The sequence below is a fragment of the Lactuca serriola genome, chromosome 1, assembly GCF_051521515.1.
Source record: "Lactuca serriola cultivar US96UC23 chromosome 1, Lser_US96UC23_V15, whole genome shotgun sequence".
In the NCBI taxonomy this organism is placed as follows: Eukaryota; Viridiplantae; Streptophyta; class Magnoliopsida; order Asterales; family Asteraceae; genus Lactuca; species Lactuca serriola.
The window spans coordinates 157,854,996-157,927,084 of record NC_136408.1 but is presented as its reverse complement, the minus strand read 5'-3'; the positions used below and the strand labels follow the sequence as shown (position 1 = coordinate 157,927,084).

The 72,089-nt window shown below is 37.0% G+C and overlaps 4 protein-coding genes and 1 pseudogene across 4 annotated transcripts; all 5 read right to left on the bottom strand.

Moving 5' to 3' along the window:
- Positions 1-6,901: 6,901 nt before the first annotated feature.
- Positions 6,902-7,489, bottom strand: LOC145063402 (toll/interleukin-1 receptor-like protein pseudogene; annotated as a pseudogene).
- A 15,750-nt stretch (positions 7,490-23,239) lies between these two features.
- On the bottom strand, positions 23,240-29,623 carry LOC145100720 (disease resistance protein RUN1-like). Its single transcript, XM_079037883.1, has 7 exons — positions 29,091-29,623; positions 27,159-28,281; positions 26,677-27,000; positions 25,675-26,598; positions 24,981-25,599; positions 24,853-24,915; positions 23,240-23,611 (listed from the first exon to the last, which is right to left on the bottom strand). The coding sequence occupies exons 1-6, from the start codon at positions 29,621-29,623 to the stop codon at positions 24,854-24,856; spliced, it is 3,585 nt and encodes a 1,194-aa protein (XP_078894009.1). The 3' UTR covers positions 23,240-23,611; position 24,853.
- Positions 29,624-36,111: 6,488 nt separating this feature from the next.
- On the bottom strand, positions 36,112-37,681 carry LOC145100708 (uncharacterized). The gene is made up of 3 exons (XM_079037877.1): positions 37,111-37,681; positions 36,914-36,973; positions 36,112-36,453 (listed from the first exon to the last, which is right to left on the bottom strand). The coding sequence occupies exons 1-2, from the start codon at positions 37,670-37,672 to the stop codon at positions 36,915-36,917; spliced, it is 621 nt and encodes a 206-aa protein (XP_078894003.1). The 5' UTR covers positions 37,673-37,681; the 3' UTR covers positions 36,112-36,453; position 36,914.
- Positions 37,682-38,547: 866 nt separating this feature from the next.
- LOC145063382 (disease resistance protein RUN1-like) lies at positions 38,548-39,712 on the bottom strand. The gene is made up of 4 exons (XM_079010989.1): positions 39,218-39,712; positions 38,816-39,139; positions 38,610-38,731; positions 38,548-38,554 (listed from the first exon to the last, which is right to left on the bottom strand). Exons 1-4 carry the CDS (start codon positions 39,710-39,712, stop codon positions 38,548-38,550), a joined length of 948 nt encoding a protein of 315 aa, XP_078867115.1.
- LOC145100697 (disease resistance protein RUN1-like) lies at positions 38,563-46,046 on the bottom strand. Its single transcript, XM_079037870.1, has 4 exons — positions 45,400-46,046; positions 39,218-40,344; positions 38,816-39,139; positions 38,563-38,731 (listed from the first exon to the last, which is right to left on the bottom strand). Exons 1-2 carry the CDS (start codon positions 45,930-45,932, stop codon positions 39,762-39,764), a joined length of 1,116 nt encoding a protein of 371 aa, XP_078893996.1. The 5' UTR covers positions 45,933-46,046; the 3' UTR covers positions 38,563-38,731; positions 38,816-39,139; positions 39,218-39,761.
- Between the last annotated feature and the right edge of the window lie 26,043 nt (positions 46,047-72,089).

Below are 72,089 nucleotides of genomic sequence, written 5' to 3'. Positions count from 1 at the left end.
GGTTTTTGGGGGAGAATACAAGTTGTTTTGTGTAGATCTATGTGTGTATGCATGATTTTGTGTGTTTTCCATGAAATATGTGTGATTATGTGACTAGAACTCTATGAACTTGAAGATCTACTAACTTGTGATGATATTTGTGGAACATAACACTCATTTCAACTTATTATGCAAAAAAAGGTTTTAAAATACATCCAAGTTACTTAAAACAAAGAAAACTGCATAAGTGTCATTTTCAACATAGTTGGACCAAAAATTGTAACTTTTTGGGCTTTTGTGGGCTTAAGTGTCATTTTCAACATAGTTGTGCCAAAAATGTAAATTTCTGCTAAGAAAAACTAAAAATATGAATTTGTTAAAACTTGGACCAAAAGGATAAAATTATTTATAAATGGGTCAAGAAAGCACATTTTCATAAAAATCAAACCAAAAATGATATTTTTGACAAAAGGGAGTTAAAAATGTTATTTTTACTAAAATTAGCCTTAAATGAAAGTTTTGGCCTTAAAAGGGGCCTAAAATGTTATTTTTACCAAAAATGTGCGTAAATTGTAAATTTTCGATTTTGGGACCAAAAATGTCTTTTTACAAAAAAAAAAAAAAAAAGGGTTTTCATGTCAGTTTGGTAACCAACAAAGCTTATACAACCAACGTAACAAACAACGGATAAATTACGTTATTCTTACCTTTATTGGTCTTGGAATTAATTACATGCATAGTGGGTTTTAGTAGTCCACTTACATGTTTATTGGGCCTAGGATACTCCTTATATGCTATTCAGACCCGGTTAGACTTTTGTCTCAATCAGATCTGACTTACTATCAAACAACCCCTAAGATGGTTTTGTTTGTGGGTCTTGATTCTTGAATATTTATATTTTTTGGCAAGACTTGTGTTGACAACTATAATATTTTGATCGGATTTTACTGGTTTTTTGTGCCTTTTTTTTTGCTGATTTTGTCGTCTATTTAGATATAAAAGACAGACACACAATTTCTATGTTGTTTATTCATCCTACTGTTAATGTGGTGTCAATTATTTAATTTTATTTAAAATCTATCATCTAAAATATATCTTATAATGTCATACAAACATATTTAATTGAAAAAAGAGACAGTTTGGTTATTTTGTTGCAATAACACATATGTTAAAATCTTGGCCATCATTATGTAGTCAATTAAGGCGTGTTGTATATACAAGACTACCACTCGATCCCTTGTCGATGTAAAACACATAAATGCCCTTATGCTCATTGTCAAGAATATCCCTAGGTAGCTTGTTTCCTAGTTATAGGTCTTAACTGAAAATTAGAACCTATGGTGATCCCGTCAACATTCGGCACCTAAATACAATCTTTAATGTTTAAATGAGACTTAAATAAATTTGCATAATAGATAAATATCACAATGTTTTAGAATAAGAACTCTATTCTCATCTAAAACTTATAAAGGTAAGTATATTTTAAAATCGTTAAAAAACACCATGACCTTTCTGTTATGGTGTTGGACAATTGTGCCCCTCATTGTGCATTTCCATTCTTAGCTTCCCTTGTGTCTACAGTAGTGAAGTCCATGACATTAATTTCTTTCAAAAATGCAAGGAGGACCCATAATATTGGGTGAAGATATTTGAAGGATGACTTAAAAGAATAAATGAAAGGCAATGTATCTCATATAAAAAATTGATGCTTATTTAAAACGGTTGATTGATAACACTTGAATTGAGAATTTTTATCATAGAGGAAGTTGTATATGACATGATCAACAAAGGTTGATTAAGATGAAGGTCAAGATGGGAAATTTGGTCAACATCAATTGTAGCTTTTTGTATGGGTAGCAACATATATATATATATATATATATATATATATATATATATATATATATATATATATATATATATTTGTTGTTAATGCAAAACTAAATGCTCCTCAAATGGGACAAAAGGAATAAAAGGGCAAATGAACCCTTCTAAATATTTTTTTTTGTACTTTCTGATACAAATCTTGATATACTAATTAAAAGTGAAAATGAATCAAAGCTGTTACAGGATTATTTTGGAAGAAGTAATAAGGGTAAATCTGGAAAATGGCTAAGATCTGTTATAGAGAGCACAAACATGAAACAAATTCCATATACAAGATAAGTAGTTTAGGTTTGCAAAAATAGCAATGTAGTTTAATTGAAGGAAAAAAGGGTTTGATGATATAAAAGTACCTTAGGGGCTATCCTCCAATGTGCCAGACATCTTTTGAGAGAAAGCTCTGAAGTGCACTTGCTTATCTAATGAAAAGAAATAGATTAGAGATTTGGCAATGATTTGCATAAAATCAAAACATTAATTATTTATCATTTAGTTATTATGAGGTTCAGATAGAAAGTAATACATGAGAATGACATCTACCTTTAAAGTAGAAGTATTCTCCACACAAATAATCAGAATTTTCTCTTTCGAAAAAACAATAATCAAAAGTTAGTATATCCTTATCCATGAAAGAATTTAGCGTATCCTTATCCATAGAATACAGTGAGGTCTCCACCAATAATGTGATTCCACGACTTGTAATAACCCAACACATCTTCTTCTTCTTCTTTTTCTTCTTCATACACAAAACTCACCCTACACTCCATGTTAACTGCATCAGGAATATCATGCGGTGCCTACCTCACATTAATAGTAACATGGTCACCACATTCCATCTCATTCATCCCAAACATCCAATGACTTAACAGAATCAAACAGTTGCCACCAACATGAATTACACTGTCAATGTAATGGTCGTATATCCAAGTGAGGTTCTTTGTTATATTCCCAATTATGATCACTGACAAATTAAGGAACACTGGAGATGTCAACATAAAGAAGAAATTCAATCCTCTGAATCTGTTAGGAGATGATGGGATTGTAAATGATATTGATGGCCCCATGTTTCTATCTGTAATCCAATTCGGCATCTCTTCGCCTCCATAAATTGTGCTAAATATTCCAAATTCATAATACATCTGACAAATAAAACCACCTTCATTACTCACCGTATTAATTATATATACATACATATTCATGTAAACACATATATTTAACAAGAGCAAACCGGGATTTCAGTTTCCTCAAATTCATCATAATCAACAGAAGTTAGTACTCCCCTTTCATGAAGGATGCCTAGCCTAATCCAACCCAAACAATGTAATACTTTTTCCTCAACGCTTACCATTGTTTAAATTTTGACCATGCCTTCAAATTCAAACAATGAAGGTGTCAGGAGCCTCCCTTCTAGTGAGTACTTAGTGGGGACATTTGCGGATCAAATACAACTTTACGTAGCAAAGACTGACAACTAGAACTGAATCTTAGATTTAAATATGTTAGTGTATATGGAAAATGCTTGATTTATGTCAGCATATTACAATCTACCATACTAAGTTTCTCAAGCCTAGGAAGGCTTCTCACACAATTGGTTAGGGAAACAATAGGATTTTCATCCAGATATAATTTCTTTAACATGCTTAGGTAACTAAAGTCTATGGGAAAGGATTTCGTGGACAAATTATTATTCTTAACTAACAACTTTACTAAATATCTTGGTATAGAAATCACAAGGAACTTTGAATCACTTGGCATAGCTGCGAGAACAATGGAGGAAGAGCTTATTGTAGGTCTGGCAATCGTGTCGTGTTCGGGTTGGCGTGTCACGGGTTGGCAGGTCAAAATATACCAACCGAAACATGACCCATTTAAATATACATGTCACGGGTTCGCGGGTTTGGAACATAAACTCATATATGACCCGCCCACCCATTTATTTGTATGGGTTCATAGGTTAGCGGGTTCGTGGGTCAGTTTTGGGTTCATGGGTCAAATCCATAACTAAAATTGACAATTAAACATGAATAAATTATTGATGGTTGACGTAAACATATCCGAATTTTAGACATTTAAGTCTTAAACATCCAAATGAAAATTAAAAACATTCATATAAACATGTTATAGACTTAGCCTTATAGGTTACAACTTACGAACTTATACCATCTACTACGAGTCAAAATATCAAAACAGTCAAATGGTTTATGAATCAATGATATTAATTATATAATACTTATTATATATTAATACTTGATACATAAATACATTTAAAAATAACATATTTTTTTAAGAATATAAATGGGTTGGCGGGTCAACCCGTTTATTTTTTGAGAAACCCATATATGACCCGTTTATTAAACAGGTTGGCAGGTTGAAAAACTCAACCCAAACCCATTTATTTCGTGTCGAGTCGCGGGTCGTATCGAGAATTGCCAGCCTTAGCTTATCTTGTTTATCCCAATATTGTTATCCTTGAGTATTTCCGATGAATCCTTATCCCTAATATTGATTCGAGATTCACCAAGATAACAACCGTTTAGCAATAGTGTTTTAAATTCCTTTAACATGCCTAAGCTTCTTTGAAGTTTTTCAATCTTCTTGCAGTAGCTCATATCAATGAGGACAAGTTCAGAGCATTTCTCAATTGATTCACAAACCTCAAGCAAACCAATGGAAACTTTAAGTATCAACATCTCAAGTTTAGGGAAGTGGACAAAGCCACCAAGACTATGAAGTTGTTCGCAAAAACTTAAATTAAGAATCTTCAACGATCCAAGCAACCTTTCGTCTTTTGAGCAGATCCATTTAATTGTTGAAATTCAGATAAGGTAGGATAGTAGTGAATATTATCAACTCGACCTAGAAGAGTAATAAATGAAGATAAGTAAGAGTAACAAATGAAGATAAGTAAGTTACATTTAGCCAGTTATGAAGTCTTTGTCGATAGCTATAAGAAATGCTAAATGATTCGATATTACTATATGACATGTCAAGAGCAACCGGATTTTCCATCGATAAGTCTGAAGGTAAAAACTTCAAAAGGAACCCATGCATACACAACCATCTTAATTCTTTTGAAAATTATTGTAGGAGCCGGTTATTTGCACATAATTAAGTTGTAGAATCATTAGTCTATCCATCTTACTCAATGCATCTGTTTTCAACTCAAGTGATCCATGTAATTTCTTTTTTTCAAGCATTCTCATGTCAAGGGTGAGGCCTAGAACGTTTTCCGTACCCTACAAAGAAGAAAAGAGATGCAAAAATATTTTTAAAATGTTAGATATGTATATAGAAATACAAAATTCTTTAAACAAGTATAAATATCATCTTACCTTTTCTTGTTTCAACACTCTAAATGACTCTTGACCCCATAATCGACTTCATTCCCATGGCTTGTCAAGTGATTCTTCACGTACCACAAATCTTCCCATCTCTTGAACTAATTGATGCATCATCAACTCTTTATTCCATCCGATACAAAGAATACCTCTATCCATAAGATTTGTGATCCCGGATCTTGTCTCTATATCACATGCCTCTAATATTGTTATAGTAAAATCATTATCCATTCCAACAAAAATACAAGCAATATGCTTAAACAACTTCTTATCATTTTCTGATGGCAAAGAGTCAAAACTCATTCTCAAGACATTGTTTATAGGGGAATCACTTTCTTTCTTTAGCCTATCTATGTACCCAACCCAATAAGTTACATCCCGATTATTTAGAGACCTACCCAAAACTTTAAGCGCCATTGGATATCCTTCATAATACTTCACAAGCTTGTCTAACACCTCTTCATAACCTGCCTTGGGATCATTGCACATGAATGCATGAAAACACAATAACTTTTGTGAATCAATCAAAGATAAACCTTTAAGTGTGTACATTGCATGATTGGTTTTAAAGTTCTTTTTGAATAGTGCACAACTCTGTGTCAGCCATGCGTCCTTTGTTGTTATTATAATTTTGGTTCCCGAATGAAAACCTTTGCTTCCAAGTAATGCATCTAACTGATTGAGACTACCAATATCATCAGAAACTAGAAACACGTTTTTACAAGCTACTGAATTCTCTATCATTGAGTTGTGGTAGTGGAAACCTTGAAGATATGCTTAATCTATGAAAAATGTCCTTAACAATTTCATTAATAAACTCCACCTCTAGCCTGGAATTTGATTTTAGTAAGAACATAGCATAATCAAAACAACTAGCATGTCATACAAACCAAAATTATATCATATTAAGCTATTATATAGTTAAGTCTTTCATATCATAACTATTATTGTATTTGTGTTTCTAACCATGTAAGCATCTAATATACAAGGTCATAATAATTATTATTATCTATAATATGATAAGCACCAACTTAGCCTTGATTGCTTTAGCTGAATTGCTTTATTAGAGTTATTTGAATGTCTGTTTGGGTCCAGGGGTAGTTTGGTCTTTTTAGGTTTTTATCTGTTATTTCATGGAGAGCTCCATTCCTCACAAATGAATGGCATCATTATCTTAATATTATCATAGTTTGATTATCAGTTTAAGAATGTATCATGGTCTATCATGATAAAACAAGAATATAATACAAGATTTCATTATCAGACCACCAAATTTCATTGTGCTTCAACAAACCCATCAAACTTAAATATCGACATGGTTTTGCATGATTTCAAACATGTGTCAGTGAATGAAATAATAAACACATAGAATATTTTATCATATAACATTTTAATTCCCTTACTTGTAATAATTAGTAAAGGTTAACTTATGGTTTACTTAAAATGAATTAGTTTATAATAAATTAATAAAAACATAGAAGATGTCTTAGAATCAGCAGAACGGTTTACCTTACCTATATGAATTAATTTATGAGATCATATAATTGAAAAAATTAGATTCAATTTTAAGCATATCTTTATCCAAATCTAAATGCATAAAAATATACCTATTTGATGATTATGAAGAAAGTTATTGAAATGCATAAGGAGAAGATGATAGACTTTTCACATGCTAAATTGCTAATTGAGTAAGAAAGTGGTCACCTGCCATTGGCATCCTTCCCTTTTAAATCAGCAACTTCTCTAAGTGCTTTATTCCATTTTTCCATCCCTTTTAAATCAGCAACTTCTCTAAGTGCTTTATTCCATTTTTCCATCTTTTGAGCCAATTTACTTCTTTTATTTGCATCTATCTCTGCCTCCATCCTCTGTCTATGTTTAGCCATTGCATCTCCGAAGCTACTTTGTTGCTTCCTGACATCGGTGGGGTCCACATGATAAAAGATAGGAATAGCAACATGAGTGGATGTCCTCCGTTGCTCAAGGATCAACACTAATTCATCAAGACACCAAGTGGAAGTAGCATAATTTTTGGACAACACAATAATAGAAGCCCTAGATGCTTTAATGGCACTCTCCAATTCTGGTTTCAGATCTTCCCCTGTTTCAATCTCTTCATCATCCAAGAAGGTATTGATATTGGCATCCATGAGAGCTTTATGAAGGTAAGCAGTGAAACTATTACGAGTGTCGAGACCTCTGAAACTTAAAAATACATCATATCTATGACCTTTATGAGTTGATGAAGAAGATGAAGATCCTTGAGAAAGTTTAGAGAGAACAACCATTATGAGTTATATGGATTGACAACCCTTCACTCTTCCTACGACTTTGTGTATTTCAATAAGCTTTGACTTCTGGTTTGATCACTTACTTCTTGAATTCACTTGTGCCTCAATTTCATGATCCCATACATAATATCTCTACAGAAAATCCAAATTATTACTAACTTATATAACTTAAGTCTCATCAAACAATTTAAACCTCAACAGTGATATATTCTACAAAATAAAATTTTGAAGTGGTTAAATAACAACACATATGCACCTACAAACTTTTCCATGTGAATTCAATAAGCTTCAGCAATAACCAGCATATATACAAGCATACAACTATGTATTGATATAGAACAACCATAACATTGAGACGAGAGTTGTTTAAAAAAAACAACTACAAGATCCATTATTACATTATATTAAAGTAATTGCAGAACATATAGGCAATTTCCAAACTTTCAGTAGATATTATTATGAACAAACAATTAAAAGAACCGAATAAAAGAAAGCATAAGTTTCTTGACATGGTGGCCAATTGTTTATAGATATCCAATATTAGCAGGAACAATGTTTTCAAATTTGAATTTATCTATTTGTATGATATGAATTCGAAACTAACAAGTCACACAGCTTCTGAGATTTTAATAACAAAGTTTAAACTACATGAAACTTTGAGTTGAATCTTCTTTATGAAACGATTGTACTTCCCCTTGAACACGACTTCAGGTTAACCAAACCTACTTTTAATTAGGGCATACTAACACATGTAAAGACTATCAACTGGATAAACCCACGCAGACAAATGAGAAAGTAGCCAAAAGTAATCGCAACTGAAAGTAAATATTATCCCTGTTTTATGTAAGACAACTAAGGTTATGTTTGGGATTACTTTTTTAGCTTAAAAGTCTTTTTGTAATTTTTGGTATAGGCCCCTGTTCTGATCACTTTTAAGCTTATACCCAAATAAAGTAAACCACAGAGTTGCAGGGAAAGATTCCCAGTTTTCTTCTTATTCAATTTCGGATAATAAAAACAAAGACTTACAAAGCTTTAAATACTAAATAATAGACAGAAACTGCTAAGCTAAAACTGAAAAACATGACCTCCTAAATAGGTGGCAACTACTCCACTTATTCCATTAGACAAGGTCAACACAAGGACTAAATCAGAATTACATTTCCCACATACTTCCCCTTAATTCTGAGCATTGTCCTTAAGCCTTGTAACTCCCAATAGGTCTCTCATCTTCAAGAACTTGAGTCTAGGCAAAGCTTTTGTCAAGGGGTCTGCTCTTTGTTCCTCACCATTGATGTGTTTCACCTCAATTTGCTTCCTTTCAATACAGCCTCGTAGGAAATGGAACTTGGTGTCAATGTGCTTACTCCTCCCATGGAAAACAGGGTTCTGCATAAGGGCTATGGCTGACTTGTTGTCTACATACATCCTGACACTTTCTTCCTTCCAACCAGTCAATTCTCTGAGGAGACTCCTTAGCCACAGTGCTTGGCATGCTATTGAAGTTGCTGCCATAAACTCTGCTTCACAGGAAGATAGGGCCACAATGTGTTATTTCTGGGACGACCTTGTGATTGGATTACATGACAGATATAAAATCATTCCTGTTGTACCCTTTCTTCCATCGATATCCATTCCATGGCTACTATCACTAAATCCAAAAAGCCTTTTATCACCACCTTTCTTGTACATTAGACCAAAGTTGGTTGTCCCCTTTATGTACCTTAAAATGTGTTTGACTGCTTTGAGGTGGCTCTGCTTTGGTGATTCCATGTATCTACTCACTACTCCAACTGAGTAGCTCAAATCAGGTCTTGAGTGGATGAGATAGCGAAGACTTCCAATGAGGCGTCGATACTCGGTAGCATTGACTGGTACTCCATCTTCATCTTTTGTCAAACCCAGTCGAGGTTCCATTGGATATTGAGATGGGTTGCACTCTTCCATGCCTGCTATTTGCAAAATCTTCTCAGCATACCCTGCTTGACCAATTGTAATGCTATCCTTGTCTTGGTGAACCTCTATCCCCAGGTAGTAGGATAAGGTTCCCAAGTCACTCATATCAAAAGACTTCAACATCCTTCTCTTACATTCAGCAACTAGTTCTTCACTTGAACCTCTCACAATTAGGTCGTCCACATAGACCCCGACAATCAAATACCTGTTTGACTTTTGGAGTTTATACACAGCATATTCCTGTGGACATCTCTGGAATCCCATTTCTTTTAATGTTTTATCAAGCCAATCATTCCACGCCCTTGGAGCCTGACGTAGGCCATAGAGAGCCTTGTTCAACCTGTACACCATGTTCTCCTTTCCTGCGATAACAAAGTCGGTTGGTTGTGTAACGTACACTTCTTCTTGCAGAATCCCATTTAAGAAGGCTGATTTTACATCCAAATGATGAACCTTCCATCCTTCACATGCAGCTAAAGCCAACAATGTCTGAATTGTTTCCAAACGTGCCAATGGAGCGAAAGCTTCATCGAAATCGACACCATTTTGTTGTACATATCCCTTTGCCACGATTCTTGCCTTGTATTTGGTTACTTTTCCTTCCGCATCCTTCTTCAATTTAAACACCCACTTCATCCCTATTGCCTTATGCCCATTCTTTGTCACCTGAAGCTTCTTCATACGTGGTGGGTTCTTCACGTGCATACATTAAGATTTCTGAATCTTCTTGCAGGACTTGTGTTTCTTCATATATATCGGTCAGGGATCGAAAGCCACGAATTGGTGTGTCGTCATATGTTTCTCTGGGAACTTCGTCTGATGATGGAGATAAGGTATCCACAAATGAATTTGATGATTCACCCCATTCATTTCTAGCTTGTGATTGACCAGGGGATGTCGGTTGTGGGTGGCTTGTGCTGGATTGTGAATTAGGGCTTGTCATCTCCCTTTGTATTGGATCGTTCCCCACCACAAATTCTTGGGCCATAGCTTCACTGGTAAATCTGATCCAGTCATTTAAAATTGGGCCTTCAGTTTGCGACTTAGCCCAATCCCCTTTATTTTCCTCTTCGAATATAACATCACGTGATACCCAAATTCTCTTCCGATTAGGGCAGTACAAGCGATACCCTTTTGTTCCCTCCTCGTTTCCTAGATAGATCATCTTTTCACTCCTATCACTCAACTTTGTGACCTGATTCGATGGCACTCTTACATGAGCAACACAACCAAACACTTTATAGTGTTCGAGTGTTGGTTTCTTCCCCTGCATAGCTTCATATGGGGTCATATTCTTGACTCCTTTTGTTGGCACTCTGTTAAGTATCTGAACCGCGTGGCGAACGGCTTCCCCCCAAAGTGTTTCTCGAACATCCATTGCTTTCAATAAGGACCTGGTGGCTTCAAGAGTTGTTCGATTCCAGCGTTCTACTACCCCATTCTGTTAAGGGGAGTAGGGTGCAGTTAATTATCTCTTGATTCCTTCCTTATTGCAGAACTCAGTGAATTCATTTGATGTGAATTCACCACCACGATCAGTGTGCAATATTTTTAGCTTGTATTTCACTTCACTTTCTACTCGATTCTTGAACTTCTTGAAGATAGTGAGAGCTTCACTTTTGGCTTTAATCATTGACACCCACATGTACCTGTTGTAGTCATCTACAATGAGAAGAAAGTATCGATTGCCAGCTAGTGTTTGGGGAGTTATAGGACCGCACAAGTCTGCATGAACCAATTCAAGTGGAGAGCTTGCACGCCACTCTGCTTCTTTCGGGAACAGATATCGAGTTTGTTTGGCAACTATACATCTCTCACAGATCTGTGTGGGATGGTGAATTCTTGGTACTCCCCGCACCATGTCCTTTTCCACCATAGACTCGATTACGTGACCCAATCTTGCATGCCACAGCCATGTCGTATCATCTAAGCTCGCACTAAGACACACAGGTTGTGTCGTATGCAAGACAATCTTGTACAACCTGTTCTTTGAACGTTGCACCTTCATTATCAATATGTTGCTAGCATCATGGACCCGTAAGAATTCATGAAGCATCTCGATCTTGTATCCCACTTCTGTCATATGTCCTAGACTAAGTATATTACTTTGCAGGGCAGGGATGTAATATACCTCAGTGATGACTTGTTGCTCTCTATTTTTACATTCCAAGATAATTGTACCCCTTCCTTTGATCTGAACTTGGATCCATCCCCAAAACGTACCTGCCCTGTTACTCATCCATCGAGTTCTTCGAAATACTCATGCACCCATGTCATGTGGTTACTGGCCCCATTGTCCAAATACCATGTGTCCTTCTCATTCCCTTTTGTTGCTGGGAATACTTTGTCTTCATTGAGCAACACCCATTCATCTGTATCTTCACCCCCATGCAGTTAACAATAGCGCATGTTCTTCATCCTATACCTGTGTGAGATTAACATCAACTTCTTTTCTCATAGGATTTGGGCACTCCGATGCAAAGTGTCCAAACAAGTCACAATTAAAACATTTTATGTGACTTTTGTCTCTTCCCTTTCCTCAACATTACTGGTATCTCGGAATGATTGATGATTGCCTCGACCGCCTCTACCTCTTGAGCCTCTTGCTCAATAACCTCCTCGACCTCCCCTTTCATTAGAAGATCCACGACCTCTTCCTGCTGTACTAGGAGAGCCCTTTTGTGATTTTTGACCCATTTGCCCTTCAGATCGAGTCAGCAACAAACCCGCTTCAGCATTCGAGTTTTCACCACGAACTCGTAGTCGATCGTCATAGGCCTTGAGTCTGCCAATAGCTTCTTTAAATGGCATTGTATCCAAGTCTAAATACTGTTCTATCGAGGCCACAAGTTGTAGAAATTTTTTTAGGACAAAATCAAGCAGCTTTCTCACCAAAGTGTTGTCTTCCATTGTTGCACCAAGACTGATGTATTTTGAGTTAATACCACTCAACTTTCCTGCGAATTCATCTATGGTCTCTCCTTCTTTCATCCTCAGTGCATCCAACTCAGTCTTGAGTGTAACCTCGCCTTTTGCACTCGATCTTCCCCCAGGTAATAGATTTTTAAAGATTCCCACACTTCCTTTGCAGTTTTCTTCTTTGCTACCTACATGAGAATTTCCTCCGGTATTGCTTGGAAGATGTAGGCTCATGCCATCTTGTTCTTCTTCTCATCAATAGTCACTCCGATAGTTGGTTCTATGGATTCCCAAACACCTTGAGCATCCATGATAGCCTCCATCTTGATTGCCCACGTGGTATAGTTTGTTGAAGTCAACAATGGACATTGGAACGACACCCCACCGTTATCTTTTGGTACCTGTTGACTGGAACCTATCATGTTGTCATATCTTATGTATTTGTGCATAAACAAGAAAGCTTTAATACCAAGTGTTGGTATAGGCCCCTGTTCTGATCACTTTTAAGCTTATACCCAAATAAAGTAAACCACAGAGTTGCAGGGAAAGATTCCCAGTTTTCTTCTTATTCAATTTCGGATAATAAAAACAAAGACTTACAAAGCTTTAAATACTAAATAATAGACAGAAACTGCTAAGTTAAAACTAAAAAACGTGACTTCCTAAATAGGTGGCAACTACTCCACTTATTCCATTAGACAATGTCAACACAAGGACTAAATCAGAATTACATTTCCCACAGTAATTATCAAAAAGGACTTTTTCTAAAATGATGTCTTTAAAATGTGTTCGACTTAGTTTTAAGACTTTTAAGAAAAATATGCCCTTACAAAAATCTTTTTTTTATTTTTTATTTAATTTCTTATTATTTTTATTTAAAAAAAAAGAAAAAAGAAAATATCATCCAAGTTAAACTCTTCCTAAGTCATACTCTCTCTCTCTCTCTCTCTCTCTCTCTCTCTCTCTCTCTCTCTACAACACCATCACCGGTACGACATACGGAACACCACCTGACCACCACCTTCCGGTCCATCCTCTTCCGCTACTGACGCTCGTCGTAGTCACCCCTTACCCTCTGTTCAAAAATCTGACCATTCATAGATTTTTCGATGTCACCGATGTTCTCATCTACAAAAACCCTCCCAGATTTGCAAAACGAGACTGACACAAGAGATTTGTCCCTCTTCTGCCACCAGTGTTCGTCGCTTTCCCTTTCATTAGTGGTGGACGTTTCTTTCTTGATCCAGATTTATATCTTGATCTGGATGAACAACGATAGGCAAAAATGTTGAGGTAGTGGATGCGAACCACGGGCGTTCTCATCTAGTGAATGAGGAGGCTTGATAAGATGTTGCTCTATAGTGGTTTGCGACTCAGGTGATGCTTGACGGTGTTGGGGTGATGAAGGTGGTTGGTATCGGTATGGTTTTAATTCGGTGGTATAAGGATGGTGATTTGTAGCAGGTAAGATGGTCGATGGTGGTTTCTCAACTCCAGCGGTGATTACAGGTAAGATGGTCGATCATGGTGGTTTTAATGATGGTCAATATGTGTTTCCCTCGGTAGTGGGTGTATGATACAATCTCTTCCATGGAGCAGCATGTGCATCAGTCACGTGCTTGAAGACTTAGTCTCATTTCAGTTTTTAGTAGAAGTTAATTGCAGTAAAGTAGGATTCACGTTTAATTTCAGCATGCATATTTCCCTTCATTTTAGCTAGCCAGTAACTCCATGTTTGCTATAAATTGTAACCTGCATTTGATAAAAAGGAAGCAGAAAATTGTCTCAATATTGTCTTGTTTATCTATCTCTCATCTCTAGTTTCCACAGGTGATGAATAATCATTATGATTGGTGGCATTAATGGGTGGTACAGGTGCTTCTAAGTGGCAGTCTGACAATTTTTTTCGTTTATACACAGATTTGTATCTCGATCTGGATGAACTCCAGTGGGAGGCAGTGTTGACGGGTGGTTTGGGTAGGGTGATGACAAGAATGTTTAGGGTTTACAGTTTAGGTTTAAGTTGTGGAATACCATATCTGTGTAAGAGGTGGTGATGATGGTGAACCGTGTACAATCCATTGAGCATGTTTTTTCATCAAGAATGGTAGTCGACAACAATAAGGGAGGTGACGGCATCTAGAAGCGACAGTAGGTGAAGGTGGAGGCTGAAAAGAAGTTTGTTGACAATAGGTGGTGGTGATGGTGGCATTTAGATAGAAGAGATAGGGTGGACTCTTTTTTTAATTTTAATTAATAAAAACAATAAAAATAATAAAAATAATAATAAAATCAAATATAAGGGGTATATTCCTCTTTTTAAGTGTATATGGACCAAAATCACTAAAAATCCAAAATTAGACCTCTAACGCACCACCAAACCTTTTTGGACCAAAACTGCATAATTTTAATAACCACATGGACCATTTTTGCAATTTTGTCATGATATTTCCTCTTTTAATAATTCTTTTTCGAAAAATAATATCATATTTTCTATAGTAAATTACATAAATGGTTCTTATCGTTATCAAAACATTATAGTATTTGTCCAATTTTCGTTTATTATCAGTCCGTCCTTAAGTATGGGATTTGTTACTGTTTTGGTCCCTTGCCAACGTGAAATGACTAAAATACCATCGGTGTGATAGTTTTAATCTAATACTCAGGTTTTATAAGAACACTAAATAAAACTACAAGAAGGTGTAAATCACTCTAATCTCTCTAAGGCTTAAAGAAACACCTAGAAAAGGAAATAAGAATTTTAAAAGTGTTTTGGAAATTCTATTTGGCCACGAAGTGGTGAAGGTATCACCACGACGTGGCAAATCTTGCTTGAGGCACGCATCTTAAATGAGTGCCACGACATGGCAACTAGTTTATGCAAAACCCTAATTTTCAGGCCTTAAGGCCAATTTAAAGAAATTGATGGCTAGGGTTTCCCCCACCCTCAACCTCCATCACCTCCAAAGGCGGCTTTGGCCAAACCATGACCCTCTTGAGGCTTTGAAGCCCTTTTTGCAAGCTTGTGGCGGTTTTGAAGGAAGGAGAAGAAGAATTGGTGCTTTGTTCATCAAATCAACCTCTCATCATCCTTGTGTGTAGCTTATGGACTTCTTGTAAGTCCTCAAACTCTCAACTTTTTGTTGACGTCTCTTAGATCAGGATTTTATGCCATATTTTTCCTCATTTGTGAATGTAGGATTAGTAGAAGAGATAAACGTTGCAACTTTATGATGTCTTTAAGTCCCAAGAGCATTATATCTCATAGATCTAGCATGTGGTGGTGATTTGAGGACTTTGCATGAATTCTAGATCATATTGTATCTTTTGACCTAGTTTTGGAAAAGGACATGCATGGGGCATACATGTCCATAAAGTTTGAATTTTTAGGGATCATTAGGGTCCCTAAAACCCATCTGGAAATTTTGGATTGAATACTTCATGGATTAAGTGCTTAATGGTTGATTCTATACATTAAGTTGCCTTTTTTGGACATTGGAATTGAGATCTTGGCTTAGAGGGATGTCTCAATGGATAAAGTTTCAACTTTATCTATTAAGACCTTAGGAAGAAAAAGATCTGAGCTTTGGAGCTCATGGAATCTATGGAAAATGGCATAATCCTTTAAGTCGTTGAACCCGATTTCATGACGTGGTGTTTGGTTGCCACGACATGGTGACTGGGGGAGGTGCGTGATTATTTTGTCCTTATTATGCCACGACATGACCAACAAGAGGTCATGATGTGGTGGCCTTCTGAAGTCATCTTTGGACAGTTGACTCTGACCGTTAACTTTTAACATGGGTTGATTTTTGGTCAAAGTGCTAGTTCTAGGGTATAGACTAAGGTTGGAACTTGTTTGATTGTAAGATGTGTTGTAGCATTGGTTTCATGGCAGTTAGTTGTGGTTTATATGTTCGTGAGACAGGTGAGTCTTTTCATTATATTGTGTAGTAGGTGTCACACCCCCAAACCAAGGATGACGGAAACGTCCGAGGGTGGAGGACTTCATGTATAGTATCATAACAACAATTGCAATAGTTATTTAAGCAAACACAACCAACATATATATAATTGAAAAAGTTACATCATTGTATGAATTACATGTTTCCAAATCAATCACAATATGTTGACAAAATGTGAAAGTGTCAACACAAAGGTTGGTGAGTTCATAAGCATTTGTAGACAGTTTATGAAAAGCTTTTTCTTGTAAAAGAAGTATTTGCTTCAGAAAAATCCAATATTTTCCTTAATATGTAAAAGTAGTCTTGAAACCCAAAGACCGAGGCGTACAAGAAATTTGTTATGCTTATGATGAAATATTCCAAGTTTAAATCTACGTAAACTCGTTTGATCCACATGAATTCCCTGTGAATTCTATGTTTGTTAATACTTAATGTGAGCTATTATAACCATACTATGACCTAGTTGGCCTGAAACGACGTTCTTCAGGCATCAGAACTGTTATGACATTTGTCACCACAGACCTACCGGTCTAGCTGTTGCAAGCAGCTCAGGTGTGGGTTTGTCAATCCCAATATAGATCTATACACAACTATCATGCTCTCCCTCTAGGAGACTCTGGTTACAATACAGGACTTATTGGTAAAGTGAAGCAAATGTCTCACAAATCCGTTAACGAATTCACGTGTAATGTAATGAAAAATTCCTTTTTTGTATGTATGTACCCTTTTTGGATAAGTGTATTATGTGATGTATCATAAACTATACCTATTATAGTTTATCAAAACAAGGGTAAAAGTGGCAATGTACATAAACTATACTTAACATAGTTTATTCAAATGTTTGTATGTAATAGATGTACTTTGATTATAACAAATTGTTATTTCTATGTTTTATCTAGAGAAAATCCATTTGTTAACTGATGTATGTCTACACACTGAGACAATATTGTCATATATTGCAATAACATATAATCAAATAAAGATATACACATTGCTCAATATGTTACAAGGTGAAACGAAATTTGATAACATTTTTCTGTTGGTAACATTTTCTATCCCTGTTTTTATAAAATTTGTAGAAAAATCATCAAAGGTCCAAATCAGAATCCAAAAATTCTGAGAGTTTGGAAAATGTGTCTAGTTTCTCCATAATTTTTCTCATGATTTTTAATGACCTCTAACTTGTGTGAACAAGTCCATAATCACAGGCTAGTCCGGATTGATGTTTGAAATGATAGGCAGTTTTGTAAAAATCACCATAAATTGTTGAAAAATCATATGGAGATGTTCAAGTAGTCATTTTAAATCTAAGAACATGAACTAATTGCACCTAATACAGTTTTGAAAACTAAAATGTTTATGTTGTCCAAAACAGTCCGTGAATGGAGTCCAACTTTTCTGATGAAGGCTATTAGAAAAGTTTAGTTATGTTCTTGGTGTTTTAACTTGTATTCTCCTCCCCCCCTCCCCCTAAAAACTTAAGAAAACATGAAAATGTAAAGGTATGAGCTCACCTTGAGTGATTTCAGTAGATGATTGTTGAAGAATGGAAGTGTTCAACTCACAAACACTTGAAGATGCCTTGAAGATTTTCGAGAATCTACCATTAAAGTGATGGAGTTTGTGTAAGCAATCGATGATTGGAGTAGAATGAAGTGTAATAATCACAAGGAGGATGAATTATACTTATCAAGAGAAGAATAAAGCTTGAAGATCAGCCTTGGAGTCTTGAAATAGAGAGAAAGAGTTTAAGAGATAAGTTGTGTTTGATTTTTGGTGAAATGAGAGCAAGTGAAAGAAAATGAGGAGAGAGGTTGAGTGACCAGCTCTAAAAACGTGGAAATAACTTGTGAGAGAGGTAAAAAGTACAAGGAAGTGACAAGGTATGGTGGGGAGGAGTGTGGGTTAGTCATGGAGTGGGTATGGGGGTTCCTTGTGTCATAATACAAAGAAAAGTCAACACTCAACTTTTGTACTTCACCCACTCTTCTTGGATAAAGTTTTATCCCCAAAAACGTGATTAATCAATAATTAGGGGGCCTTATATGTTAAAATAAAGTTTTGGGTGAAAATCCTGCGTTAAAACGATGAAAAACGAAGCTAAAATGAAGTCGTAGTTGAAAGTCGGGAAGAAATGGGCTTCCCTGCGAGACCTCTTGGTCCTGGCCGAGGTTCACTCCCTTCTAATCATGGGCCGAAGGCGAAATGGGGCGAAAGGAGTAAGACGCGAAATGGAGCGAAATGGACCGAAGGTTTGGTCCGAAGGGGAGGGTTCGGTCCTTATGCGAGGTTCGGTCCGAAGGGAGGGTTCGCTTATGATGTCTTCGCTTCTGACAAAGGGGTTTCGGGTCCTTAAGAGGGTTTCGGGTCCTTAAGTCCTCTTTAGCCGTTTTTACCCCGTTTTAAGCGGTTTTTGACCTGGTTAAGGGTCGGGATGGCCCGAAAGACTACAAAAAGTTTAAGGAACTTTTTGAGAGAGATTTGGGAGAGATTTCATATTCTTGGAGAGCTTTCTCATACAAAGAGAGATTTGGGAGAGATTTGACATTCTTAGAGAGATTTCACATACGGAGAGAGATTTGGGAGAGATTTGACATTCTTGGAGAGATTTCTCATACAAAGAGACATTTGACATTCTTGGAGAGATTTCACATACGGAGAGAGATTTAGGAGAGATTTGACATTTTTTGGAGAGATTTCACATATGGAGAGAGATTTGGGAGAGATTTGACATATGGAGAGAGATTTCTAAATAAAAAGAGATAGAGTGCAAACGATTGAGAGAGGTTTCGTGTGTGACATTTGTGAGTGTTTGGCTCCACAACGCAAGGTCTGTAAACCCCGTTAAGCCATGTTTTAGGATCTTACACACTCCCGATGAGTATGTAACATTGTTTTATCGTTTTTGTTCATTGTTTAGCACTAAGGCTAAGGAAAATTAAACACACGAATTTTTCCAAGTGATGTTTTCTCATTAAAATAGTGAGTTATACAGTAATTACATAACACAAACCCTAATATACAAGGTTTAATTGAGTTGACCGGTTTGACTCGATGACTTCGTTCGAATTTGACTTGACCCGAAATTGACTATTGTCACAGTAGGGATGAAAGTGGGTCCAAACCCAACCCGATTGAACCCGGACCCGGAAAACCCGGAAACCAGAATTGACAAATTATAAGACCCGAAAACCGGACTGGTATAACGAAACCGGTTCCGGTTCGATTCCAGGTATCGGACCGGGTAAAGTGGGTATTGAACCAATTGGAACCAAAAATTTGTAATTGGAACCGGTTTCGTGTATTAAACTCGTAACCCCGGAAATATAAATGCAAAAATTTACATATTAGTTTCTCATATATAATGGAAAAATAAATACAGGTTAACTTCTCATATAAAATGGAGCATAACATGTTAGGAAAAGAAAAAAAAATAGTTTTATTTTTTGGCTGTAAACTACCGATTTAAACTGCCACAACAATTTTTAGGCTGCAATACTTAATGTATGGACAACAAAAGGAATGCAATTTGTATATATTTTTCCTGATTACAATCGGTAATTAATTTTTAAAGAAAATTGTGTTGCTTCATGCTCGACAGAAACAAAAAATAATAACAATAAATGGGATTTTTTTTTCTTTGGGCAACATTCCACGATTTTATGAAGGCAAAAAAGAAAAAAAAAATTCAGTTACAAGATCTCTGTAATGGAAGGGTAGAACGTTTTTTTTTCTCAATTCATGGGCTAGTTTTCTTTCCATTTAGCAATTGTTTGGGACACTAATACAATGTTTTCCTTAAAACATTATTGTTCAAACTTATTTCTCTTTAATTATTAATTTGTTTTACAAGAGATGGACACATAGCAATATATTTCATATTTTGCTTGTCCAAGAAGGTGGCGTAGGAGACTGATGTCGATCATAATTGCGAAGGAAAAAAATTGAGAATAAGGCTTGCTTGGGTGCGTATCTAATGGCTATATCAACGTAATAAAAAAAATTCTATACATTCCGGGTCTTTATTAGCATAAACCAGTTTAGATCAATTACCCGGTTCCGGTTCTTTTACCCGGTTTACCCGGACCCAATAGACCCATACCCGAAATATCGGGAACCCGGATAAGGTTATTATTAAAACCCAAAACCCGGACCGGTTTAACATATGTCGGTTCAACCGGTTCCGGTTCTGGTCCAGTTTTCCAGTTCTAAATCTCATCCCTACTGTATAGGATGTTAGCTGTCTTAGTGACTCTTGTATAAAACCCAAAACCCGGACCGGTTTAACATATGTCGGTTCAACCGGTTCCGGTTTTGGTCCAGTTTTCCGGTTCTAAATCTCATCCCTACTGTATAGGATGTTAGCTGTCTTTGTGACTCTTGTATATGTATGTTGGGTTGGGCCCATGTGTATGTATGTTCAGTTGGGCCATTTGCATGTTGGGATGGGCCCATTTATATGTATGTTGGGCTGAGGCCCTTTACATATTGGGTTAGGCTCATTTGTATGTATGTTGGGTTGGACTCATTTGTATGTTGGACTGGCCCATTTGTATGGTATGTTGTATTTTAAGGAACTCATTAAACTTTGTGCTTATAGTTTTGTGGTTGAAACATTTTTCAGGTACTTCTAGTTCCAAGGAGAATTGTCCGACTTGACTGTACAACATTTCCCCCTTATGATTTTCCGCATGATGATTGTTACTGAGGATTATGATACATTTTTACTATGATGGGTTTTTGGGACAACTACTATGTGATAATTAAAAATGAAAAAAAAAAATATGTTTGTTTTGTGTTGTTTCATAAAGTGAAAATTTGTTTACTTGAAGATGATTATTTTGTTGCAAGTCTTGTAAATCTTAATAAATTAGAAGCACTATAGAAGAAATAATGAGTTAAAAAAGTTTAAATTTTTTTTTAATTGAAGATTTGGATGTTTTAAAGTTTTTTTGATGGTACTGAATATGGGTGTAAACATGTTAACACCGTATTAGATATGTCATTGTTGTTAGTAACAAGTGTTGTAAATAATTAGATATGTCATTGTCGGTAGTAACAAGTCTTGTAAATAATTACTAATTGTTTATTTTACTTGAATATGATTATTTTGTTGCAAATCTTGTAAATCTTAATAAACTAGAAGTATTGTAGAAGAAATAAATAAGGTAAGAAAAAAATTAAAATATATTTAATTAAAGATTTGACTGTTTTAAAGTTCTTTCTTGGTATTGAAATTATCAATACTGAGATGGGGTTAATGTGTATGTGCAAAAAAATTTGTTTTGGAATTATTGCATGAGTATGGGCTACATGAGTGTAAGCCAGTGGCGAAATCAGGTTAAAGTGTACCCTAAAAAAAATCATGTGTAATATATATTATAAGTAGATCATACTTTTTACTGAGGTAGCACCACAATATAAAAAAATTATGAAAAACTTTATTCTTCTAAATGAAATTTGAGGGGTCCCATAGGCTCCCCGTACACCTATGTAAATCCGCCCCCTAGCATAATCATGTTAACACCCTATTAGATATGTTCATTGTTGTTAATAACAAGGGACTTGATGCGAACGATAGTCTTTTACGTGTTTTAACAGGTTATCTAAAGTTAATTGGGAAACTCATTTATTCGTCATCACTAGCCAAATATCTCATTTGTTATCCAAACATTGAGCCAATCGTGTATGCTTTATGGAAATCGCATTTAACATTAGCCGCTAGAATACTAAGGTACTTAAATGTAATCTTGGAAAATGGATTATTGTCTTGAGCCATTAGAATACTAAGGTACTTTAAATGTAATCTTGGAAAATTGATTATTATTAACAAGTCTTGTAACTTGGGGTTAGTGGCACACATGGATGTTGACGGGTTAAATGTGTTAGCAGTAGAAGGTCGGTTACCAATACAACTATTTGTGTGGGAAGTTAAGATTGTGTTAAAATTTTGGTTTAGCCGAGTTTCAAACCCTTAACATCTTAAAATGGATAAGTTGTTATATATTTGTGTTCCCCTCTATGATACATTTGATTTGCTATATCATTCTTTCAAAACGAATTTATAGCAAAATGAATTATGGTGAACGAGAAATTAATATCTAGAGTTAGGTAGTTGGATGAATTAGGAAAAAATAGGGTAATATACATATATGGAAGGGACCAATGATGCAAAAGATGATGATAGTTGACAGTAAAGGAAAGACTAAAGTACTCTTATATGCAATGCACATGTCCAATTTGACCGGTAAAGAAAAGGCTAAAATACTCTTAAAATTTAATATTTTATGGTTAGACTAACGATTTCATTGACCACATCATTAACAAAAAGGTGTCATGGAGATGTTTTTGAGAAAAAAAAAACAATCAAAACTTTGACCAAGCTAGCACATGGATCAAATTTGTAATTTCCTTCATATATTTCTATTTGTTTAAAGTCTTTCTTTTGTGAAAAAAAATATATTGTAGCTAATAATATGTCATCAATATGATATACAAGCAAATTATATGTTTTTTTTTAATGTTTACACATGAATCTCCAAATAAACAGACAGATATTTCTTTTACCAATATGATTTACAAGTTATTGGATTGGGCCAGTCATCAACCAGTCTAAATCCAAATAAAAAACTAATTGGACTGGGCATTTTTGGACCAGAACGGAGACCAGTTTGGTTTTTTTTTCAAGACTTTGATGCTAATAATAACTAAATTAACAAAAAATTTTGAAAAAGGTTTAATGGCTTATTGTTTGATAAAATTTTCCAAAGATATTGTATTTATGGTTAATTATTTAATTAAGTCGATGGGCAACTTTGAGTTACATGAGCAAAAAAATCCTCCAAGAATCTGTTATTGTGTTGTACAGTACAATCTAGTGATGCACTTGGCTTTCTGGTGCATTAAATGGGTAAAAATAATAAAAATAATAAAAATTAAGCCTATTGTAACTTTGTAAGCACTAAAAATACAAATCAACAGCCGAATAAACACACATACTCATATTTACATATTAACGCCCGAAATTAACTCAAAAACCTCATAAATCCTGGGAAAAAAAGAAAGACACATCTACAGTTCATATAATGAATGCAAACTATTAGTTGGGCTTGTACATATACTTTGCAGTATAATTAAAATCATGACCTAGTGTTATGTTTCAAGTGGAGAAAAGTTTTCAGGAGCATGGTAATGAGGGTATACAAGGAACATTTGACACGTCAGAATGTCAAGGTCTCACAGCAGCTTGATTTGCAGCTGAATGTTGATTGAAATCCATCTAAAAGAAATACAGATAGATGTAAAATGGAGTAGAGAAACCACAAACATTAAAAAATTCTATATACAAGCCACTTAGTTTTGGTTTCAATGCAAAAATAGAAATGTACTTTAATTGATTCTACTTCATTTCTTCCTGATACAAGATTGTACTTTAAATAATCTACCCAATTATAGCAATGTCATCCAATTCACAAAGCAATTTTCAGTGCTATAATTAGTAGAATTCAATGTATAGAAATGCTATCCAAATTACAAAGCAACTTTCAATTCTTCCTATTAGACAACTTTGAGTTTTCACTTCTATACATTGAAAAATCTACCCAATTAAGAAGAATAAAAGTACAATGTTATAATTGGGTAATTTTTCTAAGCATAATGCCTTAATAAGATTAAAAGTGAAAGTACAATGTTGTAATTAGAAGAAATGAAATAAGGATGCAATAACACACTTATAAATGAAAGTATTTTGCTACTTCTTGCATTTAGCCTAAAGTTTATTCTTAGCTTAATTCATATACGTATCAACGGTCTAGAAGCCGCAGAAGGTGGAATAAACATGATACGTTGTGGTTGTTCATATTGATTATTGTAATAAGGCAAAGGTGATTGTTGATTTACTAAATTAAAAAATAGAAAAGACATGCAAATCATCAATACTAAAAAGGCGTAAGAATTTTGGTTAAATTATCACTTGGAAGAGCTGTAAAAATGGAAAGCAAGTAATTTGCCCCCCTTGCAACCTCTTCTTTATGCAGCACAAGTGAATGTGAAGTTTTTATGTCAAAAGAATTATATAGACATGTTTGTAAGTGGATAAATACGACTTTAAATATATCCTAGAGGCCTCTAATGATACTTGAATACCCTCGTTCCCATGCTCCCAAGAATTCTACTTTGTAGTTGATTAGTGCCCATTTAAGGGAGAATTCTCATGTGATTTGGAAGATAACTAATTAAAGAGGTACTTATGTAACTTGTTCATTCCTTCTAAGGAAATTAATATCTATTAGTAAATTTTGAGAATTAGATCAGTTTATTTACACAAAGACATGCGTCATATGATCAACGCAGTTGAGCATTAGGCTGTGTTTTTTGGTGGAGGAGATAAGTATGCATAAACAAAATAGATCCAACCTTAAGGACAACAAAATTCAAAATTAGAAAGCACCTTCATTGTCATTAGAAAACATAAAAACAAACCTAAAAAACAGGAAAAGGGTTTTCAGGATATAAAAGTACCTTAGGGGCCATCCTCTAGTAGGGCCGACTTCCTTCCAGAGAGTGCTCTAAAGAGAAATTGCTCTAGATAAAATGTAAAAGTTTATCATTTTAGTTAGTATCAACTCTAGATAAAAAGAAATACATACCTTTAAAGCGGGCGCCATTTTCACATAGATGATCATATTTTGGTATATCAATATCAATGAAAGGCGACATAATTCGATCCTTGCTTAGGAGGTATTCCCCGGATGTTAACTGAAATCCAGTGAGATCTCCACCAAGGATATGATTCCATGACTTATAATAACCCAACACATTTTCTTCTTCTTCATCAGTCTTTTCATCATCATACACAAAACTCACCCCACACTCCTTGTTAACTGCATCAGGAATATCATGTGGTGCCCACCTCACATTAATACTAACATGGTCACCACATTCCATCTCATTCACTCCAAACATCCAATGGCTTAACAGAATCAAACACTTGCCACCGACATCAAGTACACATTCAATGCAATGTTGGTATATCCAGGTGAGATTCTTTGTTATATTACTAATTATGATCACTGGCAAATAAAGGAACCCATCCTCTTCACCCAAATATGAAGATGTCAGCACACAGCAGAAATTCAACCCTCTGAGCCTGGTAAGAGATGATGGGACTGTAAATGATATTGATCGCCTCGCACTTTTATACGTAATCCAATTCGGCATCTCTTCGCCTCCATATATTGTGCTGAATATTCCAAATTCATAATACATCTGACAAATACAACCACCTTCATTAATCACCACATTAATTAATCATATATACACAGATTGTTAACTAGAGCAAACCTGGATTTCAGACTCCTCTGATTCTCTATATTCAACAGAAGTTGTTAATTGTATTCCGTTTAGGAAGTCTAGCTTAGTCCAGCCCAAACTACAAAATACCTTTTCCTCAACACCTGCCATTGGTTCAATTTTGACCAAGCCTTCAAATTCTAACGATGAACGTGTGTGCATCTTCCATCCCAAAAAGAGTTTGAGTGGGGACATTTGTGGATTGAATACAACTTTTCGTAGCAAAGGCTTATTACTATAACTAGAATATAGATCTAAAAATGTTAGTGTATGTGGAGGATGCTCGACTGATGTCAGCATATTACAATTTACCATACAAAGTTTTTCAAGCCTAGGAAGGCTTCTCACACAACTGGGCAGGGAAACAATAGGATTTTTATTTAAATATAATTCCTTCAACATGGTTAGGCAACTAAAGTCCAACGGAAAAGATTCAGTGGACAAATTATTATTCTCAAGTAACAAGCTTACTAAATATCCCTGTAAGGAAATCTCAGAGAACTTTAAATAACTTGGCATAGCCTGGAGAAAACTGGAAGAAGAAATTATTGTGCTTATTCCAATATTGTTAGTCTTGATTTTTTCTGTTGAATCCATATCCATAATGTCAACTTGAGATTCACCGAGGCTACATCCATCTAGCGACAACGTTTTAATCGTCTTTAACATGCCTATGAGTTTTGGAAGTTTTCTAAGCTTGTTGCAGTAGCTTAGATCAACAAATACAAGTTCATCACATTGCTCAATTGATTCAGAAATTTCAAGCAAACCAATGCAACCTTTAAGTATTAAGGTCTCAAGTTTAGGGATGTGGTCAAAGCCATCAAGACTACAAAGCCGTTCACAGAAACTTAAATTAAGAATCTTCAACGATCCAAGCAACTTTTTGTCCTTTGAGCCCGATCCAATGAATTGCTGAAATCGAGATAAGTTAGGATAGTAGTGAATTTTTATCAACTTGACATAGAAGAGTGATAAATGAAGATAAGTTACCTTTAGCCAATTATGAAGTCGTTGTGGATAGCTATAACAAACCCCAAATGATTCAATATAGCTATTTGACATATCAAGAGCAACCAGATTTTCCATTGGTAAGTCTGAAGGTACAGACTTCAAAGGGAACCCTTGCATAGACAACCAAACTAATTTTTTTGGAAAATTCTTGTAAGAGCCGGTTATTTGCACATAATCGAGTTGTAGCAACATCAGCCTATCCATCTTACTCAATGCATCTGTTTTCAACTCAAGTGATCCATGTAAGTTCTTTTCCTCAAGCATTCCAATGTCAAGGGTGAGGCCTAGAACATTTTCCGTACCCTAAGAAGAAAGGGGGTACAAAAAATATTTTTAAAATTTCATATATATATATATATATATATATATATATATATATATATATATATATATATATATATATATATATATATATATATGGAAATACAAACTGCTTTAAATAAGTATACATGGCATCTTACCTTTTCGTCTTTCAACATTGTAAATGACTCATGACCCCATAAACGACTTCGTTCCCATGGCTTGTAAAGTGATTCTTCACGTACTAAAAATCTCCCCATCTCTTGAACCAACTCATGCATAATCAATTCATTATATAATCCGATACTAAGAAGGCATTTGTCAATAAGATTCGTGATCCCGGTTTTTGTTTCTATATCACATGCCTCTAATATTGTTACAACATCATTTCTATCCATTCCAACAAAAATACAAGCTATATGCTTAAACAACTCCTTATCATTTTCTGATGGCAAAGAATTAAAGCTCATTCTCAAGACATTATTTATAGGGGAATCGTTTTCTTTCTTTAGTCTATCTATGTACCCCTCCCAATAAGTAGCATCTCGATTATACAAAGACCTACCCAAAACTTTAAGAGCCATTGGATGTCCTTGACAATACTTCACTAGCATTCCTGACACCTCTTCATAACCTGCCTTGGGATTGTTGCACATGAATGCATGAAAACACAACAACTTTTGTGATTCAGACTCTGATAAGCCATTTAGCATGTACTTAGCATATTTGGGTTCCACGCTCATTTTGAATAGTGCACAACGCTCTGTCAACCACGCGTCCTTCGTCGTTATCATGATTTTGGTTCCCAGATGAAAACCTTTGTTTCCAAGTAACCCATCTAATTGGTCGAGACTACCAATATCATCAAGAACCAGAAACACCTTTTTACGGGATACTGCATTCTCTATCATTGAGGTGTATATAGAAACATCATGAACTTGAATTGAACTTCGTTTTGCAATTTCATCATAGAGTTGTTTTTGAAAATCAAGCAACCCATCAATTTTCTCACATCTCCTATTTATATTTTCAACAAAGCAGCTTGTATCAAATTCATGAGAATGTAATCTATAGACATATTTAGCTAAAGATGTCTTTCCAATCCCACCAATACCAAAGATGGTGATTATATCTATCTTATGTGAGGGTGGCTCTTTCAGCCAAGAAGTGATGAACTTAATGGATTTGTCCATTCCGAAAAGTTGTGGCAGTGGAAACCTTGAGGATATATGTAATCTATGGAAGATGTCCTTCACAATTTCATCAATAAACTCCACCTCTAGCCTGTAATCTGATTTAGTAAGAACCACTAACCATAATCTAAAAACCTGACATGCCATACAGAAAATTTAGTTTTTCCAAAGATCTATGGGAGATATCCTAAGATCCAAATCAAAATTATATCATATTTTTGTGTTTCTAATTAAATTTTCACATCATAACTGTTATCGTATTTGTGTCTCTAACTATATAAGCACCTAATGTTCAAGGTCATAATTATTATCTATAAAAAAGTAGAGCCATCAATGTAATATATACAAGATTCCATTAAATTTCATTGTGCTTCTACAAAACCATCAAACTTAAATACCTACGTGGTTTTGCATGAAACCAAAAACGTGTCTTACAAGAGAATTAAAATAATATAAGAAAAAATTATATAATTTGAAGGTAGAATGACATAAAAAATAGTAGATGCAGTGATGCATTATGACCGTCATTTTTTATTTATTTATTTTTTTTTTTTGTAAAAAGATGATAAAAATCATCAAAATGGTTTATTTGAATAAAATTATATACAGTAAGATAATAAACGCATAAAAATGTCTTAGAATTAGCATGATGGTTTAACCTACCTATACGAATTAATTTATATTTTTCCAAACTTGTCTCTTTCTCGAAAGAAAAAAAAAAAGTAATTTATGAGATCTGATAATTGCAAAAATTAATCTTTTTATCCAACTTTAAATGGCAATGCTTCAAAAATATGCCTAATATTTGATGATTATGACGAACTGTATTGAAATGCATAAGGAGAAGATGATATTGACTTTTCATGAGCTTGTTGAACAATATTAAAGAAAAGTGGTTACCTGCCATTTGCATCCATCCCTTTTAAATCAGCAACTTCTCTAAGTGCTTGATTCCACTGGTCCATCTTTTGAACCCATTGACTTCTTTTATTTACATTTATCTCTGCCTCCATCATCTTTCTATGTTTAGCCATTGCATCACCGAAGCTACTTTTTTGCTTCCTGACATGGGTAGGCTTGACATGATAAAAAATGGGGATTACAACATGGTTGGATTTCATACGCTGCTCAAGGATCAACACCAATTCATCAAGACACCATGTGGAAGTAGCATACGTCTTAGACAACACAATAACAGAAGCTCTGGATGCTTTAATGGCACTCCTCAATTCTGGTTTCAGATCTTCCCCTGTTTCAATCTCTTCATCATCCAAGAAGGTGCTGATATTGGAAAGACTGAGGGCATTATAAAGGTGATCAGTGAAATTATGACGAGTGTCAACACCTCTGAAACTTAAAAATACGTCATATTTATGAGCTTGAGTTGATGAAGAAGATGAAGGTCCTTCTGAAAGTTTAGAGAGAACAACCATTATGAGTTTATGGGAAGGTGTTAATGATTTGATACTACATTTATAATCAACTTACTATTAATCGATGCACCAAATATTGGTTTTTATAAACGAAGTCAACGTCAACTACTTTTGATAAATGATGTATGTTAATATGATTGGAAACCAAGTATTTTGATAAATAAAGTTATTTTTTTAATATACATATAATAGTTGATAAAACAAAATCAAAAGAGATACAAATTAAAAATAAACAAGAATTCCGTTGACAATAGATTTAGAAGTCATATTCAATGGGTATCTACTAAATATTTTAGTAGTTAAAGTAATTTTCTTGATAGGTATATTAGTTTTTTCAAAACAGAATTAGGAGAGATACATTTTAATAAAATGTGAAATTCGTTGACCATAAATTGTTTGATCAATTATTGAGATAGACTAGTTATATTTAATGATTGTGTGATGCAGGAAGATTATTATAAGTGATGTCATTTTCTTGATTGATATAATAGTTGAAAAAACAAAATTACAGGATTCCCAAATTCATAAAATATTTCAGATCCGTTTACAATAACTGTTCCATCAATTATTGAGACATTAAAGTCATATGCGATGGGTTCTGCCAAGTATTTTAGTAAATGAATTCATTTATTGGCATTCATAAAAGTTAATAAAAACAATCTAAAAAAACGCAAATTACTAAATATAAATTTCTCTCATAAATCAGAATTTTCGTACACAATTAATTACCACAACAAATGCTTGAAAGAAGTTTTATGGTCTTCCCATTCAGTTTGCTCAAATCTCAATTAAAATTGTCAAATTTTCTGGAGAGTGTGGTGGGTTCTCTCCCCAAAAATCCCTTCAGTTTCTTCTTATCCCATATAAAGCTACCAGAGTTTAACTCCAAAAGATTAAGGAGACAAGAGATAAGTGTGTCATACCTCACTGTTGATACTTATTTGTACCCTAAATCAAAATATCACCCACAAAAAAAAGAAGAATGTTGTAGCGGGTTGCTATTTAAGATATTTTTAAGAAAGTACATTGTTGTTTTAGTAAAAAAGAATGGTGGAATGTTTAAAGTCGTAGGCCCATCCAACTGGCATTCATTGGCCTCATTAATCCATACATGTAAGCACATTGTTATTTGTTGAATTTTAATTATAAAAGATGCAAATATATTACTAATAATAACATTTACCTGTACTCATTAAGAAACATGCTTATTGAAAACCATGGAGGTAAATATCCATTGATATCATGGCTGATGTATCATAATGCATCCATTCCATGTACACTTGGTAATCCTGTTATGTTCTTGAGTGTGTTGATCTTCCATACCTTGCTTCAAACTTATGAAAACCATTTGACTCAACTTGCCAAAATCTGTTTAAAAGTATGTAAAATGTCATAAAAACTAAAAAGGATTTTTATAAAGTAAATTGTTGTTTATGAACATAAGTTCAAGCATATTCTCTTATAAATATTAGGGACTATCTTTGTGTTCATAACCAGATGGATTGAAATTTACATAGTCACATAGATCGCCAAATGAGTCACGATCCCCGTTCCGAACGTCCCGTTCCCAAACGCAGTTCGATTGCGTTCCAATCGGTGGCCGAAACGCTCTCCGATACGTGTTCCCTCCGATCCCGTCTAATCTTCAATTCGGTCTTGGAAACATGAAATCGGCGATCCTGATTGCACAGAAACGTGATTAGGATCGTCAATTTTGGATCTAGGGTTGCCGATTTTGGTTGAGTGGGAAATTGCTTCTCCCTAAAAAAACGACGTTTGACGCTATGATAAAGTTATCATCTCATCGATTGCTGGTATGTTTCTTCGATTCCTGCTACCAACTCTTCCAGTAAAGCTCGATTCCAATAACTATTTAACATGGCTCTTATCCCACATCGCTACTCACCAGTTCACCCACATTATTCTCAGTTTACTCTATTGTCGGGTTCTTTTTCTGTTACTCTTCTTCATCACAGTCGACCGACCTTTCCAGTATATTGTTTCTTTATTGATTTTCTTGGTGTCAAAATGGTGTTTGGAAAATCTTTTAACCGTACAGAAGACAGTGAAACACAACCACCACCTGAAGCTTTTGTTGATCTTGAGAATGAGGACCAAAGAGCATCAGATATAGGTATATCAGGAAGCAAGAAAACGAATGATAAGGATGCTAGCAGACCTTTGTTGGAAGAAGTCACTTTTACTGGTTCTGGAACTGGTAAAACTGCAGGGGGGCAAAGATATGGATTTGCAAACACTGCAAAGTCCCGTACACAAGCTCCTATACTAGAATTCACACACATTTCTTTGGGGCTCAACTTGGGAAGACCGCAGAAATAAGAAGATGTCCGGTTATGATTAAGGATCGGGAGAATCTACAAAGACTTTTGAGCAAGGTTAAAGAAGCCGAGAGTGGAGGTGTTTCAAAATCTTTGAAGAATTCTATACTTTCGAAAAAAGCAACATCAAAAAAAGGAATTGAGGAATCTTTTGGTCTTATGTAGCGATTGTGCGCTAATGGTATCCCGTTTAACGTCTTGCAGAATCCACAATTTATTGAAATGCTCAATGCACTCAAGAAGGCATTGGAGTAATACAAACCTCCGTCTAGTGAAAAAGCAAGAACCGTATTGAGAGATGTTGAGAAAGACCTAACCCAAGTCAAAGACACTTGGTACACGCAAGGGGTTTCTATAGTTTCCGATGGGTGGTCTAATGTCAAACATAAGCCACTCATCAATATTCTTGCGGTGAATGCTTGGGGTGCTATGTTCATGTATGCGGATGATTTCTTGGGGGTCGAAAAAACAAGAGTGGAAATCTCTAAGTATCTTCTTGGAGCTATCGATGAGGTTGGACCGAGCAACGTTTTGCAAGTGGTCACAGATAACGCGGCTAATTGCAAAGCCGCCGGAAGAGAAGTCAACAAGGTATACAAACATATATTTTGGTCACCTTGTTGCGTACATACTCTACATTTAATATTCAAAGATTTATCAAATGATTTTTTTTGGTTAAATAATACCTATAAGAGGGGCAAAACAATTGTCAAGTACTTTCTAAACCACACTCAAATCTTGTCAATTTTTCGAGAAAATTCCACATTAGAGTTGTTACGGGTGGCTAAAACAAGGTTTGCATCTCACTATATTTTGTTAAAAAGGAATCAAGGATTGTACAGTGACTCTTGCGACAACTATAGTCCTTAATTCTTGGAGGGAGTGGCTTAAAAATGGAGATGAAAGCACAAAAGCTCTTGGTTTAAAAGTTGCGGATACAATCAAAGATGATTTGTTTTGGGAAGATGTAGACAATGTTTTAGCAATTACAAAACCCATTTTCCTACTCATCAAGTTTTGTGATGGGGAAGGTCCTAAAATGGGTGAGATTTATGAAAAAATGGATAACATGTTGGGGGAGATTAAAGACTTTATGCAAGAAAATACGTATTCAAGCTATTACCCGGAAGTTGAGAAGATAGTGTTAGCTAGATGGGAGAAAATGACAATCCCATTACATTATTTGGGGTTTGCATTAACTCCAAGATTTTATGATAGACAATATCTTCAAAAGTTAGCACCGGGGGGTATTCCAAGGAAAGCTCCAAATCTAGATAAAGAGGTTGTGATTGGTGTCATGGAAGCATTCCATAGAATGTCCGAGAATGAAGAGGAGGAACGAATGTTACGAGAACAATTCGTAACATTCCATATGAAAAAAGGAATCTATTCCATGGCAACAACACAAAAGGATGCCGTGACAATGGATGCAATAGATTGGTGGTCAACATATGGAGCCGAAACCCCGGAATTAGCCGTGGTAGCAAAGAAGGTACTTTCCCAACCGATTAGAAGCTCTTCGGCGGAAAGAAATTGGAGTACCTATTCTTACATTCACAATGTGAAAAGAAATAGGTTAAATTGCAAAAGAGCCGACAAATTGGTATTCATTCACTCCAATATTCGACTCCTATCTCGTTTCTCGGATTCATATAGAGCGGACCCATACAAAAAGTGGGACATGAATCCTGAAAACACTTACATTGAAGGCTCAAGTTCACGATTAGAAGAAATGCTTTGGGAGAATTTAGATGAAGACATGGAGAATGGGCAAGCAAAAAGACAACGCACGGATTGAAGAAAACTTTTCTGTTAAACTGTTTTTTGGGAATTCTGTTTTGATGTGTTTGACTTTGACGTTTTTACCCCTGCCTCTTGTTGCTGGAAATCTGTTTTAATGTATTAAGATTATGTTTTTATTTCCTGTTAATGTGTTTTTAGGGAAGTTTATTGGAAATATCAAATATGTATTGAAGTGTTAGTTTATTACTCAACTGTTTTTGAAAGTAATTTTACTAGGAAATATTAAAATTCTGTTTGTTTTTTTTTTTTTTTTTTTTTTTTTTTGGTTAATGTGCTTTGAAGTAAAATATGCCTGGAAATCTGTTTTAATGTATTAAAATTATGTTTTTATTTTTTTTATTTTATTTTTTTTGTATTAACCATGGGTATACCGTACCAAAATATACCGTATCATAACGTACCGGGATGTACCAAAATGAACCTACCCCTGCCGTATCCGATACGTCCTAACTGTCGAATCGCGTTCCCGATCCTCGTTTCCGTATCGGACCGTACCGCGAACTATGTGACTATGGAAATTTATCTTCTTCTCAGGCAAATATTAGGGCGTATAGATATCACACCTTTTTTTAAATGCCAAAGAAAGACAACTAAAAAGAAATTATTTTTTTGCAAAAACATGTAATCTTTTTGTTATATGTTTATGTAGTTAGAAACAATGGATTTTTGAACTAGGTGGCCACCAAGGGTTTGTTTAAAAAAAAATTAGATTATGGTTATTTTGTGATACTCACTGGCCAAAAGTGATCAGTAAATATTTAAAAGTAATCTTATAATGGTACAACAATTAAGACATGACTCGTCAATTTATCAATAATGACACAACGAGTAACCCAAAGAACCAATGAGTAAGCAAGTATTGCATGTAACTAGGTATATTTAGAATATAAAACAGGTACAATATTTTTCATTCTTACATACTTAATTGTAATTGTAATATTCTTATATAGTAAAAATAATTGAAATGATGGTTACTTAAATATCGAGAAATAAAAACGAACTATGTACAATTTTTTATAAATTTTTTGAAAAATACAAAATTTTTGATGCTCATTAGTTGATTAAACGAACTAGTGTCGTGTTATGGTTAAAGGGTTGACCAATTGTTGACTTTTAATAAGTACAATTACAAATCCAAGGGAAATTTATAAAAACTCGGCCCTCATTTTTTTTAACAGACAAATGCCCATATATAGTTTGATCAAGAAGATGAAATATATATTTCAATAAACAAAGAAAAACCCATAACTATGGCATAACACTATGATCTGACTTGTTTAAATTTAAAACCATCCGGACTAAACAAAAACCATAACTATGGCAACAAAAGCAACCACATATGTTAACTTCATTCATTTTCAGTGCCACTGAGGCAGCTTTTGTTATACATGACATGAATGAATAAGCTTTCTATGGCTATTTTCAGTTATCAACATTGTTCAGCAGCATTTTTGGAAATACCACTCTTGCATGTGTCATTGAACAATCTATTCAATGTCAACCTTCTGTTACACTGCAACACAAAAGATCAAAGGATCTGTTTGGTATGATGGAATGGAATGACAAGGGAATGGGAGAGACGAGGTAATGGAATGGAGTAGGTAATAGAATGGATCGTTACCATTCCATTGTCATGTTTGGTTACTCTATTGCAATGGAATAAATCATTAATACATGTTTGGTAGGCAGGAATAGACAAAGGAATGGAATAAAATTCATACACAATTGACTAAAATACACCCAATTTAAAATACATGTAATTTATAAATTTTCACAATGCTATCTAATTAAAAATTATAATGTATATTAGGAAAATAAACTATATTAACGAAATAAAATAGACAGAACATTTTTTCTCGCTAAAAATTTATTGAAAATTCATCATATTTAACAATCAGCATCGGCAAGAACGTTCTTAACCATTCAAGTTTGTGGTCTTCAATTCATCAAGCTTAAAGAAGATAACATCGACTTAATTACCATTGAGTTGGAATTTCTGAAAAAACATTGAAAAACAGTGAAATTCAAGAGAATGTTGCCATGAAAAAACAGTGAAATTCATTAGCTTTGTCCCACCTGGACATCTCAACATTGCCTTACTTAATTACCCTTGAGTTGGAATTTGTGAAGAAAGGGAACAAAGAAGAGGAGGCTTTTCTCCTAAGTTGGTTGTATACTAATTGGACAAAACGAGAATAAAGAAGATTGCATTTAAGGCTACTAGTGGTCTAAAATGTCTAATAAATTGCAATCGGAGATTCAGTTTGGTTCTTAACTCATATCTATTATAGAGAATAAGATGTTTATCTCAAAGAAATTAAATGAGAAACCTACACATTGTAAGTTGTTGATTATTGTTAGGGCAAGGTGATTGTGGTGATTTACTAAATAAAAAATAGAAAATACATGCAACCTATCTACAGAGAAAAGCCGGAAGCATTTTGGACATAGCTATAAACAAGGAGAACAAGTACATTTCCCCCCTTGCAATCTCTTCTTACATTCTTCATTTTGTAGTACACGTGAATGTGAAGTTTTATATATGGTAGCATGTCAAACATTTGTATAGACGTGTTTGTAAGTAGATGAATATGGTTTAAATAAATTCAAGAGGCCTCTAATGAAAGTTGCATACCCTCGTTCCCATGCTCCCAAGAATTTTGCTCTGTAGGCGATTCTTGTTATAACCTGCAGAATTTACAATACGTAGGATATATTAGAAGGCATCTTGTTGTTCATTTTGTTTTCTTGTATCTTTTAAAGTTTCAGTCAATATTTTAAGCATGTCGAGCATATAGACATATGGAAGCTTTAAAAAGAACTTTTGCAGAAATCCAACCTATGAGAGGTGGATAACTCATACAAGAGGTGCATATATAACTTGTTCTTTCCTTTTAATGAAATAAATATCTATTAGTAAATTTTGAGAATAAGATCAGTTTAGTAACGCAGAGAAATGTGTCAAATGATCAACTCTGTTGTGGAATAGGCTGTGTTTTCTGGCAGATGAGATAAATATGTTAAAACAAAATACAACCAATCCAGTATTGGATAACTTTTGAAAACATAGAAACAAAAATAAAAGACATTTGATTTTTTTGTTCTTATATTATGCGATGGAAAAAGGGTTATCGGGATATAAAAGTACCTTAGGGGTCATTCTCCAGTAGAGACTTTCTTCCAGAGAGAGCTCTGAACTGCACTCGCTCTTCAAATGAAAACGAATAGATTAGAGATTTGAAATTGATTACAGAAAACCAAAACATGAATTATTTACCATCAAAACTTTAACATTTGGTTGCTATCAGCTCTAGATAAAAAGCAGTGCCTAAGAAAAATATCTACCTTTAAAGCGGGCACCATCTCCACATAGATAATCACATCTTAGCATATTAATATCCATGTAAGGGTGCAGAATTCGCCATTTGCTTAGGATGTATTCTCCTGTTGTTGTTTGGAATGCAGTGAGATCTCCAACAATGATGTGATTCCATGACTTGTAATACCCCAACACTTCTTCTTCTTTTTCTTCTTCTTCTCCATCATCATACACAAAACTCACCCCACACTCCTTGATAACTGCATCACCAATATCATGTGGTGTCCACCTCACAGTAACAGTAACATGGTTGCCACATTCCATCTCATTCATCCCAAGCATCCAATGGCTTAACAACGTCAAACCATTTCTACGGAGAAATACCATTTCAAGGTAGTGGTGGCATATCCAGGTGCGGGTCTTTGTTATATTACTGATTATGATCTTTGGTAAATTATTTAACGGTTGTTGATGGAATGGAGATGCCAGCACACAACAAAAATTCAATCCTGTGAGGTTGTTAGAAGATGATGGAATGGTAAATGATATTGATGGCCCATTGCTTCTCTCCGTAATCCAATTCGGCATATCTTCCCCCCCCCCCCCCCCCCCCAATAAATTGTGCTGAATATTCCAAATTCATAGTACATCTGCCATATACAATCACCATACTAATTATATATACATAGATATTCACGTAAACACATATATTTAACGAGAGCAAACCTGGATTTCAGATTCCTCTGATCCTCTACAAAAAACATTTGTCTCTACATGCCTTTTGTTAAGGAAGTCTAGCTTAGTCCAACCCAAACTACGAAATACCTTTTCCTCAACATCTGCCAATGGTTGGATTTTCACCATGCCTTCAAATTCAAACGATGAAGGTCCATATATATATTTGGGCTTATTAAGAGCTCAAGTGGGGACATTTGTGGATCAAATACAATTTTTCTTAGCAAAGACTTATTAGAATCAAAATAGAGGTCTATATATGTTAGTGTGTGTGGAGGATGCTCGACTGACATAAGCATATTACAATTCCCCATAGTAAGTACCTTAAGCCTAGGAAGGCTTCTCACAACTGGGGAGGGAAACGATAGGATTTTCATCTAGATATAATGCCTTTATCATGGATGGGCAATTAAAGTCCATTGGAAAGGATTCGACGGACAAATTATTATTCACAAGTGACAAGCTTACTAAAGATCTAGGTAAAGAAACTATAAAGAACTTTGAATAACTTGGCATAACACCTAGAACGACGTTGGAAGACGTTATTGTGTTTATGCCAATGTTGTTAGCCTTGACCAATTCCAATGAATCCATGTCCCTAATCTTGATTCGAGATTCACAGAGATAACAACCGTTTAGCAATAGTGTTTTAACTTTCTTTAACATGCCTAAGCTTCTTGGAAGTTTTACAACCTTGTTGCAGTAGCTCAGATCAATGTGGACAAGTTTTAAGCACTGCTCAATTGATTCACAAACGTCAAGCAAACCACTGCAACCTCTAAGTATTAACCTCTCAAGTTTAGGTAGGTGGTCAAAGCCACCAAGACTACGAAGTTGTTCACAAAAACTTAAATTAAGAATCTTCAACGATCCAAGCAACCTTTTGTCTTTTGAGCACGATCCAATCAATTGCTGAAAAAAAAAAGATAAGTTACAATAATAATGAATTTTAACAACTCGACATAGAAGATCTAGTAATACATAGAGATAATCTACCTTTAGCCTCTTATGAAGTCGTTGTGGATAGCTATAACAACCAATAAATGATTCAATATTGCTATAAGACAGGTCAAGAGAAACAAGATTCTCCATCAATAAGTCTGAAGGTAAAGACTTCAAAGGGAACCCATGCATACACAACCATCTTAACTCTTTTGGAAAATTCTTGTAAGAGCCGGTTATTTGCACATAATTGAGTTGTAACAGCATTAGCCTATCCATCTTACTCGGTGCATCTGTTTTCAACTCAAGTGATCCATGTAACTTCTCTTTCTCAACCATTCTCATGTCAAGGGTGAGACCTAGAACATTTTCCGTACCCTAAGAATAAAAGTATTAAAAAATCTTTTGAAATATAGAAATACAAAATGCTTTAAATAAGTATACATGACATCTTACCTTGTTTTGTTTCAACACTCTCAATGACTCATGGCCCCATATTCGACTTCGTTCCCATGGCTTGTAAAGTGATTCCTCACGTACCAAAAATCTTCCCATTTCTTTAATCAACTCATGCATCATCAATTCATTATTCCATCCGATACTAAGAAGGCATTTGTCAACGAGATTCGTGATACCGGTTTTTGTTTCTATATCACATGCCTCTAATATTGTTACAGTATCATTTATATCCATTCCAACAAAAATACAAGCAATATGCTTAAACAAGCCCTTGTCATTTTTTGATGACAAAGAGTCAAAACTCATTCTCAAGACATTATTTATAGGAGAATCACTTTCTTTCTTTAGCCTGTATATGTACCCGACCCAATAAGTTACATCCCGATTATATAGAGACCTACCCAAAACTTTAAGCACCATTGGATGTCCTTCACAATACTTCACAAGTTTGTCTGACACCTCTTCATAACTTGCCTTGGGATCGTTGCACATGAATGCATGAAAACACAATAACTTTTGTGAATCAATCAAAGATAAGCCTTTAAGTGTGTACGATTGCATGATTGGGTTTAAAGTTCTTTTTGAATAGTGCACAACTCTGTGTCAACCATGCGTCCTTTGTTGTTATTATAATTTTGGTTCCTGGATGAAAACCTTTGGTTCCAAGTAAAGCATCTAATTGATTAAGAGTACTAATATCATCTAGAACCAGAAACACTTTCTTACGGGCTACTGCAGTCTCTATCATTGAGGTGTATATGGAGTCATCAAGAAATTGAACTGAATTTGGTTTTGAAATGTCATCACAAAGTTGTTTTTGTATATCAAGCATCCCATTAGATTTTTCATCACATTTCCTACTGATACCTTCAACAAAGCTGCTTGTGTCAAATTCATGCGAATGTAACGAATAGACATATTTGGCTAAAGAGGTCTTCCCCATCCCACCCATACCCAAAATAGTGAGTATATCTGTTGTATGTGATGATGCATCTTTCAGCCATGAAGTGACGAAGTTAATGGAATCTTCCATCCCAATAAGTTGTGGTAGTTCAAACCTTGAGGATATACGTAGATTACGGAAGATGTCTTTGACAATTTCATCAATAAACTCCACCTCTAGCCTGGAATTTGATTTTAGTAAGAACAACAAAACATAGTCAAACCAAAATTATATCATATTAATGTATTATATCATTAAGTTTTTCATATCATAATTATTATCATATTTGCACTTCTAACTGTGATTTCATTAATGTACCAGAGCTACCAATTCTTAGCGAGAGATATTTTGTATATGTATTTATGTAATTGATGGTGTATATCCTTTCCTTTCTTTGAGAAATCCTTTTGTATTTATATGGTTCGTTGTTTAATGTAAAGGCAAGGGAATTACATTTATCTTTATGGTATCAGAGCCTCTTTTGGCCTAACCCTAAGCCGTCGCACCCTTCATAGCAGTCGACCTCTGTTCTTTTCCCCACATCTCCTTCTTTTCTCCTCGACATGCCAGGCGACGCAACAACCACCAAATCCACATTCCACCCGGCATTCACACTGAGCAACATCAGGAATGCCATACCTCTCATTCTCAACCGGTCTGACGATCACTACCCTTCATGGGTGGAATTCTTCAACATTCACGTTTGTGCTTACAACATGAAGGATCATATCGATGACAAAGCCCCCAAACCCACCGATGTTGATAAGGACACATGGGATCGTCTTGATGCCCTTGTAAAATCATGGATCTACACCACCATAACACCTGATCTCGCTCACACCATCATGAAACCTGGTGCATCGGCCCTTGACCTTTGGAAGCGTCTTCAGGAGATATTTCTTGATAATAAAACCACTCGCGCAGTTTACCTCGAGGAACAATTTAACAACACCCATCTCTCTGCCTTCTCTAACATCACTGAATATTGTGCACGCCTCAAGAACCTAGCCGATCAACTAGAAAACGTTGGAAACCCGGTGTCAGAAACGAAGATGGTCCTCCAACTCATCTCCGGTCTTACAAAGGGGGACTACGATACTGTCGCTACCATTATACAACAAACCAACCCCCTTCCCAGCTTTACAAAAGCGCAAACCTCCCTTCTCCTTGAAGAAGCCCGCCGTAACAAACCTAACCCCACCATTCCCCAAGCTCTTGTCACTCAACGGGCTGACTTCGGTACTTCTGAACACTCCAACAACAGCACTAATAACTACACCTCATGCTACAATGGTCGTGGTCAACACCGGGGTAATCAGCGTGGCGGAGGACGTTGGTCTCGCGGCGGACAACGAGGCGGCAGAGGACGCGGACGTGGTAACGACAGATTCTCATCGCAGCAGACCCCATGGCAATGGCCCGGTTGTTTCCCCCATACCCCTGGTCCGCCCTACCTTGCCCATACCCCACAGCTCCTCAGGTTGGAATTATGGGGCCTCGTCCAAACGTTCGATTCTCACCCGCACAGCAGCAACATCAAGTTCACACGGATCCACAAGCCAACTTTGCCTCAGAATCACAATCGGCCCACTCCAGCCAGATGACACCAACCGAACTTGCACAAGCATTCCAAACCATGCACATGCAACCACCTGATAGCTCATGGTATATGGATACAGGATCAACCTCCCACCTCACTAGCGATGCTGGTAAGCTCTCTAATCTCTCTCGTTTTAATAAAGATAATTATATTTTGGTTGGTAATGGCCATCGAGTTCCAGTTTTTGGCTATGGGAATGCAATCACCTCATACCTCAATCACCCTTATTGCCTAAACAATGTTTTCCTTGTCCCTAATATCATCAAAAACCTTGTTGCTGTGAAACAATTTACCCGTGATAATAATACATCTGTTGAATTTGACCCATTCGGTTTTACTGTGAAGGATCTAATCACGAAGAAACATATCACCCGGTGTGACAGCCCTGACGATCTCTATCCTCTCACACCCTCACTTACCAACGAGCACCCACCTGTCGCTTTTTATACGGAGTCTCCAAATATGTGGCACAACCGTCTTGGTCATCCTGCTGTCTCTACTTTACAATATTTAAATTTGTGTCTTTCTTTTTCTAGCTCTAAAAATACTTTGTTTTCATGTAATGCTTGCTCGTTAGGAAAACATTGTCGATTACCCTTTAATAATTCTGTTTCTGTTACCTATTTACCCTTTAATATCATTCATGCTGATATATGGACATCACCTGTTAAAAGTAAACTCAACCATAACTACTACCTTGTGTTACTTGATGATTTTTCACACTATATTTGGACGTTTCCCATTAAAGCCAAATCTGAAACTTTTCTGCTCCTCGTGTAATTCTATAAATATGTCCAAACTCAGTTTTCCACCAACATTAAATCCTTTCAGTGCGACAATGGACGTGAATTTCACAATGCAGCCTTCACACGGTTTTGTAACACCAATGGTGTTCAACTTCGATTCACATGCCCATACACCTCCTCCCAGAATGGCAAAGCAGAACGTATAATTCGCACCCTAAATAACATGGTCCGAACATCTTTAATTCATGCATCCCTACCACCCTCTTTTTGGAACTATGCGATCCATACAGCCACATATCTCACCAACATCCTCCCCTCACGTGTCATTGGTAACAAAACACCAACTCAAATTCTTTACCTTTGTACCCCCACATATAAACATTTACGAACCTTTGGGTGTCTATGTTACCCTAACACCACATCCACCATCCCCCACAAACTAGCCCCACGATCCATCCCCTGTATATTCCTTGGGTATCCCGACAATCATCGTGGTTATCTATGACTACCACTCGATAACTCCAAACCACTAATCTCTCGCCATGTCACTTTTCATGAACACATTTTCCCTTATTCTAATATTGCAAAATATCGAGTTGAATCCTATAAGTTTCTAGATGCAAACGACCCATCACCATACTTAATTCACCCTCAACTTATCCCAACGAATACAACACAACCCTACCCACCACCTTCACCCCCATCCTTACCTCAAACTTCTCCACAACTCTCACCTCCACCTTCCCCACCTCCCTCACCACCATCACCGCCGATTATCCCTAACCCTCCACCATCCTCTCACATGCATACACGATCTAAAAGTGGAATTGTCAAACCAAACCCTAAATACACACTCCACACTCAACAAATATCCCCAATCCCATCCAACCCAAGGGTCGCTTTACAAGATCAAAACTGGCTCGATGCTATGACTACTGAATATAATGCTTTATTGAAATAGGGAACATGGGATCTTGTGCCTAGACCATCCGATCACAATGTTATTCGCTGTCACTGGTTATTTCGGCACAAGTTTAAGGCATATGGCACTTTGGAGCGCTACAATGCACGACTTGTAGTGAATGGAAAAACACAAGAAGTTGGTATTGATTGTGATGAAACCTTCAGCCCGGTTGTAAAACCTGCCACTATTCGTACTGTTCTTAGTCTTGCCATGGCACGAGATTGGGATGTACATCAATTGGATGTGAAAAACGCTTTCTTACATGGTCAATTGAAGGAAACCGTATATATGCACCAGCCACCTGGTTTTTTTAACACCCGTTATCCGGACCATGTTTGCAAATTAAAGAAATCCTTGTATGGGTTGAAACAGGCACCGCGTGCATGGTATCAACGATTCGCATCTTATTTACTAACTATTGGATTTGTGTGCAGCAAGAGTGACAATTCCTTATTTATCTACCAAAAACAACATGAGACCGCTTATCTACTGTTGTATGTCGATGACATAGTGTTAGCTACCTTATCTACAACACTCAAGACTTGGCTCCTCGGTGCTCTAAAACGGGAATTCGACATGACTGATCTTGGCCCGCTTTCTTACTTCCTTGAAATTGCTGTCACGCGCACCAAGAACACCATGTTCTTATCTCAACGCAAATACGTTGACGAAATCCTCAAACGTGCCAACATGGAAACATGCAAACCAGTCACCACTCCCGTTGACACTAATTCCAAACTAAGTCTTCATGCTGGTGATCCTGTGGCTGATCCATCTCTATATCGGAGTCTTGCGGGAGCTCTCCAATATCTTACATTCACACGTCCGAACATTGCATATGTCGTGCAACAGATCTTCCTCTTTATGCACGCTCCGAAAATCGGCCACTTTAATGCCTTAAAACGGATTATACGGTACATCAAAGGCACCCCAGATCATGGTCTCACGTTATTTTCCTCACCTTCCACTCAGTTAGTGTCCTATACTGATGCTGATTGGGGCGGTTGCCCGGACACCCGCTGCTCCACATCCGGATATTGCGTTTTTCTCGGTGACAATCTCATCTCATGGTCTGCCAAACGTCAAGCCACTCTTTCAAGGTCAAGTGCTGAAGCCGAATACCGTGGTGTTGCTAATGTCGTTGCTGAAGCCTGTTGGCTTCGCAACCTTCTTCTCGAACTGCACGCCCCTCTGAAACGTGCCACGATCGTCTATTGTGACAATGTCTCTGCTGTCTATTTATCCGGTAATCCTGTGCAACACCAATGTACCAAGCACATTGAAATGGATATACACTTTGTTCGTGAAAAGGTTGCTATTGGTCAGATTCGAGTTCTTCATATTCCATCTACTTATCAATATGCTGACATCTTTACTAAAGGTCTCCCGCGACAGCTATTTCTAGATTTTAGAGACAGTCTCAGCGTCCGTCTTCCTCCCGCTAAGACTGAGGGGGACTCTTAGCGAGAGATATTTTGTATATGTATTTATGTAATTGATGGTGTATATCCTTTCCTTTCTTTGAGAAATCCTTTTGTATTTACACGGTTCATTGTTTAATGTAAAGGCAAGGGAATTACATTTATCTTTACCAATGTAATACAAAATTTCATTGACGGACCAGCAAAGTTCATTGTATTTTGTTTCTACAAAACCATCGAATTTAAATTCACCGTGGTTTTGCATGAATAAGAACCAAATGTCACTGAATAGCTATATGAACTAATTTGTGAGATCACATAATTGCAAAAATTAGATTCAATTTCAAGCATATCTTTGTTCAAATTTAATTGCATCAAAAATATGCCTATTTGATAAATATGAAGAGGCATATTGAAATGCATAAGGAGAAGATTATGCTGAATTCGAATGTGCTAATTAAACAATATTAAAGGAATATGGACATATGGTTAAAAAAGTGGTTACCTGTCCTTAATATCCTTCCCTTTTAAATCAGCAACTTCTGTAAGCGCTTTATTCCACCTATCCATCTTTTGAGCTAATTTACTTCTTTTATTTGGATTTGTCTCTGCCTCCATCCTCTGTCTATGTTCATCCATTGCATCTCCGAAGCTACTTTGTTGCTTCCTGACATGGGTGGGCTCAACATGATAAAAGATGGGGATTACAACATGACTGGATTTCATATGCTGCTCAAGGATCAACACCAGTTCATCAAGACACCAAGTGGAAGTAGCATAATTTTTTGACAACACAATAACAGAAGCCCTGGATGCTTTAATGGCACTCTCTAATTCTGGTTTCAGATCTTCCCCTGTTTCAATCTCTTCATCATCTAAGAAGGTAGTGATGTTGGCATGGATGAGGGCATTATAAAGGTGATTAGTGAAACTATGACAAGTGTCAACACCTCTGAAACTTATAAATACATCATATCTATGAGCTTGAGTTAATGAAGAAGATGAAGATCCTTCAGAAAATTCATCGATAACAACCATTATGAGTTACGTCTAGTGTCTCTCAGAAAGTAAGAAAGTAAGTATTGTGTTCTGAAACTTTTGAATCCCACACTTTCCTCAATAGCGCCTGAATCTCAAGACCCCATACATAATGTCTCTACAAAAAATCCACATTATTAATATATTCAACTTAAGTCTCAAAAAATATAACCTGAACAATAATACCTTATAATAATTCTAAATTAAAAAATTTAAATGCCTAAAAAACAATACATATGCACCTCCAGACTTTTCCATGTGAAGTGATATGCTTCAGAAATTACCAACATATATACAGCTATGTATTGATATAGAATCACCATATTGAACCGATGTATTTAATTAACATACAAAACCTTTATTTTTATCCGATTACCCACGACAAACATCCCTAATATTGTCTAAACAATTTCCATAAAGTTAAGTTAAATAACCTCCAAACAAATCAATACCAAATACCATTCCATAAACAACTACAAGATCCACATGAAACTTCAGGGGTAAACACTTTATACCCAAGTAATATAGATATCACCATCAATTTTAGCCTTATTACAATAGAAAATTAAAGACAATGATTAAAATTTATATAACTAAAAAAAATCTCTTAATTAATAATTTATTTAAAATAATTGAATAATAATTTTTAGTTTTTATTTTAAAATTTTAATTAATTGTATAACTGTGTTCTCACGGGTTATAAACTAGTTTAACAATAGACATATCAAGTTCATAATGCATACCGGGGACAAATTAAAAAACAATATATTATTCTAAGATTTTTTCTAATAATGCAACCCACAAAAAAAATTGAAAGTTTACAATTGCAATATACCGCCGATAGTGTTTGAATATACTATACCCACAAAAATCCAAAAAATAATTGATTTCCCTCATAATAAAAATAATATATATATATATATATATATATATATATATATATTGCAAAATAATTATAAAAAAATCAAGATTATTGGTATTATTGAAATGTGTAGAGAATATACTGAAGTTGGTATATATATATATATATATATATATATATATATATATGATATAGATCCGGTAAGAAATTTTTTTTGTAGGAAGGTAAGAAGTTTTTTTTCTACATATTTTTTTGACGAACAAAATAAATGAATCACTAGATGATTCATTTCTAAGATGATTCACAAGAAAAAATTCTCAAAAAAACATCTTTATGATTCATTTTTAAGTCAATTAAGAAAAAATTCATTTTTATGATAATTTTAGTGAATAACAACAAAATCATTGTATAAATGAATCATAAAGATGTTTTTTTGAGAATTTTTTTTCTTGTGAATCATGTTAGAAATGAATCATCTAATGATTCATTGATTTTGTTCGTCAAAAAAAGAAGTAGAAAAAAAACTTCTTACCTTCCTACCAAAAATTTCCTTCTTATTTGATCTTGACTCTATATATATATATACATATATATATATATATATATATATATATATATATATATATATATATATATATATATATATGGGTAAAGTGAATATACCTAACAACCTCATATAAACTTAGGTACCTAACTTCATCAAACTATATCATTTTGAATTAAATTTTCATTGCAATCATCCAAGGTTCTTAAAGTTCATCCCTAAACTTGATTTACTTCAAAAAAATTTGAAAATTCATCATTATATTTCTCCTACATCTTTTCATTTGTAGTAGTTGGATATGAAGCCCATCAGGTGGTATTCAGTAGAAAGACGTGATGTAAAAGAAAGATATTGTTGAAAGTCCAAAGATTTTGAAAGTAATCAAGTTATGGGGTTGAAGTTTATGAACCTTAGGCAATTACAATGTAAATATGATACAAACCGATGTAGTATTATGTAGTTAGGTACCTAAGCTTATATAAGGTTGTTAAGTATATTCACTTTACCCTATATATATATATATATATATATATATATATATATATATATATATATATATATATATATTCAGTTTAGAACTAATTTTTTTTTTTCAAAATAAACTAAACTTTATAATTTGTTAAAGGTACTTGCAAACAATATTTACAATAACTATAAAACTAGCTAACACAAACAAATTAGATCTTGGATTGTAAGCTCTAATTTTTTTTTTTCAAAATAAACTAAACTTTATAATTTGTTAAAGGTACTTGCAAACAATATTTACAATAACTATAAAACCTAGCTAACACAAACAAATTAGATCTTGGATTGTAAGCTTATTATGTCTTTAGATTTACAAAATATTCTATATATAATAAAATATTAATTTAAGCAACTAAATAAATTGACTACATCATTACGATAAAATACTCCACTAAATAGTAGAATTAAGGAAAATAGCAATGGGTGAAAAGAAAACTCGTTTATTTTATAAAACATATCCTAATAATAAATAGATTATTGTTTTTTTATTGTTTTTGAAAGACGGATTCGATTAAAAACTGATAGCACAAAATACAAATTACAAACAAAGAAAATGAGAAATAAACCAAACCGACCAACAACTATTGCTAAACATATATCTATTCTTAAACCATTTAAAAGAAAGTAACTAAATATCATATGCCGCTTTAACGCCTCGTTCCCAAATTTAATTGTGACAACCCGAAATTTTTATTTGTATAAACTCCGCAATTAAGCAATCCAAAAATTAGCCAAATTTATTTCATAACATTTTTGGCTGGATTTAATTCCGTTGGAATGTTTTAAATAATATTCGTCAAGCGAACCAAAAATAAGGAAGTATAAATTTAGAGTTGCCGTATTTAACGTAAGTCGCGAAACTCCAAAATTTTGGAGTTTACGGGAGAAAACTTGGAGTTTTCAAGTGTTCTTCAAGAACACCAAGAACACACACTAGTGTTCTTGGCCAAAATTGATCATTCAAGCTCCTAGAACGTAAGTACTCTTGCCCTAGCTTCTTGTGTGCTTAGTATGAAGAACCACCAAAATCATCACTTCCCCATGTTCATATGGGTTTACGGTTTGGGGAGGCCTCCCAAAACCGTAAACACCTCCAAAAGGGTGTTTAAGTGCCCTTAACACCTTCCTATGCTCGTATAAGTGACTATAACCTTGCATGCATGAGTTAGAACCACAAAAACACAAGAGAAATGGACAAACATGGGTTTACGGCCGTAAACCCATGTGTTTATGACCGTAAACACCCTAGGGAGTGGTCCAACGACTGTAAACTCCATAAAGTGTCCATTTTGAGCCCTAGTCACTTCCATATCCCTTGATTCGAGTCTAGCCTAATTCCTTGAGTGAGATAAGACCTTTAAACAACCCATGACACCACTACCATGAGTTTAAGGCCATAAAATCATGGGGGGAAATGGTCCCAGGATCGTAAACACCCCCTAAGGACCATCATCGAAGAGTAAACTCCAATGTGAGTCCATATACTCTTCATATGCAACCCTTGGTACTCCTAACACTTGCAAAAAAGTTTTTTTCATGTATTAGGACATCCTTACTTGTTTAATTAGTTATTTAATGACTAATTGGATACTTAAATGTATCATTACATGTTAAATAAGATCCAAGTGTGTGTTCAAGTCCTCACTTGACAACTACCGTCCTATATCATCCGTTCATCCGAATCGCCCACATCAGGTGAGTTCATACCCCTAAATTAACCTTTTAAATGATTTTAAATGCTTTTATAGAGGGGAATACAAGTTGAACTATAGAGTTACTATATCAATCACATGTGATTAATAACTGTATCCCAAATGGATTTTTACATGTTAAACTGCTTCATACAGCAAAAGTTTTTCCAATCTTGTTTTCAAATCTTGTTTAAAGTATGAATTTCTATTTTAGATTATCAAAAGTATTCCAAAGGTTTTTCAAAGGTTTTCCAAAGCTTTTCAAAGCTTGTTTTTATCAACTGACATCAAGTCGTAAATTCTTAATTGTAAAGTTTTCCAAAGGTTTTACCAAAGTTTCCTTCATGCTTTTATATTGTTAAATGCATGCATCTATATGTATAGTTATATAAGTAATGCTTAAAGGACTTAGGAAGGCTAGCTCGCCCTACCTCCTTTTCCTTGTTTGGATGTGGTTCTAGGGTATTGGTTATCCGTCCGAACGTTGTTTAATTATTAGTGATATATCATGTATACATATATAGTCATAAAGGTTTCCATCAGCCAGTTCATTTCCTTTAGGTAGCAAAGGCATCCTTCCATTCATTGTTCTTATAACTGAAACATTAATAACTATTATAGGAATAGTTAAGAGGTTCTATTTACTCTTTCTAGTATGAAGAATTCCACAAGAGTCAGTTCATTCATGAGTCTATACTATTACTACACTACTTTAAATAGAATGTGACGTATTATTTCCCGATACGCCACTTCCAAGCGCCATCGCCATGTAACCAGAGTCTCCTGGAGGGAGAGTGGGCATCATGTGTATAGATCTATGCGGGACAGACACTCCCACACCTTGACTCCTAGCTACAGTCCGAGCTGGTAAGGCCCAATGGGTGACAGATGTAACTATACATCACATGACCTGGAGGGTCATCAAGGATTCGATCGTCAATCAGCATGGTTACATACGAGTTCACATTCACCCTTTTCCCACCCTTTCATTTAGACTGAGCCACGCATATCGTTCATTCGATACCCTCCTGGAGTCTATGCTTTCCCTTGTTTTAGACTTTGCTAGTTGTATCATTCATTTGATACTGTCTGGAGTCTGCGTTTTCCTTGTTTTAGACTTTGCTAGTTGTATCGTTCATTTGATACTGTATGGAGTCTGTGTTTTCCTTGTTTTAGACTTTGCTAGTTGTATCATTCACTCAATGATGTATGGAGTCTGTGTTTTCCTGGTTTTAGACTTTGCTAGCTGTATCGTTCACTCGATGCTGTCTGGAGTCTGTGTTTTCCTGGTTTTAGACTTTGTTAGCTGTATCGTTCACTCGATGCTGTTTGGAGTCTGTGTTTTCTTGGTTTTAGACTTTGCTAGCTGTATCGTTCATTTGACACTGTCTGGAGTATGTGTTTCCCTTTCTTAGACTGAGCTAAGCGTATTGACCTTTCAATACCCTCCTGGAGTCTATGTTTTTATTATTTTTAGACTTTACAAGGCGTACCGTCTGAAGTCTATGATTTAATTACCTTTAAACTTTTGCGAGGCGTCCTGCCTGGAGTCTACATTTTATTTACTTTTAAGCCAGCAGTGTTCCTGCTGAGGAAAATATGATTTTTCCTTATTATTTTTACTTGAGGCTTTTCTCATAACTCCTTTAAAGTAAAAACTATATTTTGATAATGATAGTACTTTTGGGAAAATTACTCCTTAATCATAAACAATTGGGTCTTGGTAGAAGACTGCTTTTATTTAGAAAATATAGGATTTTCTGGAAATAATTCTAATACTCTATAGATTCTAAACTATTACTTTTCATGAGGTTATTTTGAATAAGAATGTGTATTTATACTAATGTCATTAAATACTTATGACCTAACCAGAATTATAAAAAATGTTGATACTCGCTTTCAAAATAACTTGTATTCTCAGGTCATCGATAGACAGGTACATCCCGGGAGATTTTGTGAAGTCAGCCAAGTACCAAGCTGCATCTATATTATTCTCTGTATTTACTTTGATATTGCTATGAAATGTAACCTATGTAAAATTATTACTATTAATGCAATGGTTGTTGTACTTTGATTACTATACTGAATATGTTGTGATACTTGACATGACGTCCTCCACCCCAGAACGTATTCTGCGGTTCTCGGTTTTAGGGTGTGACATTAATTAAAGAAAAGAAAAGAAAATAAAGGAAACTCGGGAGAGAAAAGAAGAGAAAGAAAAGGAAAACAAAATTTTGTGGAAGGAAAGCTAATCATTTTTTTCTTTCTTTCCAAATCCTCCCAAACAGGAAGGAAAGTTAGGAGAGAAAGTGATCATTCCATTTATCTCCACTTCCTTCCATTTCCTTCCTTTAGTAAAACTCGGGAACACCAATTTTTTTCTTCTCATTTCCACTTATTTCCTTTCTTTTCTATCGCTAAGTTGAACTCGGGAACGGGGTGTATGAGAAGAACATCTGATTTTGTTGAAGAGCATAGCATCATGGGATTTCCAAATGACCCATACCACCGAGTATAAAAGAGTCAACCTAAGATTTTTCTCCCTCTTGCAATCGCTAACATCTTCAACAAAGAAATAAAATCCTCAATGCCATCAGGAATTGATGTAAGCAGGCCACTCCAAACTCCAAACCAGTTCCAAATATGCAATGAACAGGAACACATGAAGAAAACATGCTCAATATCATCCACATCGTAGCCACACCTCGACACATCGTTTACCAAGATCCCTCTAAGAGAAAGATTAACAGCCATTAGGATCTTATTACAAAGAAGCCTCCAAACAAAGAAGTTAAATTTTATAGGAACCCAACTTGTCCATTGAAAATCAGTCATGCCACTATTCACGCCTAAATTTAATGCCGTCAACCCCTAAGAGACGAAACCGAGAACTGCCTCGAAGAATTGCCTTTCCACACCCATGTATCTTTTAAAATGGACAGGTGTAAACCTACCACTGTTGATACTAAACCGTCATGCTCTTCTATCTCCTTGCCCCTCCTTGGCTACCTCTTCCACTACATATGAAAAACAGCCCCATCTTCACCTTTAAACATGTCTGAAACTTTGCAACTTTTGTTTGACATTATTTTGTATAAAGCTAGAAAAGTGTCTTTCAAAATTATATCTCCACACCACTTATCTTCCCAAAAATAAGTACTATTTCCAGCCCCTAATTTCCTTCAAAAAAGAAGATCAAGACAAATATTCCACTCTCCAACTCCCAAGTACTACGATAGATCTTAAGCCATGTCTCGAGAATACGACATTTAGCTAAAGGCTTCCCATTAATGCAATTTGTGTTATGAATAACTCTAATACAAGAGGACCAAATAGTATTATAATCTACTTTTAACCTCCATAACCATTTTGCAAGAAGCGTATTATTCATATATCTAAGACACCGCATACAAAATCTGATGGGTTTTGAGCATTACATCAATCATATGGTGCGCATGCAAACCCTAAAGATTTGGATCTAGTTTGTCTAATTGTACATGCAATAATCATCCAAAGCTCGTAAACCCTAGATCTAGCATATAATAATCAAATTAACATATGAATAGGGTTCAGATCTTACCTTGATTGTTATATAGCAATAACAATCTCAATCCTTCTTGTAATTGACTTTTGAAAGCCTGGTGGCTCAGGTGTTTCACCTCTAATGGAGTCACAAACACCACTTAACAACAAGATGAACAATAGAGAGAAGAAAGGCACCAAAAACGTCCAAGACCTTCCAAAGAATGCTAAGCCATGTTTTTGGGGCCTTAAGGGTTCATTTTATAGTTAGGCTTCTAGGTTTATCAACTAGGAAACCCTAATCTAACTGCTTAGGCCCTAAGCAGCCCATGGATCCCTTCTAGAAAACCCTTGGACGTATTCTCTATGGTCTTCCCATAAAATTCGTCCAACCTTAATTCTAAGGTGATACACTAACCCAATTATAACTATTAGTGATTTGCAATATCAGTCCCCCTTTATTTAATTAGTCTCTTTCGACCACCAAATTAATTCAAAATTAATTTCTGATTAATACTAATTAAATAAAATGATTCCTCTAAATATATTATTCTCATAATATATTAATAAATCATAATTAATCCTCTTTCTTCATAATTAATCATCTTTCCATATTTGCCATATGACAACTCATTCTAAATAGAATCATATATATTCATAATAATGTCAATATGTTCCATCCTTTACTATACTTCCAGCTGCTCACAGGCGACCAATCCTTAGCAAATGTTAGATTGTCCTTGACAGTTGTTTAATCAATTTAGTTAAATCCGTTTCTTGTCCTTTTCCCTTTTAATTCCCTAGGCATTTGGAAAATTAGAATGGTCGGATATTATAACGTATGCAATCGATCCTATAACTGAAGCGTATGGGACATGATTCATAATGTCTTACATAAGGACGTGATACTTTACCAGTCTCCTACTATAATGTTTCTATTTGCCATATTCTCACATTTTTTATTATGAAGAGTGATGTCGTAATCATAACCAAATTTTGAGAACACAATTATCTTTTCCATATATAGAATTTCTTTATGTTGATCCATTCCAACATAACATTCATATATATTTGACTAAATTTGATTAAAATCTCACAATCTAATCTTTTAGATTTGAAATGAAGTATAATATTTTCTCCTTTAATAATAGCAAAACAACTTTTCAACCCTTGCAACTTTACAAATTGAGACTTCTATTTTTCTATAATTAATACCCTACCAACCCCAAGAAGCTCCTGATGTCCGAGGGAGATTTCGGAACCTCCCACTGCACAACTACCTCGATTTTGGCCGGATCGACCAAAATTCCCTCCTGGTTAATGAGGTGTCCAAGAAACTGAACCTCTCGTAACTAGAACTCGCACTTCGAGAACTTGACATATAGCCGTTCTCACCTCAAAACTCCCAATAACTCCAGTAGATGCTCCTCATGCTGCTCTCGGGTCTTGGAATACACTAACTTGTCATCTATGAACACAATAACTGAATGATCGAGCATCGACCTGCAGACCCGATTCATCAGGTCCATAAACACTGCTGGTGCGTTGGTGAGCCCAAACAACATCACCACGAACTTGTAATGTCCATAACGAGTCTGAAACACAGTCTTCTCCACGTCCTCCTCTCTCACCCTGACCTGATGATATCCGGATCTCAAATCGATCTTGGAAAAGCAAGATAAACCCTGTATCCTTTGAGATTCATTGAATATTTTTCAATGGCACGTTTAAATCTTGAAAATTCCTAGATCCTTTGGGATTCATTTAATTTTTTTCAATGACATGTTTAAATCTTGATATGCCCTTCAAGTTAGCGACTGGGATACCGAGGTTCACAAACAAGATGTGAACAACCATGTTAATCAACATGGTGCACTCAATGTCTCTATCACCTAATCAATGTGTCGGTAAACCATGCATGCACCATTGATCTATGACAAACATCGAGCCACCTTATGCCACCAATGTCAATCCCAAATTAGTGTGGCGGTTAACCATACACGCTCCACTAACGTTTGACAAGGGTACAAAGTGTAATTCCATGGAGTAGCATCATTTTCATATTTTACCCTAAAGTAACTTAGATTGGGAATTTGTAAAAACATTGTAGTTACTTTGTATTATTCATTATACTTTTAACGAGGAAAGGTTTGCCCTATCCTACCCGTTCGACTAATAACCCTCCACCAATGAAGGAAGCGGTGGGTAAGAGTGGATACCCATTAGACGGCCCTTTTATAGGCCATAACCTTATACCCCCTCTTATAGATCAGCTTTGTGAATGAGGCCTAGTAACAGTAAGACTAGCATGTTAACTTATATATATATATATATATATATATATATATATATATATATTAATCTTGTAATAATATAATAGTATATGATTGAATTTTAAACTTGTAAAATTCTAAGGGTTTGAAATTTAAATAATTCAAAATTAAACTTTTAATCAAAAATTTAAATTTCAAAACTTGAGGGAATGTTTTGAACTTTTCAAAACACAAAGAATCAAATAACAAATAATATAAATTAAACAATTAATTTGGTGATCATCTATATTTGATCGAATCCAATTTTATTCACAAGATAATTACCAAATAATTGAAATAATCAAATATTATCTTATAAGGAATTTATTATTTAAATAATTTGACGTTATCTTTTGTTTTGGTATGGATAATTACATGGAATTAATGAAAAAAAATGGATTTTATTACCCAAACCAGTTTTAGTAATTATCCATACACATAATCAGGTCAGAAAACGAATTTCCAGCCAGACACTGGGCTCACATCGTGAGCTGGGTATTTTTCGAAAAATTTTCTTTTCTGCCATGAACAAATATACAAGCATCAAATACAATTAAAACCAGTTAAGGCTCTGATACCACTGATGAGATTTACACACAACAACATCCTATGTGTTCATGCAAACCCTAGCGCTTGGATCTAGGTTTTACTATTGTACATGCATTCATCGAAGACTAAGAACCCTAGATCTAGCATACATATCACAAAACTAATGTAACTAAATAGATCTAGAAGATTACCTCTTTCACAAGAGCTTAAATCTTTGTCTTGATTGTTGATATTCTTTCTTGAGCTTAGAGTCACAAGTGTAACTCCTCTAATGGCTTATAAACACCACACAAGCAAGAAGGCAATTATGAGAGAGGGGAGATGTTCCAATTTTTGGCCCTAGGGTTTCTCTTTGGAAGCAAGTGGCCAAAAATTGCATGTAGGGGTCTCTATTTATACTGTAGGCTGCTAGGGTTTCAGCCAAAACCCTAATAGACAACTTAATCACCAAGCAGCCCATGGAGCCTTCTGGAATGAGGCCTTGGACGAAATTTTGATGGATCCCCATCATAATTTCTTTCCCCTTTGATCGATTAGGTTTCCCAACCCAATACTCAACTATCATACTTTTGACAGTTCAAGCCTCTTTATTCAATTAATCTCTTTTAGTCACCAAATTAATTCCTAATTAATTTATGACCAATATCTATTAAATAATATGATTACTCCTTTAATATATTATTCTTATAATACATTAATAAATCCTAATATCTTCTCTCTCTCTCCTTAATTACCTTTTCAAGTTGCTTTGGTGAAGGCAACCCAAAAGGACCATACACAACTAGGTCAAGTACATACCAAATATAGTTATGGGCTTAGACACTAATCCAACAACGGGTGATCTCTGTCACCGACTTCCCATCCTATCTCAAACTTAAAAACTCCTGTGCCAAACGTTCCCGCTCAACCTGTGGAATGTAAAGAGTGCGGAACATATCCCTGAACTGCTCCCAAGTAATAGCAGCTCTCTGCTCTTCAGTATATGACCATGTCATAAACCTCCAACAATCATTGGCCCCGAGCCTCAGAATGTTCAGGGCGCATCTGACCTTCTGGTTAATGGGACACAAACACGTGAAGAAACAGCCCTCCACGTCAAACAACCACCTGATGGATCGAATCGGATCCTAGGTACCGTCAAACTTTGGGGGCTTCGTGTTATCGAAGTCTCGATACTGGAAGCCCCTACTGGCTCCTCCTCCTACTACAGATATAACTGCTGCAGCTGTCTTTTCAAGGGCTGCATAGCGCTCATCAAAGTACTCAACCATGGCAGTCTTAATCGGCCCAAACATCTCCGAAAACTAACTGTTCCCGGAACAAAGCACAACCTTATCATGTAGGATCTCTCAAATCTTGGCATCCAAATCGTTTGTACCCATATGCACCACAGGCTTTGGTGCTGGTGGCCTCTCCTGGCCTCCGTCACCTGATCCTGACCCTAACCCGAATCCAGTCATAACGCGTCTCGTGATCGCCATTATGAAACATACCAAGAAATATCAGATAACCACATAATAAAAGAGAACCAACTCCCAATCAACCCTAGGGGTTGTGACTTCCTTGATACGCGTATGGTTCTTCTGCTTTCAATAGTATAGGCCCATACTACATTCTACACCTACCCATATTTGTCTCAAGTATCACCACAACACCCTAACTATATACGAAATCTGGCAAGCGCTCAATCCTTACTCCTAGAGGAAAGCTAATTGTCTCACAACTGACCTATTGGTCTCACACAACCCACCCATCCATGAAACTTCCACCAACCCTGCAACACTAATGTATGCTAGTCATACATAACGTTGGATCCCATAGACTTTCGAATATCCAATCCTACCCTAAGCTTCCAATCAGACAAGAACAAAAAATAAGGTGTCACACCCCCGAACCAGACGGTAGAAACGTCCGGGGGCTGTTGTGACTCAATTGAATACCATCACAATGAATATACATGAAACATAACATCATACATCACCAAGCATTGGAATGATACAACTGGTAGCGTTTACATCCATTACATTGTTTCAAAATATTACATTCTCAAAAGTAACTGTTCGATACTAATTAAACCACAGCAAAATGTCATGAGTACAATTCATCCTTCACTTTATCTGTTACCTGAGAATACAAGTATTTTGAAAAACGTCAACATATGAAATGTTGGTGAGTTCATAAGTAGTGTTTGAAATCCAATGTTTTGTATTGTTTCGAAAACCACCAGAAAATCTGATATTTTCTAAAAATAGAATAGCGTAAAAATATGTGAAGATCCGTGAGTATGCTTGTTTGAATTCTATAGATGTAAGCGTAAGAGTTGTGAAATTCGACATGTAGTTCATAAGTGTACTTGTTGAAAACCCTAGGAAAACCCGATGTTTTCCTATCACTTTGCTTTACTTAGTTCGTGTGCTGTTATTTCGTTACGTTAGAGGTATTTGTTGAGCTCCGGAGGCATTGAGTATACAGTGGGTGGTGAATTGTTGTAACGTCCGTCAATGAAAAACGGACAGTCGACAACCGTACCAGCAATCCCTTGGGCGTCACTCGCACTTATTCACACAACTCAATCCTCCCGGACTTGTGTAGTCCCACAACCGAAGGGAAGAAGAGAAGGTGCGAAACCCTCGGTATTTCCCTGCGTCGTTCAAGACCATGGCAATTGCGCAGGGCCCGAAGCCCAACCCGCAATCGTGAATTCCCGACTTTACTAGCAGCACTGAAGGACCCTTGGGGACCAGCAGCATGTTTGCCATTGAAAGTCCTTTTACACGCGGTCGAGTCGTATTAGACCCAACTACATGTAAGCAAGTGTCCTTTGGGCCTAAAGATCATGTGATCGGGCTAGCTAGGCTCGACAAGCATGATTTGCAACTTTTGGGCCTAAGGAGTGTACGTCGACGTATTGAGTAATTCCACGAGAGTAAAGAGTTCCGAGAGTTCCATATGTGTATTGAGCGTTGTAGTGTTAGTAGTTTTGGATTTGTTATTGATTCGAGACCGAATCAATTCGTTTGATAACGATTGTTGGTGATATTGTGTATTGTAATTCATCGAGAATCGTAGTGTCAATCTTTGTTCACAACGAGTGTATTGAATTATCATTGAAAGTTTTCTGTTTACAACCCCTCTTTATTTTGTAAATTTACTTTTTCACCCCTTTAGGTAAAATAATTTCCGGCTTAGTCCTTAAACCATTTTTCTTGACATTTTAACACCAAAAATTATTGAAATTAATATTTTTCAGCATATTTTTCATTGAAAACAGTTTAAGTCCCTGAAATTGCAGTTTTCTCGGTTATAACCCCTCTTTTTCGCAATTTTTACATTTTTGGCCCAAATTGGAAAATTTGAAAAGCATTTTAAACCTTTGAAAAGTACTTGTAACACTAGTAGTCCATTGTTTTACAGAAAAACACAGTTTTGGCCCTCCAAAACAGAAATTTTCGCATAATGGGCCCTATTGGGCCGAAATTGTCATTTTTAGCCCATTAATCTTGAAATTTATGTTTTTAATCCTCCAAATAGTATATTTTCAGAAAATACATTATGGAAACTGTTTTGACTCATCTCACCCATCAGATTTCGAAATATTTCATTTTAGGCCCTTCAACTTTGTATTTTTAACATTTTATGTCAAAAAAATGAGTTTTTAGCCCAAAATAAGTGTTGTCAAGCCATTTGGCTATTTTTCTTGGTATACTTTGCATGTAGTAGTATATTTTATGCTAGTATAAAATATATCTCGGTTTTTAGCAATTCATAACTAGATCTAGCATCAAAATCATACAAAACATACATATAAGCATAGAAATCATACAAAACATACATCCAAATACATCTTATCGGAACCGAGATGAATGGATTATCGCGTCTTGTGGGCTTCCTTCATGACAACATCTCTAAACCCTCCAAATTTAGGGACCCAAATACGGTTCATGAAATAGTATACTCCATTCTCCTTTGCCTCCAGGTTCTTTTCCATTCCGCGCAATACTTCGCTTGCTCTATTTTTCGTCTTCATGGCCTCTGACTGGACTACTGCAATTTGAGTGGCCAGGTGCGATTGAATGGTTATCGAGAGAGTTTTCGTACAACGATTAGAGTACTCCTTCCGACTTAATGCATCAGCTACCACGTTGGCCTTGCCTGGGTGGTACTTAATCTCACACTCATAATCGTTTAGCAATTCAACCCATCTTCGTTGCCTCATGTTCAAATCCTTTTGGTTTAAGATGTGTTGGAGACTCTTGTGATCCGTGAAGACGGTGCACTTTGTACCGTAAAGGTAATGCCTCCAAATTTTTAGGGCAAAGACTACAGCTCCCAACTCTAGGTCATGGGTCGTGTAGTTTACTTCATGTGTCTTTAGCTGGCGGGATGCGTAGGCTATCACTCTCCCACGTTGCATGAGAACGCAACCTAAGCCCTGATTTGACGCGTCGCAGTAGACTACAAAATCTTCCGTTCCTTCAGGCAGAGATAGTACAGGTGCGCTACAGAGAGCTTGTTTCAAGGTTCGAAACACAATCTCTTGTTTGTCTGTCCATTTGAATGGTACGCCCTTTTGCGTAAGCGAGGTAAGTGGCTTGACGATCTTAGAGATGTTTTGAATGAATCTCCTATAGTAGCCTGCTAAACCCAAGAATTGACGAATTTCCGTGGGCGTTGTCGGGATTGCCCATCCTTCTACAGCTTTGACCTTAGAGGGATCCACATGGATTCCATCTTGGCTGACTACATGACCTAGGAAGTTCACGCTCCGCAGCCAGAACTCACACTTGGAGAGTTTGGCGTAAAGTTTTTCTGATCGTAGAGTTTCTAAGACTTGTCGAAGATGTTGGCCATGCTCTTCCTTGCTTTGAGAATAGACGAGGATGTCATCGATAAAAACAATGACAAAGTTGTCGAGAAACGGTCGGCAGATTCGATTCATTAGGTCCATAAATGCGGCAGGGGCATTCGTTAGACCGAAGGGCATTACGACAAATTCATAATGTCCGTAGCGAGTTCGGAAAGCGGTTTTTGGAATATCCTCTTCCCGGACTTTGAGTTGGTGGTATCCGGACCGTAGATCTATTTTAGAAAAATAACTAGCTCTTTGGAGCTGGTCAAATAGGTCATCGATTCGTGGGAGTGGGTAGCGGTTCTTGATTGTGAGTTTATTTAACTCTCTGTAATCGATGCACATTCTAAAAGATCCGTCTTTCTTTTTGACAATGAGCACCGGAGCTCCCCATGGCGAGTAACTAGGTCGAATAAATCCCTTGTCCAAAAGTTCGCTGAGTTGGCTGGATAATTCCTGCATCTCGGTAGGAGCCAGCCGGTAGGGTGATTTAGCGAGAGGAGTTGCTCCTGGAATAAGGTCGATTCGAAACTCAACCTGTCTCTCTGGGGGTACTCCCGGAAGATCTTCAGGAAACACGTCTGGAAATTCACATGCTACGGGAATGTCTCGAACGTTAATCTCCTCCTTGGTTTTATCCACCACGTGAGCCAGGAACGCCAGATTGTTCCTTCTTAGATATTTATGTGCCTTGATGCACGAAACGAGGCGAAGGTTCATGCTAGATTTGTCTCCGTAAATTACTAGGGTTTCGTGATTTGGAAGACGAAGACGAACGGCCTTCTCATGGCACATAATTTCGGCATGGTGGGGGCTTAACCAGTCCATGCCAATGATCACATCGAAACTCCTAATTGACACTGGCATTAGATCTATTTGAAAGACGTGTTGATTAAGAGTTAGGGTACATCCGGTGTAGATTTCCCCAGTGGATTCGGTTTTCCCATTGGCCATTTCCACCGTATAGGTTTCATTTAGCTTTTGGGGCAGTTGTTTTAATAAATGCTTAAACTTATTGCTTATGAAACTTCGCTCCGCTCCGGTGTCAAATAAGATGCATGCATAAGTGTGGTTTAAGGGAAACGTACCGGTAACAACAGAGGGGTCTTAAATAGCCTCACCCTGACCTATGGTCAACATCCTTCCTGTTCCTCCATTTCTTAAATTGTTGTTGTTAGGGCAGTCTCGGCGGATGTGTCCAGTCCTCCCACATCTGAAGCAGGTGTGGCTAGGCCCTGCGTTATTGCCGTCGGCATGGATGTTGTTGTTGCTGCGAGGGTTGTTGTTGTTGGTTCCCTGATTTTGGTTCTGGGGAGGGTAAGTCTTGCAGTACTTTGCAGTGTGTCCCCTTCGGTTGCAACTGGTGGACTGAAAATCCTTGCATTCTCCATTGTGATGGAAACCGCACTTGTTGCATTTGGGAAGATTACCGGAATAAGGTCTGGAAGCATTTGAAGTGGCTGAGGTTGGAGCATGTGGTGCGGCTGGAACCGATGCGGTAACAGCATTAACCGCCACTGTCTGTTGTTTCTTGGAGGTGTCGGGGCCCTGGCGCCCCTTCCTCTTATTGTTCTTTCCCCTCTTGCCATCACTTTCCTTCGTCTTCTCAGCCTCCACTGGTTTCTCTCCCTTCTTGTTGTTATGGTCATACAACCTTTTTGCCAATCTTTTCGCACTGTCAAATGTTTCGGGGTTTGCAGCTATCACATTCCCTTGAATTGGTGATGTAAGTCCCCAGATGAATCGCTCAATCTTCTTTCCTTCCGAGGTGATCATACCCGGACACAGCAGAGATAGTTCGCTAAATCTCGATATGTAGGCATCGATATTCGCGTTCTGCACAGTGAGGTTCCATACCTCTTGCTCCATCTTCTGTATTTCGCCTCGTGGGCAGTACTCAGCCATTAACATTTCTTTCACCTCTGTCCACGGCATAGAGTTGGCTACAGGGAGCGTCATGGATTCTACATGTCCGTTCCACCAGGTGAGCGCTTGATCCACAAAAGTGCAGGCCGCGAACTTCACCTTCATGTGCTCAGGGCAGTCGCATATCTCAAATACCGACTCCACCTTTTCGATCCATCGCTTCAGAGTGATCACCCCTCCAGTGCCATTAAAAGTTCGTGGTTTGGCGTTTGTGAAGTCCTTGTAGGTACATGTCTTGGTGGGTCCTTGATTCATTCCGTTGTTCGAACTTCCGGCTCCTTGCCCATTGACTCCTCCATTGTTCCCTTGTTGAATTTGCGCAATCGCTGCAGTGACTGCTGCAGATACAGCTGCCTGGAACGCGGCTGAATCAACTTCAGGTGGGGTTGGTCCTGGGTTTCCGCGAGCAGGTCGGGGAGGCATCTTTCTGTCACAAAACGGAAAGATGTTGAGGGTATGTTGTTTCTGTGAGGTCGTGATCCTACTGACTAGGTGCATGGTACGAACTTAAACACTACTACCATTGACCAATCAACCATAATTTCTCAACACATAGCAATTTGTAATATCGTAACAAAACACGTAAAAATTTATTAATATTATCCGCATTTGATACATGAAAATTTTGCTCGTAAGAGCATACATGAGTGATACTAGTTCGACAGCATAACGACTCTATGAGTAGTGTAGTCACTTAAACATAGAGTCGGAGTACACAGCATATTTCCTAACGACCTACTAAGATAAGTCTATCCCTAACCACGATGAGCTGCGTCTGGAGGTGGTGCCGAGGATGTGGATGCTCCCTGAAGACGAGCCACCAAGCGTTCTGCGTCCCGAAGTCGAGACTCCCACCGAACCTGCCTCATGTGAAACTCTCGAAGGACGTCACGCGTCTCCTGCTCCGCACACTCGACCCTAGTCCTCAACTGGCGCACCTGATCAGCAGTGTCCTGGGCAAGGTCGCCCGTATTCCGTAACCGTTTCACCATGACTGGAAGGGCTCGATCAGCCGATCCTCCGTCTCTCAGGTCAAAGAACTCGCGTGACATGCCGTACGGGGGTCGCTGTCCCTGCTGTCTGCTCCATCTCCAAAGATCAATACCCCAGGGAGGTGTAGGACCAGTGGGGCCTACACGATAGGCAGGCACCCTGATCGGGTAAGGGGGGTTGATGACTTCGGACTCCGCATCCGAATCACCCCTTTCACTATCATCAGTATTCTCCTCGAGGCTTCCTTCATCTTCCTCTGATTCAGCAGGCTCGCCCTCAACTTCGGCCTCCGGTTCCCCGTCAGATTCCTCTTCGGGGTCTTCCTCAGGCTCCTCCTCAGGCTCTTCCTCGGGCTCCTCCTCTAGCCATCCGTTGTTCCCCTGGTTAGGGAAGTAGGGGTCTCCAGGGTGATGAAAACCAGACATGCGGTCTGCGAGAGTGCGTAATTATGCTAACGTTATTCCTAGGACGCTACAATTATCGCATATATCAAGTAGGCGTTCTCTTTTCGGTGGTAGGGGTATAGTTTTAGATTCCCTAGCTATCCTGATCTCATCAGGACGTGTGTTAGTTATACTTTGGAGAGAGTGTAGTTGATCAGGCTACATCCACTCCTTGGTACCACTAAGAACAGTCCTGAATTTAACCGAGACACTAGTATTATTTTTTTTTGTTTGGTTCGGCGTTATGTTCCTATTCCTAATGCAAGCAAGGGTGTTTTATTTACTTGTTTTGTTCAGAGTTATGTTAGTCCCTCTTTTTGGTTTATAGTTGCATATCAATGTGTGGCTAGATATGCTAGTTCACTATAAACAAAGCTCTGATACCAACCTGTCACACCCCCGAACCAGGCGGCGGAAACGTCCGGGGGCTGTTGTGACTCAATTGAATACCATCACAATGAATATACATGAAACATAACATCATACATCACCAAGCATTGGAATGATACAACTGGTAGCGTTTACATCCATTACATTGTTTCAAAATATTACATTCTCAAAAGTAACTGTTCGATACTAATTAAACCACAGCAAAACGTCATAGAGTACAATTCATCCTTCACTTTATCTGTTACCTGAGAATACAAGTATTTTGAAAAACGTCAACATATGAAATGTTGGTGAGTTCATAAGTAGTGTTTGAAATCCAATGTTTTGTATTGTTTCGAAAACCACCAGAAAATCCGATATTTTCTAAAAATAGAATAGCGTAAAAATATGTGAAGATCCGTGAGTATGCTTGTTTGAATTCTATAGATGTAAGCGTAAGAGTTGTGAAATTCGACATGTAGTTCATAAGTGTACTTGTTGAAAACCCTAGGAAAACCCGACGTTTTCCTATCACTTTGCTTTACTTAGTTTGTATAATGTTATTTCGTTACGTTAGAGGTATTTGTTTTGCTCCGGAGGCATTGAGTATACAGTGGGTGGTGAATTGTTGTAACGTCCGTCAATGAAAAACGGACAGTCGACAACCGTACCAACGATCCCTTGGGCGTCACTCGCACTTATTCACACAACTCAATCCTCCCGGACTTGTGTAGTCCCACGACCGAAGGGAAGAAGAGAAGGTGCAAAACCCTTGGTATTTCCCTACGTCATTCAAGACCATTGCAATTGCGCAGGGCCCGAAGCCCAACCCGCAATCGTGAGTTCCCGACTTTACTAGCAGCACTGAAGGACCCTTGGGGACCAGCAGCATGTTTGCCATTGAAAGTCCTTTTACACGCGGTCGAGTCGTATTAGACCCAACTACATGTAAGCAAGTGTCCTTTGGGCCTAAAGATCATGTCATCGGGCTAGCTAGGCTCGACAAGCATGATTAGCAACTTTTGGGCCTAAGGAGTGTACGTCGATGTATTGAGTAATTCCACGAGAGTAAAGAGTTCCGAGAGTTCCATATGTGTATTGAGCGTTGTAGTGTTAGTAGTTTTGGATTTGTTATTGATTCGAGACCGAATCAATTCGTTTGATAACGATTGTTGGTGATATTGTGTATTGTAATTCATCGAGAGTCGTAGTGTCAATCTTTGTTCACAACGAGTGTATTGAATTATCATTGAAAGTTTTCTGTTTACAACCCCTCTTTATTTTGTAAATTTACTTTTTCACCCCTTTAGGTAAAATAATTTCCGGTTTAGTCCTTAAACCATTTTTCTTGACATTTTAACACCAAAAATTATTGAAATTAATATTTTTCAGCATATTTTTCATTGAAAACAGTTTAAGTCCCTGAAATTGCAGTTTTCTCGGTTATAACCCCTCTTTTTCGCAATTTTTACATTTTTGGCCCAAATTGGAAAATTTTTGCAACTTTGGTCCTTTTTAAATTTGAAAAGCATTTTAAACCTTTGAAAAGTACTTGTAACACTAGTAGTCCATTGTTTTATAGAAGAACACAGTTTTGGCCCTCCAAAACAGAAAATTTCGCATAATGGGCCCTATTGGGCCGAAATTGTCATTTTTAGCCCATTAATCTTGAAATTTATGTTTTTAATCCTCCAAATAGTATATTTTCAGAAAATACATTATGGAAACTGTTTTGACTCATCTCACCCATCAGATTTCGAAATATTTCATTTTAGGCCCTTCAACTTTGTATTTTTAACATTTTATGTAAAAAAAATGAGTTTTTAACCCAAAATAAGTGTTGTCAAGCCATTTGGCTATTTTTCTTGGTATACTTTGCATGTAGTAGTATATTTTATGCTAGTATAAAATATATCTCGGTTTTTAGCAATTCATAACTAGATCTAGCATCAAAATCATACAAAACATACATATAAGCATAGAAATCAACCAAAACATACACATAATGATGTATCTACACCTTTGCTTGTATTCTCACCCACAAAAACTTATAAAAACCGAAAATAAGGGGGTATGAAGCTCACCTTAGGATGTAGTTTCGGTTTTTGGAGAGAAGATGGAAGAAAAATGAAGTGATTTTTGGCCTTAGCACCCTTTGATGAAGATTTCGACCTCTAGGATGCAAGATCACAAGAGTGAATGAATTTAGAAGAGATTTTAATGAAGTAGAGGGAGTTAGATCATAAGTTAAACATTAACTTACCTTAGATGGTGAATTTCTTTAGGATGATTCTTATGCTTCAAGCCAAATTTTCGAGACTTTTGAATGGAGAGGGTGGATGATTTCTTGAGTAATTTAGAGAGAGTTTGTGAAGTGTGTGTGTGTGGGGGTTACTCTCGGCCGAAACAAGAAGGGAGAGGGAGAGAGAGAAGAAAAGACCTTGAGGTGATGTTTGCATGGAAGAATAAGAATGCATGGATTTTTGAAGGGTAATGCTTAGATATCCTCCATACAAAGATGATGTGTCATGCAAGAAGTCAACTCCTCCCTTTTATTTGGGCTTGGGCCGAGAATGGTGGGGGAAAGAGAATGTTTGGGCCTTAAATGCTTAAGCCCAATTTTCATGGTTAAGTTGAGTGATTTTTGGTCCAAATAAATATAAAGGTGATTTTTATGACTTGTTAGGGTCAAATTAGGTTAATTATGGTTCATAGTCATTAATTTATTTCATTCTAGGCCCAATGTGGCCCAAAATGTTGAAATAAATTGATCTGGGTCCAATTAGAGCCCATTTAAGGGTTCTAAGCCCATGATAGTCAAATTGGAAGCTTATTGGTCCATTTAGGTCCAATAAGGAAGTCCTAGTCCAAAATGGACCTAATCAAGAACTTCTAGGGTTTCCAATTGCTTGATGTAGTGAATTGGGGTTTAGTTTTCCATTGAGTAAGCATCATACATGCTTTTGAGTTTTTGAATTCAACATTTACTTGAGTATAGTGATTACAAGACACAAAATTCTGTTTGAAAGCTAGATTTGAGAATGCTAGAATAGGTGAGGGTACTTTTGCTTCATTTGGTCTTCGCGTTCCCAAGTGAATTCTGGCCCACGCTTTGCCTTCCACCGTACCTTCACGATCGGGATGCGGCTCTGTTTAGTACGCTTCACCTCCCTGTCCATGATTTCGATTGGTTCTTCGACGAACAGGAGATTCTCATTGATTTCGATTTCGTCAAGAGGAATGACAAGGGTTTCGTCTGATAGGCACTTCTTTAGGTTAGAGACATGAAACACGGGGTGTACACCGTTTAGCTCCGCAGGTAGTTGTAGTCTGTAGGCTACTGGACCTATTCGGGCGACGATTTCGAAAGGTCCAATGTATCGCGGGTTCAACTTTCCCCGTTTTCCTAAACGTATAACCCCTTTCCAGGGTGAGACTTTCAACAATACTCGATCACCGACTTGGAATTCTAAGGGCTTTCGCCGTCTATCGGCGTAGCTCTTTTGTCGGTCACGTGATGCTTGTAATCGAGCTCTGATCTGGACGATCTTTTCTGTGGTTTCGCGAATGATCTCCGGTCCCGTTAGTGCTTTGTCCGACGTATGTGTTTTTGCTAGCTGGGTGTCACCTACTTCAGCCCAACATAACGGTGATCTACATTTACGCCCGTACAGTGCTTCGAAAGGAGCCACCTTGATGCTCGAATGGTAACTATTGTTGTATGAGAACTCGATTAAGGGTAGGTGGTTATCCCAAGACTTTCCAAAGTCTATCACGCATGCGCGGAGCATATCTTCGAGCGTTTGGATGGTTCGCTCGCTTTGACCATCCGTTTGTGGATGATAAGCGGTGCTCATATCGAGGTTTGTTCCCATCGCCTTATGGAGTGATTGCCAAAATCGTGACGTGAATCTACTGTCCCTATCCGAGATGATAGATGTTGGTATTCCGTGGAGTCTCACGATCTCTCGAATGTATAAACGCATCAATCTCTCTATCTTGTACGATTCTTTAATTGGCAGGAAATGGGCAGATTTCGTCAGTCGGTCGATTATTACCCATATGGTGTCTAATCCATCCGACGTCTTGGGTAGCTTGGTCACGAAATCCATAGAAATCCCCTCCCATTTCCACTTAGGGATTGCCGGTTGCTGTAACAATCCTGAGGGTTTTTGGTATTCCACCTTTACTTTGGCGCACGTAAGGCACTTACTGACGTAGGTCGCGATTTCCGCCTTCATGTTAGGCCACCAATAGTGTTGTTTAATATCCAAATACATCTTATCGGAACCGAGATGAATGGATTATCGCGTCTTGTGGGCTTCCTTCATGACAACATCTCTAAACCCTCCAAATTTAGGGACCCAAATACGGTTCATGAAATAGTATACTCCATTCTCCTTTGCCTCCAGGTTCTTTTCCATTCCGCGCAATACTTCGCTTGCTCTATTTTTCGTCTTCATGGCCTCTGACTGGACTACTGCAATTTGAGTGGCCAGGTGCGATTGAATGGTTATCGAGAGAGTTTTCGTACAACGATTAGAGTACTCCTTCCGACTTAATGCATCAGCTACCACGTTGGCCTTGCCTGGGTGGTACTTAATCTCACACTCATAATCGTTTAGCAATTCAACCCATCTTCGTTGCCTCATGTTCAAATCCTTTTGGTTTAAGATGTGTTGGAGACTCTTGTGATCCGTGAAGACGGTGCACTTTGTACCGTAAAGGTAATGCCTCCAAATTTTTAGGGCAAAGACTACAGCTCCCAACTCTAGGTCATGGGTCGTGTAGTTTACTTCATGTGTCTTTAGCTGGCGGGATGCGTAGGCTATCACTCTCCCACGTTGCATGAGAACGCAACCTAAGCCCTGATTTGACGCGTCGCAGTAGACTACAAAATCTTCCGTTCCTTCAGGCAGAGATAGTACAGGTGCGCTACAGAGAGCTTGTTTCAAGGTTCGAAACGCAATCTCTTGTTTGTCTATCCATTTGAATGGTACGCCCTTTTGCGTAAGCGAGGTAAGTGGCTTGACGATCTTAGAGATGTTTTGAATGAATCTCCTATAGTAGCCTGCTAAACCCAAGAATTGACGAATTTCCGTGGGCGTTGTCGGGATTGCCCATCCTTCTACAGCTTTGACCTTAGAGGGATCCACATAGATTCCATCTTGGCTGACTACATGACCTAGGAAGTTCACGCTCCGCAGCCAGAACTCACACTTGGAGAGTTTGGCGTAAAGTTTTTCTGATCGTAGAGTTTCTAAGACTTGTCGAAGATGTTGGCCATGCTCTTCCTTGCTTTGAGAATAGACGAGGATGTCATCGATAAAAACAATGACAAAGTTGTCGAGAAACGGTCGGCAGATTCGATTCATTAGGTCCATAAATGCGGCAGGGGCATTCGTTAGACCGAAGGGCATTACGAAAAATTCATAATGTCCGTAGCGAGTTCGGAAAGCGGTTTTTGGAATATCCTCTTCCCGGACTTTGAGTTGGTGGTATCCGGACCGTAGATCTATTTTAGAAAAATAACTAGCTCTTTGGAGCTGGTCAAATAGGTCATCGATTCATGGGAGTGGGTAGCGGTTCTTGATTGTGAGTTTATTTAACTCTCTGTAATCGATGCACATTCTAAAAGATCTGTCTTTCTTTTTGACAATGAGCACCGGAGCTCCCCATGGCGAGTAACTAGGTCGAATAAATCCCTTGTCCAAAAGTTCGCTGAGTTGGCTGGATAATTCCTGCATCTCGGCAGGAGCCAGCCGGTAGGGTGATTTAGCGAGAGGAGTTGCTCCTGGAATAAGGTCGATTCGAAACTCAACCTGTCTCTCTGGGGGTACTCCCGGAAGATCTTCAGGAAACACGTCTGGAAATTCACATGCTACGGGAATGTCTCGAACGTTAATCTCCTCCTTGGTTTTATCCACCACGTGAGCCAGGAACGCCAGATTGTTCCTTCTTAGATATTTCTGTGCCTTGATGCACGAAACGAGGCGAAGGTTCATGCTAGATTTGTCTCCGTAAATTACTAGGGTTTCGTGATTTGGAAGACGAAGACGAACGGCCTTCTCATGGCACATAATTTCGGCATGGTGGGGGCTTAACCAGTCCATGCCGATGATCACATTGAAACTCCTAATTGACACTGGCATTAGATCTATTTGAAAGACGTGTTGATTAAGAGTTAGGGTACATCCGGTGTAGATTTCCCCAGTGGATTCGGTTTTCCCATTGGCCATTTCCACCGTATAGGTTTCATTTAGCTTTTGGGGCAGTTGTTTTAATAAATGCTTAAACTTATTGCTTACGAAACTTCGCTCCGCTCCGGTGTCAAATAAGATGCATGCATAAGTGTGGTTTAAGGGAAACGTACCGGTAACAACAGAGGGGTCTTAAATAGCCTCACCCTGACCTATGGTCAACATCCTTCCTGTTCCTCCATTTCTTAAATTGTTGTTGTTAGGGCAGTCTCGGCGGATGTGTCCAGTCCTCCCACATCTGAAGCAGGTGTGGCTAGGCCCTGCGTTATTGCCGTCGGCATGGATGTTGTTGTTGCTGCGAGGGTTGTTGTTGTTGGTTCCCTGATTTTGGTTCTGGGGAGGGTAAGTCTTGCAGTACTTTGCAGTGTGTCCCCTTCGGTTGCAACTGGTGCACTGAAAATCCTTGCATTCTCCATTGTGATGGAAACCGCACTTGTTGCATTTGGGAAGATTACCGGAATAAGGTCTGGAAGCATTTGAAGTGGCTGAGGTTGGAGCATGTGGTGCGGCTGGAACCGATGCGGTAACAGCATTAACCGCCACTGTCTGCTGTTTCTTGGAGGTGTCGGGCCCCTGGCGCCCCTTCCTCTTATTGTTCTTTCCCCTCTTGCCATCACTTTCCTTCGTCTTCTCAGCCTCCACTGGTTTCTCTCCCTTCTTGTTGTTATGGTCATACAACCTTTTTACCAATCTTTTCGCACTGTCAAATGTTTCGGGGTTTGCAGCTATCACATTCCCTTGAATTGGTGATGTAAGTCCCCAGATGAATCGCTCAATCTTCTTTCCTTCCGAGGTGATCATACCCGGACACAGCAGAGATAGTTCGCTAAATCTCGATATGTAGGCATCGATATTCGCGTTCTGCACAGTGAGGTTCCATACCTCTTGCTCCATCTTCTGTATTTCGCCTCGTGGGCAGTACTCAGCCATTAACATTTCTTTCACCTCTGTCCACGGCATAGAGTTGGCTACAGGGAGCGTCATGGATTCTACATGTCCGTTCCACCAGGTGAGCGCTTGATCCACAAAAGTGCAGGCCGCGAACTTCACCTTCATGTGCTCAGGGCAGTCGCATATCTCAAATACCGACTCCACCTTTTCGATCGATCGCTTCAGAGTGATCACCCCTCCAGTGCCATTAAAAGTTCGTGGTTTGGCGTTTGTGAAGTCCTTGTAGGTACATGTCTTGGTGGGTCCTTGATTCATTCCGTTGTTCGAACTTCCGACTCCTTGCCCATTGACTCCTCCATTGTTCCCTTGTTGAATTTGCGCAATCGCTGCAGTGACTGCTGCAGATACAGCTGCCTGGAAC

Coding starts and splice junctions, on each gene's coding strand:
- LOC145100720 (XM_079037883.1), bottom strand. CDS start 29,623: ATGGTTGTTCTCTCTAAACTTTCAGAAGGACCTTCATCTTCTTCATCA. Junction 26,599..26,676: donor GACTTCATAATTGGCTAAAG/GTAACTTATCTT, acceptor TCTCGATTTCAG/CAATTCATTGGATCGGGCTC. Junction 24,916..24,980: donor AAATGGCGCCCGCTTTAAAG/GTATGTATTTCT, acceptor CATTTTATCTAG/AGCAATTTCTCTTTAGAGCA.
- LOC145100708 (XM_079037877.1), bottom strand. CDS start 37,672: ATGCCGAATTGGATTACGGAGAGAAGCAATGGGCCATCAATATCATTT. Junction 36,974..37,110: donor AGATGGTGCCCGCTTTAAAG/GTAGATATTTTT, acceptor TTTCATTTGAAG/AGCGAGTGCAGTTCAGAGCT.
- LOC145063382 (XM_079010989.1), bottom strand. CDS start 39,712: ATGTGCAACGATCCCAAGGCAAGTTATGAAGAGGTGTCAGACAAACTT. Junction 39,140..39,217: donor GAGTGTTGAAACAAAACAAG/GTAAGATGTCAT, acceptor TTTTATTCTTAG/GGTACGGAAAATGTTCTAGG. Junction 38,732..38,815: donor GACTTCATAAGAGGCTAAAG/GTAGATTATCTC, acceptor TTTTTTTTTCAG/CAATTGATTGGATCGTGCTC.
- LOC145100697 (XM_079037870.1), bottom strand. CDS start 45,932: ATGGTTGTTATCGATGAATTTTCTGAAGGATCTTCATCTTCTTCATTA. Junction 40,345..45,399: donor GGGAAGGATATTAAGGACAG/GTAACCACTTTT, acceptor ATCAAATTCCAG/GCTAGAGGTGGAGTTTATTG.